This window comes from Gossypium hirsutum, chromosome A04, assembly GCF_007990345.1.
Source record: "Gossypium hirsutum isolate 1008001.06 chromosome A04, Gossypium_hirsutum_v2.1, whole genome shotgun sequence".
NCBI lineage: Eukaryota > Viridiplantae > Streptophyta > Magnoliopsida > Malvales > Malvaceae > Gossypium > Gossypium hirsutum.
The window spans coordinates 15,782,852-15,854,940 of NC_053427.1; the positions used below are offsets into that span (position 1 = coordinate 15,782,852).

The 72,089-nt window shown below is 35.8% G+C and overlaps 3 non-coding genes across 3 annotated transcripts; 2 read left to right on the forward strand and 1 right to left on the reverse strand.

The window, feature by feature from the left end:
• Window positions 1-2,186: 2,186 nt before the first annotated feature.
• On the reverse strand, window positions 2,187-2,293 carry LOC121228492 (small nucleolar RNA R71). The gene has a single exon (XR_005926068.1). It is a non-coding gene; the product is annotated as a small nucleolar RNA R71 (small nucleolar RNA).
• Window positions 2,294-14,064: 11,771 nt separating this feature from the next.
• LOC121228728 (small nucleolar RNA R71) lies at window positions 14,065-14,171 on the forward strand. The gene has a single exon (XR_005926303.1). It is a non-coding gene; the product is annotated as a small nucleolar RNA R71 (small nucleolar RNA).
• A 23,289-nt stretch (window positions 14,172-37,460) lies between these two features.
• On the forward strand, window positions 37,461-37,564 carry LOC121228516 (small nucleolar RNA R71). The gene has a single exon (XR_005926092.1). It is a non-coding gene; the product is annotated as a small nucleolar RNA R71 (small nucleolar RNA).
• Window positions 37,565-72,089: the final 34,525 nt, after the last annotated feature.

Genomic DNA, 72,089 nt, shown 5'->3' on the forward strand with positions numbered 1-72,089 from the left:
ATTAGAGTTACATGCCGCCCCCATAGAACATATGCATGTTACAAAACAAACACAGACAAAGCTCACTACGGAGGTCATTCTTTCTAGGTAAGTGATAACTCTTGAAAATAGTTATATTTCGAGCCTCTAGATTGGATTAATTGTTTGTAATTAAGTAAATATGTTTGCATTTTTAGCTGTTTTTAGGACATTACATAACAAAGCTTGGATTGTGCTATACATGTTATTATTTGTTACTTCTATTATTAGGGAAGAAAGGTGTTGTTTGTGGTTGGCAACAGCTACAGGATGAAGAAGAGAAGAGAAAAAGGATAGGAAAATGAAGGAAGTGAAATATTGCCATGAAAAAATGTTTGTTAGATTGCTAGCAAGAATGTCATGGCAATTTCAGGAAGATGATACAGCACCCAGTCCTCGTCACTCTCAGCTAACTATACTTGTACTAGATAAACCACTCTGAAAAAGAAGAAACAAAAGGTGTGTGCTGAGAGGGAGGACCTACACTATAAATAAGAGAAAAAGAAAAGAGAAAATAGAGGATCAGAAAGAAAAAAAAAATGACTAATAGTTTCTATCTTTCTGCATCAAATTCTCGTGCATTCTTAGAGGAAGAGTGAAAAAGAGTAGTAGCTTACAAAGCATAAGAATTACAGACGCAAGGAAGAGAAAGAGAAATCAGCCCTGGGTTTTGCATCAGTTCTCATCATCAGAGTGAAAGCTAGAGTAGCAAAAGCCTTCTGCAGTTTTGCCTCTATTTTCTGATTCGAATTTGTGATTTGTGAATTTAAATAAGATGTTAAATGGTTCTGTTATGGATTCTAATGTTCAACCCATGAACTAAATTTTCTTTGGGTTGGAATTATTCTAGGTGAATTTTTATTAACTTTTAGTGCCCGTGGTTTGATTTTGAGTAGAATATTATTTCATTCGATTTGTGATTATTTTTAATGCGTGCATGCAAGCTCTAGACATAGATGACTGTGTAGCATGTTATTAGATCTGATTTAATTTTGAAAAGATAAATTATATTGGATTATAATTGGCTAATACAGGCAAGTATTTGAAAGAATAATTGTAACACTCTAGACATGGAAGTTGAAAAGTGTATAGGGAAAGGGAGAAAAATCTAGATATCATTCTTGAGTCTGTAGACATATAACAACTCAGAATGATATCTCAAAGTCTGTCTTTCGAAAGAAGCATACTGCAGTCTTATTGGGCAGTAGAATGGTCAAGATTTTGCCATCGCATTATTATGTTATAGAAATAAACCCAAGTAATTCTAGCCTTTATCATTCAATGGTAATAAATCTTTCCCACTTACTCTTTGAGAATTGCCACAATATTTTAATTGCCATAGCATATTTTTAGTTATAATTGATTATCTTAATCCTTCATTTCATCTGTTTAGCAATCATTCACCTATCACTTTTACTCAATTCAATTATTTAGTTTTGTAATAATAGCATAACTAATTATTTCAATCAATTTCGATCTCTATGGAGATGATACTTACTCATTACTTTATTACTTGATTCAACTTGTATACTTGCACATTTATGTTACACATTCACATGCGACAAATTTTTGGTGTCGTTGTTAGGGATCGACAAAATTTTGATGAAATATTTGGTGTGTTGTTGCCTTTTTAACTTTTTTCATCTAACTTAATTAGTTGTTTTGATTTTGTTTTGATCCAGAAGTTGAGGAGAAAAAAATTGTGAGAAATGGAAAGAAATAGAAATAATCAGATTAGAGAAGAGACATTACATCAAGAAAGAAGGGATGCTGATATTCCTCGAATAATAGATAACAGAGATAGACCCATAAGAGAACATGTAGTGCTAATATTAGATGATTTGAATCCAATAACTGTTAGGCCACATATTCAAACTCTGCATTTTGAGTTAAAGTCGGTGATGTTTCAAATGTTACAAACAGTGGGGCAATTTAGTGGGTTGCCTACTGAGGATTCAAGGTCATACTTAATATTCTTTTTAGAAGTTTGTGATTCATTCAGGTAGTAGGGTGTTCCTGAAGATGCCTTGAAACTGAAGTTATTCCTTTATTCATTGTGAGATCGTGCCACAACATGGTTAAACACATTGCTATTAGGTACTATGGCATCTTGGAATGAACTTTGTCAAAGGTTTCTACTGAGATATAATCCTCCAAACATGAATGCCAAGCTAAGGAATGATATTACATCCTTTTGAAAATTTTAGGAAGAAACATTATATGAAGCATGGGAGCAATTCAAGGAGTTAATCAGAAAATGCCCAATGCATGGTTTCTAACATTAGACACAAATGAAAATGTTTTACAATAGATTGAATGTGCATAAAAGGATGGTGTTTGATGTATCTACCAATGGAACTTTGTTCAATGAATCATATAATGAAGCATATGAAATTTTGGAGAGGATAGCAAAAAATGATTATCAATACCCACTACCAGAGTAGAGACTGAAAGAAGAGTTGTTGGAGAAATGGAACTTGATGCGATCACTTCTGTAATAGCTCAGATATCATCTTGAACGAATACAATTAAAACATTAAAAAGGCCAGTTGTAATGCAAGAAATGAAAGTAGTCGAGTTAGCATGTGTTTAATGCGGAGAAGATCATGTTTTTGATGAATGCCCATCAAATCTAGCCTTAGTTTATTATATGGGAAATTTCAATTACAACAACAACAACCTATATTCCAACACATATAATTTGGGGTGGAAGCAACATCCTAACTTCAGTTGGAGTAATCCAGGACAAAATGCTGCGGGTGTACCACTTGGGTACAATCAACTTATGCCATAGTAAAATGTTCAGCAAAATTCAGCCTTGAGTTCTTCATCGATGGAAGATTTATTGGAGGAATACATGGCAAAGAATAATGCTATCATCTAAAGTCAAGCTCCATATTTAAGAGCTTCGGAGAATCAAGTGGGGCAAATTACCGAAGCATTAAGCTCAAGACTGCAAAGAGCATTGCCAAGTGATACTAAAAGTTAAAGATCTCAAGGAAAGGAATAGTGCAAAGCTATTACACTTAGAAGTGCTACTACTAGGAGTTGTTAATGACACCACTACTAACGAAAGTAATTTAGATTTCACAAATAAAAGGAATTCAAAACTAGTAGTGGAGTAGGCTACAAAGGTAAAAAGTAACTAGAAAAATGTTGTAGCAGATTCACTGTGCATTGCCAATAAAAATGCCACGGCAAAACAACCACAACAAATGGAAGGAGGGAACCACCACCTTTTCCTCAAAATTTTCAAAACTTTAAGAAAGATTTCAAATTCAAGAAATTCTTGGATGCCCTGAAGCAACTACGTATAAACATACCACTGGTGAAACCATTGGAACAAATTCCCAACTATGTGAAATTCATGAATGATATCTTATCAAAGAAGAGAATGTCGGGAGAGTTCAAAATTGTTGCTCTCATTGAAGGGTGCATAACAATGCTGAGAAATAAATTGTCACCAAAACTAAAGGATCTAAGAAGTTTTACTATACCTTACTTTATTGGAAACCATTATGTAGACAAAACATTATGTGATTTGAGTGCAAGTATAAATTTGATGCCTATGTCTGTTTTCAGAAAGTTAGGAATAGGGAAAGCAAGACCTACAACTATCACTTTGCAACTAGTTGATCGTCATATGCATATCCAGAAGGTAAAATAGAAGACATATTGGTAAGAGTTGATAAAAAAAAATTTCAGCAAATTTTATTATTTTGGAATGTGAGGCTGATAAAGAGATACCAATCATACTTGGGAAACCTTTTCTAGCAACTGACAGAACATTAATTGATGTTCAAAAAGGTGAATTAACTATGAGAGTTAATGATCAGCAAATAAAATTTAATGTTTTCAATGTTATGAAGTGTGAAAATACAGATAAAGAATGTCACACTGTGAAGATAGTTGACACAGTAGTTCAAGAAGAAATTGTAGATTTTTATCACAATAACTGTAATGATGATGTAGATTTAATTGAGTTGATTGAAGTAGAAATAATTGAAGAGCTTGGTGAACTGATGGATGTTAAGAAAATCGAGAATGGAGCGAGGAGAAGATTCAAATCATGAAATTTATCAGACTGATCTTTGAATCCTCCTCGGCCATCCATAGAAGATCCTCCTCTATTGGAATTAAAGCCTTTGCCAGCACATCTAAGTATGCTTATTTGGGAGACAACAACACATTGCCCGTAATTGTTTCTGTGGCATTGACAATAGATCAAGAAGCTTAATTATTAAAATTATTGAAGAAATTTAAGAAAGCATTGGGATAGACGATTGCGGATATCAAAGGAATCAGTCTAATAGTCTGCATACACATATTACTAGAGGATTGCCATGGCAATCTCGAATAGTTCTTAGGTGAGCCCTGATCAATGTATACCTAAAAAAGGGGATGTCATGATGGTAAGTAATGATAACAACGAACTAATTCCTACTTGTATTATCATGAGGTGGAAGGTTTGTATGGACTATTGGAAGCTCAACAAAGCCACTAAGAAGGACCATTTTCCTCTACCATTTATCATCAGATGCTAGATCGATTAGCGAGGAAAGCGTTCTATTATTTTTTAGATGGTTATTCAGGGTATAACTAGATTGCCATAGCTCCTACTGATCAAGAGAAGACTACATTCACATGTCCTTATGGAACTTTTGCATTGTGATGAATGCCATTTGGATTATGCAATGCGCCTGTAACATTTCGGTGTTGCATAATGGTAATGTTTTTAGACATGGTGGAAAATTTCTTAGAAGTGTTCATGGACGACTTCTAGATCTTTGGTGATACATTTGAAGATTGTTTAAAAAATATGGAATTAGTTCTTTATCGATGTGAAGAAACCAATGTTGTTCTAAATTGGGAGAAATGCCACTTCATGGTTCGTGAAGGTATCGTTCTAGGATGTAAAATTTCACCGCAAGGAATTTTCATCGATAAGGCAAAATCGAAGTTATTGAGAAATTGCCACCACCCTCCACAATTAAAGGTATTCACAATCTTTTGGTCCATGCAGGATTCTACAGACATTCATCAAGGATTTCAAAAAAAATCAATACCCCTGTGTATATTGTTAGAACACAACAAACCTTTCAATTTTGATGATCAGTGCTTATAGGCATTTGAAGAGTTGAAGAAATGGCTAGTCATAGCACCAATAGTCATAGCACCAGATTGGAATTTACCTTTCGAACTTATGTGTGATGCCAGTGATTTTGCCGTAGGGGTAGTGCTTGGGCAAAGAAAGAACAAAGTATTCCATGCTATCTACTACGCAAGTCGGATGTTGACTGATTCATAGAAAAATTATACTACTATTGAGAACAAGTTGTTGGTTGTGGTATTTGTCTTCGAAAAATTCAAAGTTTATTTAGTAGGCACCAAAGTGACGGTTTATACGAATCACTCTGCCATTAAATACTTGGTGACAAAGAAAGATGCCAATCCTAGATTGATTCGATGGATATTGTTATTGCAGGAATTTGATCTGGAAATTAAAGACAGAAAAGGTAGAAAAAATTAAATGGCTGATCACTTGTCTTAACTTGAAGCATGACATGAAGACGGTCATATTCAGTGCAACCAAAAGGATTTTGCGGATGTATAGTGCTGACATTGTAAATTTTTTGGTTAGTTTCTCTACTGCCACCTAACCTCACAAATCAAAGACCAAATGTTTTTTCCATAATGCCAAGCAGTATTACTGGGATAAGGCATTTTTATTCAAACACTATGCATATCAGATCGTTTAGAGTGTGTTCCAGATGACGAGATTTAAAGTATTTTATTTCATTGTCATTCTGCACCATCTGGAGAGCATTTTAAGGGCATAACATTTGCAAAAAAAAGTTTTATTGCCGACAATGTTTATAGATGCTCATGAATTTTGCGAAGCCTACGATCACTGTCAAAGAACTACAAATCTATCTAGGTATGAAATGCCATTGCAAACTATTTTAGAAGTGGAACTACTTGACGTTTGGGGAATTCATTTAATGAGACTATTCCCACCTTCTTGGGGCAATGCATATATACTTTTAGCTATTGATTATGTCTCCAAGTGGGTTGAGGCTGTTGCTTTACCAAAAAATGATGACAAACCGATACTGAAATTTCTCCATAAGAATATTTCTACTAGGTATAGAGTTAAACATAAAATTGCAATCGCATACCAACCATAGGTAGGCTAAAGTCTCTAATATGGAGATTATCCAAATTTTGGAGAAGGTTGTAACCTCCCAAACTCGACCTAGACGTTGTGGCTAGATTGAGAAGGCTACATTAGCCACCGAAATCGCTAAGCTAACTTACATTACTTTTGAAGACCTTAAATAAACTTATTTTAGAGAAAACCATGGTTGTACTTTGAGTTAGCTTAAAAGCATTCATTCATTAGGTTGTGTATACTTAAGATTCATTTTATTGTTGATAGTGTTATTTAGAAAAATCATTTACTTGTTCCTTTCCTTTAAAAAAACTTGATGTTAAACTAATGCAGTGGAAAAACCATTTTTCAAGTCATTTAAGAAACTTAGTTGCCTTACCGATTTGTTTTTCAAAAACGGTTCCTTTGGAATGCAACGGAAACTAGGGAACTGATCGCGTTATTTCGTGATAGGTTTTAAATATTTATAATTAATCGTTCTTGAAACTAACTATTATCGTGATGTAGGCAAGTGTACCTATCGAACAGTAGTATAGTTTTAGCAAGACTGGATTGTCGAACCCAAAAGACCTAAAAATACTAGTAATGATTGTCTTTTTATTATCTAGCCTAAGAATAAAGAGGTTTTGTTTTGACTAACTAATTATCTAAACTAAAAATTCATAGAGAATGGAATTGGGGGATTACTTTTGGAAAACGATTGAATTAAGACAATACCTAAGGAAAAATTGACCTAGACTGTACTTGTTATTCTGGCTCCGAATAAGATGATTTATTCATTTAACTTGTTCCGTGGAGATCCCTAAGTTATGTTATTATCCCTATTCAAGACTAATAACGTCTAATCCCTAGATTGAATAATTGAGACTTTTATTTAATTAACACCCCAGGGTTGCATTAACTCAATCTATAGATCCCCTTATTAGGTTTCACCCTAATCTGACAAAATCTTGTCACCCTATGTCTAGGCGCACAAACAACTCCGCTTAATTATGACAAATGTACTCTTAGACAGGGTCTATTCCTCCTTTGATTAAGAGCTTATCTTGAATCAGTATCCTGGGATATTTATCATACAATTCAGAAAATAATAACAAGAATTAAGAACACATAATTAAGAACAAGTCAAATATTTATCATACAATTCAGAAAATAATAATAAGATTCATCTTAGGTTTCATTCCCCTTAGGTATTTAGGGATTTTAGTTCATAACTAAAAAAGAAAACATCTCAGAATAATAAAGAATACAAAACATAAAGAAAACCCAAAACTCCTGAAGGGAAAATTAAGGAGAGATCTTCAATCTTGATTATGAATTTGGCTTCTGAGATGGATCAATCGGCTTCCTTGGAGTAATTTCTTACTCCTTCCCTGTGTGTCCCCCTTTATTCCTCCTCTAAGGTGTATTTATAGACCTTGGAATGCCTAAGAGCCCTCAAAATTAGCCTTTTCTGAATTGGACTCAACTTGGGCTCGGTAGGGACATGCCCATGTGCGATTACTTTAGGCCGTGCTTGAGCATGCCAATTCGACACAGCCATGTGGTCTGCCCGTGTGAGGAGGTCCAGGCCGTGTTGTTTTCGTACTTTGGCCCATTTTCTTCGTTTTTGGCCCGTTTCTCGTTCCTTTCACTCTCCTATGCTCTCCTAAGTATACAACATGAAATTAAAGCATTAGGAGCATCGAATTCACCAATTCTAATGGGAAATCATCCATAAAATGCGTTAAACAGGGGTAAAAATATATATAAATTACGGTTTATCAAATACCCCCACACTTAAGCTTTTGCTTATCCTCAAGAAAAATTCTCAACTCATAATCAAAATAAATTCTTCTCAATTTATAATTTCTATCGATAATATCTCTAAATAATCCATAGGTAATCATACATTGAGAATTCAACTAAAAGAACATCACAGTTTCTATCATTCCAAGTTAAGCATTTTATTCCGAAAACATAGGTGTCTCCTCTCGTCTAGGTAATTACCTTGTATTCAAAATGTCACAGATTTTTACATCCTCACTAAAGATTCACTCAAATCACTTGAGGTGTTTAAGGACAATAAATGAAGCACTCAATAGTCAATAATGAAAAGTCATTACCATAGGCTTGCATGAAAATCAAATCTCCACCACTATAGTTTGAGATAATACATCAATCAAAAGGTCTTTAGAGGGTTGTAATGAGGCTTGGTTAGGGGGTGTGGTTACCAGCTGAAAGAAAAGGTTAGAATCGAGATTAACTTAAAAAATTGCCTAACTAGAAAAATAGCTAGTCATCAATTGCGTACAACAGAGCTTTTTCTTAGAATATGGAATTTAACTTCTTTAGCTCAGAAGATTACTACTATTAAGATGTATACAAATTTTTTTTAATTAAGAACAAGTTAAATAACATAGACTAACTATTAAGAACAAGACATAGCTAAGCAATTTATTCAACTCAAATCTCGACAAAAATAGGGATTAAAAATAATTGAGAGGATTTCAACAAAAAATGAGTTAAGGGTTAATATTAAGGGTAATACAAGAAATGGCTTGTTAGGCTCAAGGGGGTTTACTAGGGGTTAATCGTGGAGGTAGGCTTTTCATAGCATGAGTGGGTTAATCCTAAGTGCCTTAATCATTTTAACATATCAAATCAAATGGCGTGGTCTTGACATGCATAATCAAGCAAATTCTAGAATAACAGTTCAATACTGACGCACTCAAGGCAATAATAAAAGTTAGCATGAAAGAATTAATAGATGCTCAAAAGGCTCAAAAATTTCACAAAAATAATGGCTTTTTGATGTTTAAAACTTGTGAATTCCAACTCAAAGTAATACCTAAACTTTGGGGAAACAACCTAAGATTTTAAATTCTTAAAAATCAACTTATCATGTTTGATTCTTTAATGTTTTAAAGTTTAAACAATCAATGCATAAATGCTTATGTTTTAATTCAAGATATATCAATCAAAATCATAAATCAGTTAAAATTTATCCTAAATATGATATGCGAGCTTTTTAAGAGAACAAGGCTGTCATTCAGGGATTTTTCTGATAATGAAATAAATACCCCCCACACTTAAGATGTACATTGCCCTCAATGTACAAAGATAGGTAGGAAAAAATAAATCTGTAATCGTAAGATAGGGGGAGAAGTGAAACTTCCTGTATGATGAATTCCTCGAACTAGAGTTTTGGAGAGTGATCGGTGTGACAGTGGAGGAGGATATTCTGGCAGTGGTAGAGGTTCATTAGTCCATAAGTCTTGCGGCAAAAGAATATTATATCTAGTGGTAGCTATAGTCGTGGTCGATTAGGACATGGCAGTCGTGGAGAACCTTTCCCAGTAGAGTTTTTAGTTCCTATGCAATGATGAGCCTAGGAGCTCTATATAACTGTGATAAAATAAGGAACTTTTTTTTAGGGGATATTAGGAAGAATAATTACTCATAAAGAAATAACTGAAATTGATGATTAAAAAAATAAAATTCTAAAGTCTAATAAAAATAAAAATTAGTTTTAATAAAAATTGAAAACATAAAATAATAAATAAATATTTTTAAACATCTTCATCACTGGATGGTTCGCGAGGTGGGACTGGCGATGAGATGTGGAGGTGCTGACAAATATGCTGTAGAGTAGCATCAATGTTGTCAAATTGTTGAAAACACTGCTGCTCAAATTGGGAGAGGCACTCAGACATGTCAGCATATAAAGCCACCGCATGAACTGGACGAGAGGGTGGTGGTGGCTGAGACGGTGGGTCCTTATTCTGTGGAGGGACATCATCAGGAATGTCCTCGTAGGCCTCCTCCTCGGTAGATTGGGTGAGACGATATAGAGAAGGGTAGGTTCCTTGGCGTTTTTCGATCATCCTCATGCTAAGCATGGTCGAGATGCCTTATGGAGACATCTAGCCAATGAGGGTTAAGGATTATTCTTGGGCTGTGGTGCTGAGGAGACCAAAGTGTCGAGCCAACCGAGTAACATCGGGGCTAATGGAGATGACCCCCTTCCTATGTCACTTCGTCTAGTGTTGAATCACGAGGGCGATGAAATAGGCAAGGCCGATGATGTGCCCATGCGACATACACCATAAAAAGTAGGCATTGTGAGTGTCAAAGACACTGGTACTTTCTCACCTTCTCGTAATTGTGTGAGCCAAAATGGCGTGTAGGTACCTCAGAGATGGAGGGAGAGCCGATGCCTTGGAGCGGCTAGGATTGTAGGTGGCCCCACCTGGTACTAGCGCGTCCCAGCACCGTGAAGGAGAACGATGGATGTGGCGGTTGAGAGCTTGTAAGTCATTATCCTCCTTGAATTCCTCTGTATATAAACCTAGCATCGTACCGAATTCTGGGACGCTGAGCTGGTGGACTAATCCACCTAGGCAAAATTGGACTATACCGGGATCATCGTAGTTCGTCATCACGGTCTGAAGATGAAATGTGGAGCATAATTCCATCGTAAGCTTGAGATAGTCGGCTGGATGATCCCAAAGAAAATCTCCCAAGGGTCAGTGGTCAGGAGGGCCTGGATCACTTCAGCCAAATGAACTTGTTCTACTGTAGCCCAGTCGATGCAGCGGCCCGCAATTAAAGGTCGGGCCCGAAGTTTTGGAATAGTTCTTTTTGGGGCCCGATGGGGAACCTCAGGAAAGAGTGATGAACTTCTGCGATAGGACCCAAGGAAGATAACACTCCCTTCCTTTTCTTTGAAGCAGGGACAACGACCTTTTGACCACGTGAAAATGACATGGTACCTGTAAATAGAATCATCATGTCGTCTTGATGAGTGGTCAAAGTAAAACAAAGACAAATTTTAAATAAAAATCATAATTTCAGCCACAACTACTAAAACTAACTAAAACAATAAGTTCAATGGCATACTTTTGTGGCACTAGCATGGTGATATGAGTAAAGATGGCTAGGAATTTAATGGAAATATAAAGAGCATAAATTTAGCACATGCATGAGTTGTAATGGTAAATAACAAGAAGCAATTGAAAACTATGAATATTGATTTAGAATAAGTGAATAAGGCATGAGAGTTTCATAAAAATATGTCATGTGGAATGAATGATAACTAATCTAAAAGAAATGAAACTTGAATGATAGCATAGTGTGACATACATGAAGATTATAACATTAAAAATGAGTGGAGTTAAAGGGAAAAGAATGAAAAAAACGCTAAAAATGGAGGAGTAAGAGTTAGGAATGAAGTTGGAAGCGGCGCACGAGCGTGGCGGGGGGGGGGGGGCGTGTGGATTTGCTGCGGCTAGGGTTAGGGTTTTTGGGTGAAGAAGACAATGAATAGTGTAGCCTATTTATAGATTTTGGGGTACACGGCCAGGTAACACGCCCGTGTTCCCAATTTCAGCCTGTGTGATTTGCGAATTTTGAGTTTGGACACGTCTGACATTTAGTACATGCCCATGTTCCTTGGGCATGTGGGTGCACATAGTCGTTTCGCACGGCTGTGTCTGGCGTTGTTCGCTTCTCCCACGCCCGTGTCAGTAGACCCACGCCTGTGTCAATCTAATAGGTTCAACCACGGGTGCTAGACATAGGTGTGTCGCACACCTGTGCTGTTTTAACAGGTTCACCCACGGTTTTACCACACGGGCGTGTCGCACACCCGTTTTGTTTTGGCAGGCTCGACCACGACCATGTCGCACGGCCGTGGCATTTTATTGTAGCCCGTGTTTGGGAGAATTGTTGTCCTATTTTCACATGGCCCTAAACATGCCCGTGTGCTTGGCCGTGTCTCTGTGGAAAACCTGTATTCAAGAGCTTTGTTAGTAATTTAGGTGTTGAAGACTAAATTTTAAAGAAGTTAATACAGTTAGTGCTCAGGTTGCCTCCCGAGAAGTGCTTATTTATAGTCTAAGCTCGACGTACCTCTCCATTTAATGGTCATGGTGGTTCGAGGAGTTTATATTCCTCATTCCTGCTATCATTCTCATCAAAATAAGGTTTCAGATGGGTGTTGTTTACCTTAAAAGTGCCGAACTTGGGATGACTTACCTCGATTATACCGAATGGGAAAATGCCAAGTACCGTAAGAGGGATTTCTTCATTCGGTGTGGTAGTGACAATGTGAGGATCTGCGGCATCTAATAAGACTTTATCTCCAACCTTAAGTTGATGTGGGAAGGTGTTGAGCTTGTTTTGGCGTAGTTCTGGTTTATCATGCGTTCTTGGTTTATGCGTTTACCATTCATCTAGCTCCTCAATTTGTAGCCTTCGTTTTTCATGAATAGGTCCTCTACCATTGCTTGAGAATGACTCATGTACTTCCTTCAGACTCATTTCCTTCAAAGTAGGTTGTATCATATTGTCAGTTTTAGTAGAATGGGTTAAACGATCACCTTCAATTTCCGATGTGTTGCCAGAATTGCGAGCTTGAAGGGTGATTGTTTTGTCTCCAACACGGAGTGTGAGTTCACCTGTGCCAACATCAATGATAGTTTTAGCAGTTGTTAAAAAGGCCTACCTAGAATTAAAGGATTGTTGCTATCCTCTTCTATGTCTAGAACAATGAAGTCAATGGTAAATATAATTTTATCGATTTTAACTAGCACGTCTTCAATAATACCCCTAGGAAATCTTATAGTTTTATCTGCTAATTGAATGCTCATCCTAGTCTGTTTGGGTTTCCCAAGACCTTGTTTGAACATTTTGTAGGGCATGACGTTAATACTAGCCCCTAAATCAGCTAATGCATTATTAACATCTAAACTACCAATTAAGCAAGGAATTGTAAAACTCCCTGGATCTTTTAATTTGTTCGGTAGCTTTTTTTGCATAATAGCTGAGCAAACTGCATTTAGCTTCACATGTGACGCCTCGTCCAACTTTCGCTTATTTGCTAAAATCTCCTTTAAAAATTTCATTGCGTTTGGCATCTGTGATAGAGCTTCAATAAACAGTAAGTTAATGTGTAATTTTTTTAAGAGTTTAATGAATTTACCAAATTGTTCATCTGAGAGGTCTTTCCTTGTAGCATTAGGGTATGGCATACGAGGTTTATATTCGACATTCACTAATTTATTTTTATTATGACCTACCTCACCTTGGCCTCTTCTTACCATAGTTTCTTGCCTTGGTTCTGGCTCAGGCTCAACGAATCCTTCTTCATCTTGAACATTAATCGTGTTGAGTTGTTCCCTTGGATTGGGGTCAGTATTACTTGGCAATCTACCTTGTGATCGTTCGGAGATTAGTTTGGAAAGCTGACCTATTTGAGTTTTGAGTCTTTGGATCGACGCCTATTGATTTTTAACTGCTGTCTCGATGTTCTGGAAACGAGTTTCTGACACCGATATAAACTTTGAGAGCATCTTTTCAAGATTCAGCTTCTTTTCCTATTGGTAGGGCAGTTGTTGGTAGCCCGGAGGTGGTCTCTGATTTCCTTGGCCTCCCATGAGAAATTTGGGTGGTTCCTCCAACCTGTATTGTAAGTGTTACTATATGGATTGTTTTGAGATCGAGAATTATTACCTATGTAATTTAACTGCTCGTTATCAGTGTTGTGGCCATAAGGTTGGTATCCCGAATGGCTTGTTCCACCTCCACTTACTTCGCACTGCATTACTAGGTGAATCCGTGAAGAATTAAGAAAACCATCAATTTTCTTATTCAAGAATTCTACCTGATTAGAGAGCATGGTGACCGAATCGACGTTATAAACACTGGCTGTTTTTGTTGGCTTTGTCCTCATGACTTGCCACTGATAGTTATTCAGTGACATCTCTTCTATATACTCATAAGCATCTTCAGGTGTTTTATTATTGATGGTTCCGCTAGCAGCTGTGTCAACCAATTGCCGAGTCAAAGGATTCGAGCCATTATGGAACATTTGAACCTGAAGCCAAAGCGATAACCCATGGTGAGGGCACTTTCTTAGTAAGTCCTTGTATCTCTCCCGTGCATCGTAAAGAGTTTCTAAGTCCATCTACACAAACGAAGAGATATCATTACGTAATTTGGCCGTTTTAGCCGGTAGGAAATATTTTAATAGAAATTTTTCGGTCAATTGTTCCCAAGTAGTGATTGACCCTAATGAGTTCAACCTCTATTTAACTTTTTTTCTCAATTAAAATGAGAATAACTGAAGAAGAATGTCATCATCAGAAACACCATTAATTTTAAATGTATCACATAGTTCCAAGAAGTTTGCTAAGTGAACGTTGGGATTCTCATTCTGCAAACCATCAAACTGAACAAATTGCTGTATCATTTGAATAGTGTTAGGTTTTAATTCAAAAGTATTTGCAGCTATAGTAAGTCTAACTATGCTTGATTCAGTTCCTGTTAAAGAAGGTTTAGCATAATTATACATAGTACGTGGAGCAGGATTTTGATTAACCACAATTACAGGAGGTAGCTGATTGTCTTGGTTTTCAGCTATCTCTTCGACTGGGGGTTGAGTATCATCCTCTTGCTCGTTCTCTGTGTATCTTAAGCTTTGCCTTATTTCTCTTTGGTTTCTACAAACTGTGCGATCGATTTCTTCGTTAAAAAGTAGTGGTCCTGACGGGTTTCTTCTAGTCATAAACTATAAAAACCTGCCAAGAGAAAGAAAAAGCAAATTAATAAATAATAATAAAAAAATTAAATTAAATTGCAAGAAAAATAAATGGCTAAAGTAATAAAAATTGAGTGTTCCTAATATCTTAGTTCCCTGACAACGGCACCAAAAACTTGATCGCGCGATTTTGTGTGATAGGTTTTAAATATTTATAATTAATCGTTCTTGAAACTAACTATTATCGCGATGTAGGCAAGTGTACCTGTCGAACAGTAGTATAGTTTTAGCAAGACCGGATTGTCGAACCCAAAGGACCTAAAAGTACTTGTAATGACTGTCTTTTTATTATCTAGCTTAAGAATAAAGAAGTTTTGTTTTGACTAACTAATTATCTAAACTAAGAATTCACAGAGAATGGAATTGGGGGATTACTTTTGGAAAACGATTGAATTAAGACAATACCTAAGGAAAAATCCACCTAGACTGTACTTGTTATTCTAGCTCTGAATCGGATGATTTATTCATTTAACTTGTTCCGTGGAGATCCCTAAGTTATGTTATTATCCCTATTTAAGACTAATAATGTCTAATCTCTAGATTGAATAATTGAGACTTTTCTCTAATTAACACCCTAGGGTTGCATTAACTCGATCTATGGATCCCCTTATTAGGTTTCACCCTAATCCGGCAAAATCTTGTCACCCTATGTCTAGGCACGCAAACAACTCTGCTTAATTATGACAAATGTACTCTTAGACAAGGTCTATTCCTCCTCTAAATAAGAGCTTATCTTGAATCAGTATCCTGGGATATCAAAACAAGAATTAAGAACACCTAATTAAGAACAAGTCAAATATTTATCATACAATTCAGAAAATAAAAAGAAGATTCGTCTTAGGTTTCATTCCCATTAGGTATTTAGGGGTTTTAGCTCATATCTAAATAAGAAAACATCTCAGAAAAATAAAGAATACAAAACATAAAGAAAACCCAAAACTCCTAAAGGGGAAATTGAGGATAGATCTTCAGTCTTGATGATGAATCTGGTTTCTGAGATGGATCAATCGGCTTCCTTGGAGTAATTTCTTACTCCCTCCCTATGTGTCCCCCTTTCTTCCTCCTCTAGGGTTTATTTATAGCCTTTGGAATGCCTAAGAGCCCTCAAAATTAGCCTATCCTGAATTGGACTCAACTTGGGCTCGGCAGGGACATGCCCGTGTGACACGCCCATGTAACACCCCTTACCCGAGACTGTTGCCGGAGTCGGACACGAGGGGTTCACAGGCTAAATTCGCTTACTATCGCAGTCCATTTTAAATTTTTCCAGACAGCTGGCTAACTGTGTCGCTGTTACCTTAAAAATCATATCTTGAGTTTCACAACTCGAAAATCAGTTTAGTGATTTTTCCCTGAAACTAGACTCCTATGGCCATCTACATATTTTTTTCTAGAATTTTTGGTCGGGCCAATTAGTACAATTTATTAGTTAAATTCTCCCCTGTTACAGGGTGCGACTACACTAACCTTCATGCATTACAATTCGGATATCTCCCTGTACAGGGCTTAAATACTGATGTCGTTTGTTTCTATAGAAACTAGACTCAGAGAGGAACCTATAAATATATGGCATGACTCCTAATTATCTCTGGTTAATTTATAATGAATTTCCAAAGTCGGAACAGGGAATCCAGAAACCGTTCTGGTCCTGTCTCACGAAAACCTAATTATCTCTTAACATACCACTCATATGACCGTTTGGTTTCTTCCATATGAAAGTGGATTCATCAAGGTTAATTTAAATAATTTATTCACTATTTAATTCTATTCCTACTATTTTTAGTGATTTTCCAAATCTACATCACTGCTACCGTCAGCATCTGCCTTTAAGGTAGACTTTACCTATTTCATAGTTTCCATGATTCAACTAGCCCTTTTAGCATAAATAGCACAAATTATGATAGTGATTAACCATTCCCATGGCCAATCCTTGTTAAGCATATCCACACCTCTCAAGAACCATATCCATACCAAATGATTATAACATTATGCTCAAACATATATAAGCCATTTTCGCATGGCTATCCAAAATTATACAAATCCAAAGGGTCCATGACCCACTAAAAAAGGGTAGTCCTATACATGCCATTTTCAGAGTTCAACCAAAAGTGTACCAAAAGGGCTTTGATAGTGTGGGTGACTTCGACTTCAATAATCCCGAGTCCGATAGCTGACGAACCAAAATCTATAAAACAGAGATTCAAAGAACGGAGTAAGCATTTAATGCTTAGTAAGTTTTAAGCAAGACAAAGTGTTCTCAATCACTATTATTGGTCATTCATTTCAACTGTTCGATGAAGTTAATCTAGAGCTTCATCTCGATCTAAAATATCATTAAACGCAACACTTGGCTGCCACATATATACTTTCGAATAATAATGACCTAGATGGTGAAATATTTCCAAAGCACATTCTCGCATTTGGAGTTATAATATTAATCACATTTACCTACCTCTTTGATACTGATAATTCACCTCGAAATCACTCCACCGATGAGTAAGTAATACGTACCTGAACATCTTGAATACATAATACTTATTTGATGGTAACTTAATGCAGATACTCAATATCAAAGTCTTACTTGAATCCTAGCATTTAGCCGTCGGGTCTTTAAAGCTCGGATATAGTACGAGCACGAAGCCTACGGACATTAATCAGGATAATACTCTCGCATAAAGCCTGCGGGGTTTTAACCCGGATATAGTACTGACACAATTGCCCTTCAGGACTTATCACATTTATACACTTTCACATCCATCACGTTGGCCACTTGGCCCTGTCACATATATACACTTTCACATTCATCACATCGGCCATTAGGCCTCATCACATATATACACTTTCACATTCATCACATCGGCTATTAGGCCTTATCACATATATACACTTTCACATTCATCACATCGGCCATTAGGCCTTATCACATATATATACACTTTCACATTCATCACATTGGCCACTCGGCCTTATCACATATATACACTTTCACATTCATCACATCGGCCATTAGGCCTTATCACATATATACACTTTCACATTCATCACATCGGCCATTAGGCCTTATCACATATATATACACTTTCACATTCATCACATTGGCCATTCGGCCTTATCACATATATACACTTTCACATTCATCACATCGGCTATTAGGCCTTATCACATATATACACTTTCACATTCATCACATCGGCCATTAGGCCTTATCACATATATATACACTTTCACATTCATCACATCGGCCATTAGGCCTTATCACATATATATACACTTTCACATTCATCACATTGGCCATTCGCCTTATCACATATATACACTTTCACATTCATCACATCGGCCATTAGGCCTTATCACATATATATACATTCACATCACAATTATCCAAATATACTTCACATATCACATATACTATCATGTATACACTTTGTCTTGGCCGAATCTACATTAATCATTTCCCAATGAATAATTCAATTTCACGCCATACTATCATTTCATATTCCAATACTCATAAACTTACAATTTCACAAATTTTAATATCAAAGATCCATCTAACACTCATGTATCATTTTACAATATCACGATTTAGAATTCACATATGGGTTTAATCAATAGCTTATGAGTAACTAAAACAAGTTTTATCCATGTTTACAACAAAATCACATATTCACTACGAGCTGTTTTCCTGAGCAGTAGTCACTAAATTATTTATAACTGGAGCTACAAAACTCCAAATCACTTACCGTTAATTTTCCCTGAATATAGACTCGTATATATTCCATCCATAAAATTTTTTCAGAATTTTAGGTTTGGCCAATCAATACCAGATTTTTCTTAAAGTTTCCCCTGTTTCACTGTTTGACTAATCTGACCACTCTTCACTACGAATAAAATTTCTCATTTTACAGAATTCAAAATGTGTTGTATTTGATTTCATTTGAAACTAGACTCATTAAGGAGTCTAAGCATATAAATTTTATCTTATAACCATTTTTGTACAATTTATAATGATTTTCTAAAAACAGAATAGGGGATTTCGGAGTCATTCTGACACCGTCTCACACAACTTTAAATATCTCTTTATAGGAAATTTTTTTGCTCACAAGGTCTCTTTTATAAGAAACTAGACTGATTAAGCCTTGATTACATATTTTATTCAGCCTATAATTCCATACCAACAATTTATAGTGATTTTCTAAAATCACGTTACTGCTGCTGTCCAAAGCAAATTATTATAATTTGCTCTTAACTTTCCAAGTCCAAACACATATGAACTTACCATTTGAGTTTAAGACATATCATGGCCACATCATATCTTATTAAATCAACTCATTATGTCCTATTATGATTGAATTTACTCAACGTTTAATCACTTAAAACTTACCTCGGATGTGGTCGAACGATTTCGGCGGCTATTCGATCACTTTTTCCTTCCCTTTATCAAATTTAGATCCCCTTTGCTCTTGAGCTTAATTTAAACAAACAAATTCATTTAATATTTTCACTTGGGCAATTCCATTCAATACATGTATGTCATACAATTTAAGTACAATGACCTTGCTCAATACTATTTAAACATCATGCATTACCGAACTTCATCAACACCATCTAACTTCATATAGAAACACATATCGTCCTAGGTCGGTACACAAGTCAAATGCATCATTTAAATTGTCAAAGTCCACAATTTAGTCATATTTCTCTATCATAGTTTCTTCACTTAAACCGAATTAACAAGCCCATAGTCCTTGGCCGAATGCTATTTAACCCAAGTCATCAAGAATTTCATTATTTAACACCTTAGATATCCATAGCTAAATAGGTTATTTGTACATACATATATATACATAAGTGCATAGATACTATGTTACTAACAATTATTTCCTTGCTTAGCAGCCGAACCAATATACACATTACTTCATATCTATCCGTCACGTTTTCTCTACTTAAACCGAATAAACTTGCACATAAGGTCCTTGGCCGAACCTCACTAAAACAAGTCAACCAAAATCTTAGTATTTATCTTGTGTATAACCTTATTTACCTTCCAAAAATCGCAAAAACATCAAACTCTTAATGTTTATGTACAAGGCCGAATCTTAACATGATCCAACCTCCAACTCATTCCTTTCAACAACCAAAACCGAATGCTCAAGCCATCACCGAGATTTCGAAATTTTGCCATGGTTTGTGTAAGAAATTTGCTAATTAACTAGAAACAAGTTTAAAACTTAAGAATTTAACACAACATACTAACCTCCCCTTAAGCTCAAGGTGACCGAAACCTCTCTTCTTCCTCCTTTCAAACCGGCCAAGAAGAACCAAAGGATGAAGCCTTTCTCTTTTTTTTCTATTTTCGGCAAAATGGGGGAACAACCACACACTTTTTTTTTTTTGTTTTCATCATATTCCCTTTCATTATTTTATTCCCATTCTCCTTATTTTATCATACTTCCCATGAAACACTAACTTAACATGTTTATGACATGTTCTTGCCCATTACACTTGGTCTACCATACTTGTCATGGCCGGCCACTACTAATTAGGGGGGGAAATTGACATGCAAGTCCCCCCTTTTTATTTCATGCACTAATAGATCCTTATGCTTTGACCTATCACATTTCAAAATTTTCTCACATAAGTCCTATTTGATAAAATTCACTTACTATTAACAAAATTCAAACATGAAATTTTCACACATGCATATGTACATATAATGAGCATCAACTATGACGGTTAATTATCTTTATGACTCGGTTTAGTGGTCCCAAAACCACTTTTCGACTAGGGTCACTTTAGGGGTGTCACAGCCCATGTGCGATTACTTCAGGCTGTGCTTGAGCCTGGCAAATTTACACTGCCGTGTGGTCTGCCCATGTGAGTAGGTCCAGGCCGTGTTGATTTCTTACTTTGGCCCATTTTCTCCATTTTTGGCCCGTTTCTCGTTCCTTTCGCTCTCCTATGCTCTCCTAAGTATAAAACATGAAATTAAAGCATTAGAAGCATCGAATCCACCAATTCTAATGGGAAATCATCAATAAAATGCGTTAAACATGGGGTAAAAACATGTATAAATTACGGTTTATCAGGAACAAAATCAAATTTTACTTAAGCTTGAAATCATGCATTATCTGATTATTATGCTTGAATAATCCATGCATGCAAAATTCCCCAAAAGAAAAGTTACCAAGCCACAGACCAAAAATAACTAAAAATTACAAGCCAAAACCAATATAGACTTAATAATACTTATTAAGAATAGTCCAAGGTCCAAGGTGATTCTCCGAATGCCGAGTCCAATCCTAATTTTGAGGTTTGCATGAAAAGTTAAACACTATTGGGCGGTGAGCTTATGAAAAGCTCAGTGTGAGTAAAATAATTATTTAAACAAACAAAAACAACAAATACAATGAAACATATTAGCATTAACAGAAGAAAACAGAACAATTATAGGAATTTTATATCATTACATAGCCACTATCAAATTGATGTCAAACGGTGAATGAGCATGGGACATCATTAATTTGAGTAACAATCATTAATTTCCATACCATTCAATACAACACAATACAACACATATCATAAATTAGTAACATTTGAATATGTCGTAAGCATGATGCAATGAAAAAAGGTTTCTAACATACCACCCGCTACACACCACGAGTTCCCTAGAACACGTCATCTAAACACCAAAACATTATGGGCTTAAGCCCGTTGTGGTTAAAACCATCGATAATAATATGGAGAAAATTCTGCCAATAAAAATGTAGACAAGTGGCTAGTCAAAATGCGATAAATCATATTCCACTCGGTACTCCAGTTGTAGTGCACTAACTACAAATAAGGCGGACTTAATATGCCATCGGTACTCCATGAAACTCCTCTGTCGACCACAAATCCCAACCCAATGCCTATGCAATATGTCACACTATCTCATACATAATCATATCTCAATACTTTTTACATTCATTTGAATGCTTAGCATGTCCTCAATAATCACATACTATCAGTAAATGGAAACAGTGTTCCAATCTTTCAAATTACCATTGTGCTGGTATTAAACAATATCGATCAATTTCACATACTTTGCAGATTTTCATTGTGCATAAATAGCACCCATTTTAGTACACAATATAACAAATATCTCATGCATTTAAATCATAGATAAGCTTAATATCTCAACAAAATATATCGTTTAGTCAAACAATCTCATATATCATAACTCTAATATGAAATTCCAAACTTAATCAAACATTCATACCATCAAACTAGATTTTTGCCAACATGTCAACTTTTAAGGCTCGAAACATACTTAGTTCAACCACTCAAAAAATCAATAATTTGGCTATTAATCCAATCTAATAAGTAATCTAATTCATCACAAATAACATGGTATTTAACATTTTCAAAACAATTTTATGAGTTTAAGACCCACACCTTATTTTTCGCTTCCACGTAGCACAATAGTCAATCTTCCAATTTTCCTTAATAATTTCTTAAATGAACCAAAACCAAAATTCAGTATAAATTCAATCAATTTACCATTAAACTAGCCTCAAGAAACCCACTTATGATTTCAAACAAAATTTTGAAATTATAACTATTTTATGAATCCAAACTAGTTAGATTCCTTACACTGTATCGATGTGAACCATAGGTACAATTGTTCTTAGCCTTTACGGATGATTTGGAGCATTTGGGTTAGCACATAATTAAATAATATACTGGAAAATAAGTAGCTAATTAATGATTAAATTCCTTCATTTAAACAATTCATAACCTTTACCCAATAACTATTTCGAAATAACAAACTAGTTAACCTTAATTACAATTACGCTTCAAAATTTGTGGGAACCGATTGGTTAATTGATCAAGAACGTCTCTCCCTAATTAAAATGTGATAACAGGATGATTAGAAGAGTTCAGGAACACAATTTAATGCTGGAAAATATTGGCAAGACCCAAGAAACAAAACAACCCCCTTTTTTACACCTAGGCACACGCACCCACGGTGGCCAAAATTGAGGCTGAATTTTAAAATGGTTTGAGATCTCATTAAAATTTGGAAAAATACCTTTGAAATCATTTTAAATCCCAAAAATTAAATATCTAGAAATTTTTGTTTTTAATTGACAAGATTAATCAAGAAATTGAACAGAAAAGAGATCTTACCCAAGCTAGTTGAGAGAAACGGTAATGACACTTTCTTGGAAATCTTCGGGATCGATATTGGAGTTGAAGATTTGAGATTTTGGGCTGATTTTAATGAAGAAAAAATTAAATAAATATGGTGGAGAATATGTTAACAAATCTTGTGGCAAAAAGAAAAAAAAAGAAATAAATGGTAAAACTAGGTGTAGGCAATGACAACAATGAAGGAAAGGAAAAAAATTTAAAATTAAAGAGAAGGAGAGGAGAAAAGGAACGGCTAGGGAAATGAGGAGGAGGATTAGAGGCTAGTTATTTTTGAAAAATTAACATTTATACCTAAGGTAACAAGGCTTGGCTGGCACACATATTAAAAACAATGGATTTTTGCCAAAAAATAAATTATTTGCATGGGAAAGGAATTGAAGTTAGGACTTCAAGGATAAATTCACTAATGTTTAACCATCAAACCAATAACTCATTCTTGATATAATTTGAAATATTTATTTTAAAAAACAAGGGATGTCACATACTAGGGTTTAAGGCAAAATTTGCAAAATAATAAAGATGGTGAGAGAAAAAGGGATTGAACTTGGGTTTCAAGGAATATTTCACTAACACTTAACCAGCAAACCAATACCTCATTTATTTCCTAAAAAAGCATAGATAATCTCAAAAATTAAGGCATGACCACTCTCTCTTGATTAACAACCCAATTTTACTAACCACCGATTTTTGCAATGTTACAATTCTCCCCTCCTTAACAAAATTTTGCCCTTGAAATTTTCTTAGTTATAAAATATGTTACCCCTTTTCCTTCAATTCGGGCCACCAAGCTTTCGTTACATAACTCTGATTCCAACACAATTCTAGAATATACATCTCCTTACATTCCTAACATATATCTTGCAAATAGAATTATGAAAACATTAGTAACAAAATTCCTTTACCCGAATTCCCAATTTTAATAGAAACTCTACTAGATTACTGTTACCACAATATCTACAAATCGAAACATTAGCTGATCTAACAGTTTCCTTAATAATAACTATTACAACCTTACATTGAGGTTTGGCTCCTCTGGACCACTTTACAGGTCGCGAATTTGGACCAGTGGAAGTAGACTCTCTCCCTCCATATTAGTCCTTTCAACCATAATCTTGAAAACCTTTTCTAAGACTCCCAATATCGCTTGAGACACTACACCATCCCCAACCTCCTGGTTTTCACCTTTAGAAGTAGGTGCAATCATGACGTCATTCGTCTCAAGGTTAGACATAATTTCTTGAGAAACAATTACCTCAAATTCGGTAGCTCGACACTGAGCCCTATTGTCCCCTATTCTATGTTTATTCATTATTTATCTTATGGTATTGAGTTTGATCTACAGTTTAAGAAAAAAAAATCACTAGCAAACTTCAATCAATTTTCAATTTCCTATCTCACAGTTTCAAAGAAAAATTAAATACTAACCATTTTAGTTCTATGTCTACAATAATACACCTCAAGTGTTTACCTATAATTTAACAATAACTTTTCTATGGGAACTGACATCGGAGTCTCGGACTTGATTTTCTTTATATAATATTGTAACGCGTAGGTTTGTGCAAGTGTACACAGTCATTATCAAGTAATAAGTATGTATCGAGTTATCGTCTTCACAGGGATTGTATATGTGTTAAACCACTTAATTGTAAAATTATACTAACAACTTGGTAAATAAAAACACAATATGGTTGAGAAGTGATGATTAAAATTAAATATATTAAACTAAACGCAATGATCCCTAATGCAAATTATCCTAAGTATGCAAACTATATAATGAAATAGATTCGAGTAAAATTAAACACAATTTGCAACAATTCTAACATAAATAAACTAGGACAATTACTTTAATTAAACTCAATTTATTATCAACATGCTTAATAACTTTCAGAAAAACAATCCATGGCAACTCGATCTTCCATGAGTTTGGAAACCACATTAGGTCCTTTCGGAGTCCTTTACTTAGTAAATACGCATTTTACTGATCCTTATTTACTAAGGATTTCTTAGCATTCTGTGAGGTAACAGGGACGAGTTAGGTTTGAAATAGTTTAATCAAACAAATCTAAAAATTATGAAGATAATAGAGCTTGGTTAGAGTTATTATGCAACTTGCAATTTAATTGGGTTATGATCTAAATTTAGCATGCATATTTCAATTATGTGTCCACTAGCCGTCATCTGGTTAGGATCGCTCAGCTAATTCAGGTGCATTTCAATCACGTATGAACGAAATATAGACTTGATTTTTATAGAAAACATGATTGATTAAGGCACAAACATTATACCCATGAATCAAATAAATATTATTTAATCAAAGTAATCATCCTAGATTAAATAAAATTAAGCTAACATTTTTGCAAACAAGAACAAAGAACACATGTCAAACATTTTTAGATTAAATTAAAGAAAAGAAAGATTAAACCTAAATCAAAGTGGCTGTCACCCAAGACTCTGACTGATGAGGCTCCTTCACTTCTTCACTTTGCTCTTTTGCTAATGGCTCTCCAAGGTGTCCAACCAAAGGGTCTTTAAGAGGATTTAATTGCTAAAATCTCTATCAAGAGATGATGCTAGTCGTGGGGAATGAAAAATGCTAAGAGAATTGAGAGAGAAGAGAGAATGATGAGGGATGAGGGATGATGAATGAGGGAATGAAGAGTTCTTATTTATAGGTGGAGAGAGGTGGGTAGTTTGCTAAAAATAGTTGGGTTTAGACTCTTAAATCTTCATCCATGAGTGGTCGGGCTCAATTAGTGGAACTTTAGCTGATATTTTGTAACAACCCGATTTAGTATTATTTAAATATTATTTTCTGTGTTTACTATGTGTGAATTAGTATGTGTGAAATTTTCATGATTTAATTTTCTCATTTAGGTGCCGTATTAAATAAAAGGACTTAATTGCGTAAAGTGAAAATTTTGGTGGTTAAATATGTAGGGACTGAATTGAACTTGTCTTATTAATATGAAACATTTAAAGTGATATTAGACCATTTCATATATAAGTAGACGGTTTTGGACATGATATATATGGTTTACTAATTAATTTTGAAAGGTTAAATGTGTAAAATAATAAGTGATATATATGTTATATTATTATACAAATTAAAAAGTCATGTTAAATTTCCATCTTTTGATCGAAATAAAAAGAAGAAAGAAAATAAACAACAAAGCTAGGTATTCGGCTATTTTTGGTTCAAATTCAAGGTTAGTTTGGTTACGGTTTTTGATAACTTTTACGTTTCTGAGATCGTTGCTTCGAATACTGTCCGAACCATGCTAGAATTTCTGTTTTTGATGAATATTTTGAGTTATGCCATTGATGAATATTTGTGTTTTGTGATTTTGATGATAAATTACGAAAGATATGTTTTGGATTAATATGTTTTGTATTGGAATTTTTGATGAATTTGAGTAATTAGGGCTAAATTGAAAAAATAATAAATTGAAGGACTAAAATGCATAATAAATGAAACGTGTGTATTTGCATGTACTAGAGGAGCATTCGGCCTAAGCATGTTGCATGGAGATTTTGTGTATTTTGTGTTTTATACAATTAGGACTAATTTGTAAAAGTATGAAATATCAGGGGTAAAATGGTAATCTACCCATTTATGTGTTGTTGGATTAAATTGAATGAAATTGTGATTGAATGAGATTAATTTGAAATTGTATAGATCAAGAACAAAAGAAATCGGGCTTGGACCGGGGAAAAACAAAAATAGTCGAATAGTCTATTTACATCATTCGTCGATATCGAGGTAAGTCTTTAACCAATTAAACATTGTTAATTTTGAATTTAACTTAATTTAATTTGCTGATTTGGAATTCATAGATTTATAGTAAAGTTAGCAGAATATGATTAAGCATGAAAATAATGTATTTGAGTTTAATTCGACTGAGTTATAACATTTGAAAGTCCGTATGAACTATATGGAATATCTGGAATTTTTTATATATTAATTGTTTATGAGACAGCTTTATAATAGTGATATTCGGGCTCTGAGCCTAGCAAGCCTTGTGATGGTGAATTTAATCGGACTTTATGCCCAGCAGGCTTATTGGCGGTGTATAAAATCAGACTTTGAGTCTAGCAGGCCTTGTACCGGTGTGTGATACAGGCTTAGGCCTAATAGGCTTTATGCTGGTGAAATATTATAAGTTTATGCCTAAAAGACTTTACGCTGATGTGGTAATTGAATACGTTAAACGGGCTAAAATGATCAGGTACGTGATAGTTGGTTACCTATTTGAAAATAGAGTGAAATGATTTCTTGATATGTGATGAAAAAGGATACATGAAGTTGATGTAGTACGTGTGTTAATATGAGAAATATATATTTGGCCTTATAGTTGTATATGGATGCAATGTTCAACTTTTAGTGATGAATATATGTCTATAAATATATATGTATATTCAATTATATAAGACAATATGGTTTCGAAATTTGAGAATATGTTGATGATGTATACATGTATATTTGGCCAAAGAGAAATTGTCCTAAGAAAGTATATGTTATATATGTATGGAACTAAAAGCTTGAAATTAAATGTTATTATGCATTAACCGTTTAATTTGCTTAAGGCTTTCTAAGCTAAATTAACTTACTCTGTGTGTTTTTGTTACACTGATTTATAGATTTTGAAGCAAGTTACGAGCTCAGGGATCGTCAGTAAAGTTCATCACACTATCTACTGTTTCGGTAATTATATAGTTGAACCTGAACTATGGCATGTATAGGCTGGAACATACTTTTGAATTGTTGATTTTGGTTTTGTATAAAGGCCATGCGAAAATGGCTTAATTTCTATGTTTGATCTCGGTATGTTTAGTTGTGGCTTGAAACTGTTTTAGTTATATTGCTAAGTGTTATGAAGTGATGTTGTTCATGATAGGTATTTTTATGTTTTGGAAATGGTTAATGATTATGAATGAATCTATAGGACTCGGCTAAGGTATATATAGAATAGGTTATATGTGATTGAGGTAGTTGTATTAAGTCAATGAATTATATTTGTTTTGGTAGTTACTGGTTGGTTTATTATGTTCAAATATGAAATATATCTTGTCATGATATGGTCATTATTTGATATGGCAATATTTACGTTATTAAGATAAGTATATATGTTAGTTAAATGACTATAAACGAAGTAAGGACATTCGGTTATGAGATAGGATGTGAATATTTCTTTTGAACTATCTATGGTTCGACATTTGTGATTATTCATGTATTGAAATGGTTTGATGAATTATTTGGTTTATATGCTTATAAGATAAAATGATTTAAAATACAGGTATTCGAAATTCGGTTAAGATATAAGTTCTTTGATAAGTATGAAGTTTATATATATATAGTTGTGAATATTCGGTGGTTATGATAAAACATTCATTAAGTTTTAAAGATTAGTTTCATAAATGTTTTAGTATTTGGCTGTTATAATACACTTTATTGCATGTGAATGATATGATTGTATGAATAAGTATGATATGAAATGTTTTAAATATATAAGTGTTATGTCAGTGCATGAAACAAATTTTGACTGATTTTCGTGATTCGTTCATGTGTATATGTAAATGTTTGGAATTGTGCTTTTGATCGATAATGCCTCATAACCCTAACCTGGCGACGGATACGGGTAGGGGTTATACATTTTACTAGTATCAGAGCTACGATTTAAACGATTCTTGGACTAAAGTAACAAGTGTGAGTCTAGCTATACATGCCATAATATTTACTGAGATAGTGTGATGACTTCTGACATTTAAAAATTTGTTTTCGTATAGTATATGGATCCCGATAGAGCTGTTGCTAATGATGTCGAGAGCATAGCATCTGCTTTCGTTTAAGGGACAACGCCAGTTGATTCTCAGCTGATCTCGAGTAGCCATGAAGTGGAGGCTAAACAAGCCTTCTACCAAATGATGAATGATTGGTTTTCTCAATATATCCGATCTAATCCAGCTACACAACAACCTCCACCCCGATTAATCCATCTTTGATACTTGGTATACCTCAAGTAAGTGATCTGTTGAGATTGCTTAAGTCACCTATTGATAAAATCAAAAAACACAGGGTTGAAGAATTCAGAGCTACTGATGATAATGATGCTGAGTGAGCTAATTTATGGCTTGATAATACTATCCGTGTGTTTGAAGAGTTATCTTGTACCTCGGATGAGTGCTAAAAATGTGCCATATTGTTACTACGAAACACTGTATATCATTGGTGACTACACTAGTATCAATGGTTCCGAGAGAACGGGTGACCTGGGACTTCTTTCAGACTGAGTTTCGTAAGAAATATATTGACAAGAAATTCATTGATTAGAAGCGCAAGGAATTTCTTGAATTAAAACAGGGTTGTATGACTGTCACAGAATATGAACAAAAATTTGTGAGACTCAGTCGATATCCCCTTGAGTGAGTTTCAACTGAAGCTATCATGTGTAAAAGATTCGAAGATGGTTTGAACGAAGACATTAAATTTCTGGTTGGTATACTTGAAATCAAAAGATTTGTGGTACTTGTTGAGCGAGCTTGCAAAGTCGAAGAGCTCGGGAAAAAGAAAAGAAAAGCTAATTTTAAAGCCAGAGATTCCCGTAAAATATCATTGGGTAAGACTTTTCACTCAACATTGAAGAAGTTCAGAGATGATTCTAGTCAATTTAAGGATACTGTGGATTTTCTAGACGAGATCGAGACTGACCCCCTTTGAGTTCACGAGCCACTTCGATATCTAGTGTTGGCAATGTTTGACAAAACAGAGTCGAGTGCAAGCATTACAGTAAATGGCATTCTAGAGATTGCAGATTGCATGACTGGCCTTGTTTTAAATGTTGATTGATGGATCATTTTATCCAAGATTGCCGATGTTAGCCGAGAAAAACACTGTTCAGAATGCGAGACTGAGTAATATGTCAGTACGAGGCAGACTACCCAGGCATTCGGGTAATGTAAGTGGCAGTCAAAGAGGGAAGAAAGATACAATAGTTCGATCTAAGGCTCGTGCACCTGATAGAGCATATGTTACACGCGCTAGTGAGGACGCTTCTTCCCCAGATGTTATTACCAGTACTTTCACTCTTTATGACACTAGTGTTATTGTATTGATTGATCCTGGTTCGACTCATTCTTATGTGTGTAAAGCATTAGTATCCAGTAAGACTTTGCCTGTTGAGTCTACTAAGTTTGTAATTCGAGTATCGAACCCCTTAGGCCGGTGTGCTCTGGTTGATAAAGTATGGAAAAATTGCCTATTGATGATTCTGAGATACATGTTTTTCAGCTGATTTGATTTTGTTACCATTTGGTGAATTCGATATAATTCTGGGTATGGATTGGCTGACTTTACACGATGCTGTTGTTCATTGTAAATGAAAGATTATCGATTTGAGGTGCCAGAGCGACAAGATTATTCGAATTGAATCTAATGATCTGAATGGTTTACCGGCAGTGATTTCCTCGATGTTAGCTCAAAAATATATAAGAAAAGGTTGTAAAGCTTACTTTGCATATGTCCTTGATAGTAAAGTATCCGAAAGAAAGATTGAATCAGTACCTATTGTGTGTGAGTATCCGGATGTGTTTCCTTAAGAATTACCGGGTTTGCCACCTATTTGAGAGGTCGAGTTCGGTATTGAATTAGCACCGGGGACTACTCCGATATCGATAGCTCCATATAGAATGGCACCTACTGAATTAAAAGAATTGAAAGCTCAGTTGCAAGAGTTGACAGAGTTTTTCTTGTTACGGTGCACCAGTTTTATTTGTGAAAAAGAAAGACGAAACTATAAGAAGGTGCATCGATTATAGACAGCTCAGTAAGGTGACTATAAAGAATAAGTATCCCTTGCCACGGATTGATGACTTGTTTGATTAGCTAGAAGGAGCTAGAGTGTTTTCAAAGATAGATTTGAGATCCGGCTACTATCAGTTGCGAGATACAGACTCCAATGTGCCGAAAACTGCCTTTCAAACAAGGTACGGACATTATGAGTTTCTGGTTATGCCTTTTGGACTTACAAATGCACCTGCTATTTTTATGGATTTAATGAATCGGATCTTTAGACAGTATTTGGATCGGTTTGTGGTTGTGTTTTTTGATGATATACTGATCTACTCCCGTGATGAAACCGGACATGCCGAGCATTTGAGACTTGTGTTACAGTCTTTGTGAGAAAAAAAGTTGTATGCGAAGTTTAGTAAATGTGAGTTCTGGTTAAACGATGTTAGCTTTCTGGAACATGTTGTTTCAGCATCAGGTATTTGGGTTGATCCGAGTAAGATTTCGTCAATACTTGACTAGAAACCTCCGAAAAACGTTTCTAAAGTCTGAAGTTTTCTAGGACTTGTTGGTTACTATAGACGATTTGTGAAAGGGTTCTCGATGATTTGCTGGTTACTTGGTGGTTTCGAGACCACGAATCTGAGTCAAAAAAATATTTAAATATTATTTTTCATATTTATTTTGTGTGAATTAGTATGTGTGAAACTTTCGTGACCTCAAGTAAGTGATCCATTGAGATTGCTTAAGTCACCTACTGATCAAATCAGAAAACTGAAGAATTCAGAGCTACTGATGATGATGATGCTGAGCGAGCTGAATTCTGGCTTGATAATACTATCCGCGTGTTTGATGAGTTATCTTGTACCCTGGATGAGTGCTTAAAATGTGCTATATCTTTACTACGAGACACTCAATATTATTGGTGGACTACACTAGTATTAGTGGTACCAAGAGAACGGGTGACTTGAGACTTCTTTCAGATTGAGTTCCGTAAGAAAAATATTAGCCAGAGATTCATTGATCAGAAGCACAATGAATTTCTCGAATTAAAACAGGGTCGTATGAGTGTGACAGAATATGAATGGAAATTTGTGAGACTCAGTCGATATGCCCGTGAGTGTGTTTCAACTGAAGCTATCATGTGTAAAAGATTTGAAGACGGTTTGAATGAAGACATTAAATTGCTGGTTGGTATACTTGAAATCAAAGAGTTCGTGGTCCTTATTGAGCGAGCTTGAAAAGCCGAAGACATCGGGAAAAATAAAAGAAAAGATAAATTTGAAGCCAGAGATTCCCATAAAAGATCATCGAGTAAGACTTTTCACTCAACATCGAAGAAGTTCAGAGATGATTCTAGTCAATTTAAGGATACTGTGGATTTTCTAGACGAGATCGAGACTGACCCCCTGTGAGTTCACGAGCCACTTCGATAGCTAGTGTTGGCAATGTTCGACGGAATAGAGTCGAGTGCAAGCATTGTGGTAAATGGCATTTGGAGATTGCAGATTGCATGACCGATCTTGTTTTAAATGTGGATCAAAGGGTCATTTTATCCGAGATAGCAAATGTTAGCCGAGAAAAACACTGTTCAGAACGCGAGACCGAGTAATATGTTAGTGCGAGGCAGACCACCCAGGCATTCGAGTAATGTAAGTGGCAGTCAAAGAGGGACGAAAGATACAACAGTTTGATCTGATGCTTGTGCACCTGCTAGAGCATATGCTATACGCGCTCGTGAGGACGCTTCTTCCCCAGATGTTATTACCAGTACTTTCACTCTTTATGATACTAGTGTTATTGTATTGATTGATCCTGGTTTGACTCATTCTTATGTGTGTAAAACATTAGTATCCAGTAAGACTTTTCCTGTTGAGTCTACTAAGTTTGTAATTCGAGTATCGAACCCCTTAGGCCGGTGTGCTCTGGTTGATAAAGTATGTAAAAATTGCTTGTTGATGATTCTGAGATACATGTTTTTTAGCTGATTTGATTTTGTTACCATTTGATGAATTCGATATAATTCTGGGTATGGATTGGCTGATTTTACACGATGCTGTTGTTCATTGTAAATGAAAGATTATCGATTTGAGGTGCCAGAACGACAAGATTATTCGGATTGAATCTAATGATCTGAATGGTTTACCGGCAGTGATTTCCTCGATGTTAGCTCAAAAATATATAAGAAAAGGTTGTAAAGCTTACTTTGCATATGTCCTTGATAGTAAAGTATCCGAAAGAAAGATTGAATCAGTACCTATTGTCTGTGAGTATCCAGATGTGTTTCCTTAAGAATTACCGGGTTTGCCACCTATTTGAGAGGTCGAGTTCGGTATTGAATTAGCACCGGGGACTACTCCGATATCGATAGCTCCATATAGAATGGCACCTACTGAATTAAAAGAATTGAAAGCTCAGTTGCAAGAGTTGACAGAGTTGTTCTCGTTGGGGTGCACCAGTTTTATTTGTGAAAAAGAAAGATAAAACTATGGGAAGGTGCATCGATTATAGACAGCTTAATAAGGTGACTATAAAGAATAAGTATTCGTTGCCACGGATTGATGACTTGTTTGATTAGCTGGAAGGGGCTAGAGTGTTTTCGAAGATAGATTTGAGATCCGGTTACTATCAGTTGCGAGATACAGACTCCGATGTGCCGAAAACTACCTTTCAAACGAGGTACGGACATTATGAGTTTCTGGTTTTTCCTTTTGGACTTACAAATGCACCTGCTATTTTTATGGATTTAATGAATCGGATCTTCAGATAGTATTTGGATCAGTTTGTGGTTGTGTTCTTTGATGATATATTGATCTACTCCTATGATGAAATCGAACATGCCGAGCATTTGAGACTTGTGCTACAGACTATGCGAGAAAAAAATTTGTATGCGAAGTTTAGTAAATGTGAGTTTTGGTTACACGAAGTTAGCTTTCTGGAACATGTTGTTTCAGCATCAGGTATTCGGGTTGATCCGAGGAAGATTTCAGCAATACTTGACTAGAAACCTTTGAGAAACGTTTCTGAAGTCTGAAGTTTTCTAGGACTTGATGGTTACTATAGACGATTTGTGAAAGGGTTCTCGATGATTGTAACCCCAATGACCAAGCTATTGCAAAAAAATGTTACGTTTGAGTGCTCCGAAAAGTGTCAGAAAAGTTTTGATCAGTTGAAAGCCCTTTTGATTGAAGCTCCAGTGTTAGTTCAGCAAGAATCGGGTAAAGAATTTGTTATTTATAATGATGCATCTTTAAATGGTTTAGGTGTGTTTTAATGCAAGAAGGAAGTGTTATAGCTTATGCTTCGAGACAGTTAAAGTCACATGAAAAGAACTACCCGACGCACGATTTAGAGTTGGCAGCCATTGTGTTTGCATTGAAAAATATGGTGCCACTATCTGCTCGGTGAAAAATGTCATGTTTATTCCGATCATAAAAATCTGAAGTACTTGATGACTCGAAAGGCTCTGAATTTGAGACAGCGTCAATGGTTAGAGTTGCTAAAAGATTACGAGCTAGTGATTGACTATCATCCGGGAAAGACTAATGTTGTTGCTGATGCTCTAAGTCGAAAATCCATGTTTGCTTTGCGTACAATGAATGCACATATGGTTATGTAAGATGATGGTGCGATAATAGCCGAGTTAAAAGCAAAATCATTATTTATTTAGCAGATTTACGAAGCTCAGAAGGTCGATAATAAATTGATAGTAAAACGGGCTCAATGTGATTCGAACGTTGATTCAGAATTTCAAGTGGATGCCGAGGGATGTTTGCAGTTCAGAAACCAAATATGCGTTCCAAGAAATACAGAGTTGATTCAGATGATTTTGAATGAAGCTCAAAACAGTCAGTTAACTGTTCACCCGGGTATTACGAAGATGTATAATGATCTGAAATAGCACTATTAGTGGCAAGATACGAAACGAGACATTTCTGACTTTGTATCGAAATGTTTAGTCTATCAGCAAGTAAAAGCCGAGTATTAGGTACCTTCTGTATTGCTTCAGCTGATTATGATACCTGAATGGAAATGGGATAGAGTCACGATGGATTTCGTATCCAGTTTACCAATGACACTGAGAAAGAAAGATGCAATCTGGGTTATTATGGATAGATTGAGTAAATCGGCTTACTTTGTTCCGGTTCGAACAGATTATTCGCTCTATAAATTTGCAGAGTTATATGTTTCTCATATTGTGGGACTACACGGAGTACCTATTTCTATTATGTCGGATAGAGATCCAAGGTTTACAAAGTGGTGTTGGAAGAAATTGCAAGATGCACTAGGTACTAAATTGCATTTTAGCACTGCTTTTCATCCTTAGACAGATGGTCAGTCCGAGTGAATCATTCAGATACTTGAGGATATGTTCAGATGTTGCATTATCGAGTTTGAAGGTACGTGGGAACGATATCTACCTCTGATTGAATTTGCGTATAATAACATTTTTGAATCGAGTATTAAAATGGCACCTTTTGAGGCTTTATACAGTCGTAAATGTCTACACCGTTGTATTGGACTGAGCTCAGTGAAAATAAGATACACAGGGTCGATTTGATCAGAGAAACTGAACAAAAAGTGAAAGTGATCTATGAAAGTTTGAAAGTAGCATCAGATCGTCAGAAATCATATGCAGACTTGAAACATAAAGATATAGAGTTTCAGATCGGGGGTAGAGTTTTTTTGAAAGTCTCAACATGGAAGAAAATATTCAGATTTGGTCGTAAAGGCAAATTGAGTCCGAGATTTATTAGGTCGTATGAGGTTATAGAGCATATCGGGCCGATTGCTTATAGACTGTTGTTACCACCAGAATTAGAAAAGATTCACAATGTATTTCATGTTTCAATGCTTCGTAGATATCGATCTGATCCTTCACGTGTGATTAGTCCGACCGAAGTTGAGATTAAGCTTGATATGACGTATGAGGAAGAACCGATTCGTTTTCTGGCTCGTGAGAATAAAGAGTTATGAAATAAGAATATTTCATTAGTTAAAGTACTGTGGAATAAACACGAAGTTGAGGAAGCAACGTAGGAGTCAGAAGATGTAATGAGAGAACGCTATCCAAACCTATTCACCGGTAAGATTTTCGGGAACGAAAATCCTTAAAGGGGGAGAATTGTAACAACCCGATTTAGACCCTAGTCAGAATGGTAGTTTCGAGACCATAAATCCGAGTCAGAAAAATATTTAAATATTATTTTCCATGTTTATTATGTGTGAATTAGTATGTTTGAAATTTTCATGGTTTAATTTTGTTCTTTAGGTGCCCGATTAAATAAAAGGACTTAATCGCGTAAAGTGAATAATTTGGTGGCTAAATATGTAGGGACCGAATTGAACTTGCCTTATTAATATGAAGCATTTAATGTGATATTAGACCATTTCATATATAAGTGGACGGTTTTGGACATGATATATATGATTTACTAATTAATTTTGAAAGGTTAAATGGGTAAAATAATAAGTGATATATATGTTATATTATTATACAAATTAAAAAGCCATGTTAAATGTCCATCTTTTGACTGAAATAAAAAGAAGAAAGAAAAGAAATAACAAAGCTAGGTATTCGGTCATTTTTTGTTCAAATTCAAGGTTAGTTTGTTACGGTTTTTGATAATTTTTACGTTTTTGAGATTGTTGTTTCGAATACTATCTGACCCATGCTAGAATTTCTGATTTTGATGAATATTTTGAGTTATGCCATTGATGAATACTTTTGTTTTGTGATGTTTGATGATAAATTACGAAAGATATGTTTTGGATTAATATGTTTTATATTGGAATTTTTGATGAATTTGAGTAATTAGGGCTAAATTGCAAAAATAATAAATTGAATGACTAAAATGCAAAATAAATGAAACATGTGTATTTGTATGTACTAGAGGAACATTCGGCCTAAGCATGTTGCATGGAGATTTTGTGTATTTTGTGTTTTATGCAATTAAGACTAATTTGTAAAAGTATGAAATATCAGGGGTAAAATGGTAATTTTCCCATTTACGTATTGTTGGATTAAGTTGAATGAAATTGTATTTGAATGAGATTAATTTGAAATTGTATAGATTAAGAACAAAAGAAATCGGACTTGGATCGGGGAAAAACAAAAATAGTCGAATAGTCGATGTACATCGTTCGTCAATATCCGAGATGAGTCTTTAACCAGTTAAACATTGTTAATTTTGAATGTAACTTAATTTAATTTGATGATTTGGAATTCATAGATTTATAGTAAAGTTAGTTGAATATGATTAAGCATGGAAATAATGTATTCGAGTTTAATTTGACTAAGTTATAACATTTGAAAGTTCGTATGAACTATATGGAATATCTAGAATTTTTAATATATGAATTGTTTATGAGACAGCTTTATAACAGTGATATTTGGGCTCTGAGCCTAGCAAGCCTTGTGCTGGTGAATTTAATCGGGCTTTATGCCTAGCAGGCTTATTGCCGGTGTATAAAATTAGATTTTGAGTCTAGCAGGCCTTGTGCCGGTGTGTGATACAGGCTTAGGCCTAGCAGGCTTTATTTCGGTGAATCATTATAAGTTTATCCCTAAAAACTTTATGTTGATGTGGTAATTGAATACGTTAAACGAGCTAAAACGATCAGGTACGTGATAGTTGGTTACATATTTGAAAATAGAGTGCAATGATTTCTTGATATGTGATGAAAAAGGATACATGAAGTTGATGTAGTACATGTAATGAGGACACTTACGAAGTAACTCCTTAAATCACTCCCAAGCCTTATACAAAGACTCGTCATCCAATTGTTCGAAAGTTGTGATCTCATTCCTCAACTTAGCGTTTTTGTTAGGCAGGAAATGCTTAACTAAAAAACTCTCTACTAATTCTTGCCATGTAGATATGGAACTTGGTGGTAATGAATTAAGCCATGCTCGTGCTCGATTTCGCAATGAGTATGGAAACAACTTCAACCTCAGTGCGTCTTCAGTCACACCGGCTATCTTGAATGAATCACTCACCTCCATAAACAATTGAAGGTGGAGATGTGGATCTTTCGTGGGCATACCACTGAATTGGCCCACTGTTTGGAGCATTTGAAACATCACTTATTTCAATTCAGATTTGGTTGCCTCAACATCTGGCCTTCTAGTTCCTGAATTTAACTTACTAAAAAGTGGCACAGCATATTGTTTGATGCAACAATCCCTACCATCGGCAATGAGGATGGGATTTCATACACAATCGGCTTCATTACCTTGGTCTTGATTCTAATTTCCAAGGTCCATCTCGACTTGTCTTTGAGCTATTCATTCACGTCTTCTTTGTCTGAAAGTTCACTCAATTTCAGGGTTTGTAGGGAGTAAATCAGTAATCTGATAGGGAGTAAATCGGTAATCCGATCTATGCTCATAAACACCTAAAAAGAAAATCACAAAATTAAAAAGAATAAGTTAGTAATGTTAGAAATAAACCAAATTGGAAGTAAATTATTTCACAAAAATGACTATGGCAACAGTTAACAATCCCCGACAACATTGCCAAAAACTTGTAACATATAGGTTTGTGCAAGTGTACGCAGTCATCCCAAGTAATAAGTAAGTATTGAGTTATCATCTCCACAGGGATTGTATTTATTTTAAATCACTTAATTGTAAAATTATACTAGAAATTTGGTAAATAAAAATACAATATGGTTTAGAAGTAATGATTAAAATTAAATATGTTAAACTAAATGTAATGATTCCTAATGTAAATTATCCTAAGTATGAAAACTATATGAATGAAATAGATTTTAGCAAAATTAAACACAATTATAACATAAATAAACTAGGACAATTACTTTAATTAAACTTAATTTATTATCAACATGCTTAATAACATTTGAAAAAACATTCCATCTTTCATGAGTTTGGAAACCACATTAGGTCCTTTGGGAATCCTTTACTTAGTAAATCGCATTTTACTGATCCTTATTTACTAAGGGTTTCTTAGCATTCGTGTGAGGTAACAAGGACGTGTTAGGTTTGAAACAGTTTAATCACACTGATCTAAAAACTATTCAGATAATAGAGCTTGGTTAAAGTTGTTATGGCACCTGCAATTTAATCGGGTTAGGATCTAACTTGAGCATGCATATTTCAATTATGTGTCCACTAGCCGTCGTCTAGTTAGGATCGCTCAGCTAACTTAGGTGTATTTCAATCACATATGAACGAAATACAGACTTGATTTTTACTGAAAACATGATCGATTGAGGCACAAACATTATAAGCATGAATAAAATAAATATTATTTAATCAAAGAAACCATCCTAGCTTAAATAAAATTAAGCTAACATTGTTTTAAACAAGAACAAAGAACACATAGAAAACATTTTCAGATTAAATTAAAGGAAAGAAAGATTAAACCCAAATCAAAGTGGCTGACACCCAAGACTCTGACTGACAAGGCTCCTTCACTTCTTCACTTTGCTCCTTTGCTGATGGCTCTCCAAGATGGCCGACCAAGGGCTCTTTAAGAGGATATAATTGCTAAAATCCCTATGAAGAGATGATGCTAGGAGTGCAAATGGAAAATGCTAAGAGAATTGAGAGAGAAGAGAGAATGATGAGGGATGAGAGATTATGAATAAGGGAATGAAGGGGTCTTATTTATAGGTGAAGAGAAGTGGGTAGTTTGCTAAAAATAGTTGGGTTTAGTCTCTTAAAAATTCTTCCAAGAGTGGTCGGCCACAATTAGTGGAATCTGAGCTAATTTTTGCTTGATTTTTAAGCAATTTAAATTCCATAATAACTCAGGACTGAGATTCGGTCAAATGTAAATCTTCAGGCAAATCTCTAATTTCTTCAACAATGTAAGGACCTTGTGTAATTAAACCAAAAAGTGGTTTAAGTGGACAGCCATGTCTAGCCAAATTTTGGTTGACTTGGTCTTTAATTTGGACGATTTTTGTAATCCAACAAAGCTAGCAGACCTATCCAAAATAAATCAATAAGTTAAAGGACCAAAGAATAAAATTTATTCAATTTAAATAATTAATTACAACCCAAATTATTAATGAAATATTTTAAATGATTTACTAAGTATCATTTTATATTTTGTTATTTAATCTAATCATGCATGGCCCATTTTATGTCTTAAAAATATAATATGTTCAAATAAATATAAAATAAGTCATTTTATCCATGAAAACTATATAATAAAGCATAAAATCACATTTTAATAATTTCTATGTCCTAGTTTCATATTTTCACATATTTCATTAATTTATTAAACAATTACTTAGTTTTAACAACGAATTTAAGTAAAAAGGTGATAAATTACATATGAAAAATCCTATATATTTTTCAGTTTACAAATATCATTTTCAAAGTTCTTTTTGGCTTGTATTTCCCAAATTTCCCCTTTTTAATGTATGCATGCATGCAGACTAACTTAAGCAAATTTAAAAAGTCAGTCAAAGATTTTGAGCCAAGGCTCTGATATCAGTAAATGTAACCTCCCAAACTCGGCCTAGACATTATGGCTAGATTGAGAAGGCTACATTAGCCGCCGAAATAGCTAAACTAACTTACGTTACTTTTGAAGATCTTAAATAAACTCATTTTAGAGAAAACTGTAGTTATACTTTGAGTTAGCTTAAAAGCATTCATTCATTAGGTCGTGTATACTTAGGATTCATTTTATTGTTGATAGTGTTGTTTTAGAAAAACTGTTTGCTTATCGCACTTCTTTAAAAAACTTGATGTTAAACTAATGCAGCGAAAAAACCATTTTTCAAGTCATTTTGGAAACTTAGTTGCCTTATCAATTTGTTTTTCAAAAACGGTTCCTTTGCAATGTAGCAAAAACTAGGGAACAATATCTAATATTACTTAAGCCCGATATCATACATTATCTGGTTATTATGCTTGAGTAATCCATGCATGCAAAAATCCCCAAAAGAAAAGTTACCAACCCACAGACTAGAAATAATTAAAAATTACAAGCCAAAACCAATAAAGACTTAATAATACTTATTAAGAAAAGTTCGAGGTCCAATGTGATTCTTCGAGTACTGAGTCTGAACCTAATTTTGAGGTTTACCTGAAAAGTTAAATACTATTAGGGGGTGAGCTTATGAAAAGCTTAATGTGAGTCGAAAATTTATTTAAACAGACAAAAACAACAAATACAATGAAACATATTAGCATTAACAAAAGAAAACAGAACCATCATAGGAATTTCATATCACTACATAGCCACTATCAAATTAATGTCAAACGGTGACATCATTCATTTGAGTAACAATCACTAATTTGAATATCGATCAATACAACACAATACATCACATATCATAAATCAATAACATTCGAATATGTTGTGAGCATATGCAATGCCTAAAGGTTCCTACCCATACAATTTGCTACACACCACGAGTTCCCTAGAACCTGTCATCTGAACTCCAAAAATTATAGGCTTAATCCCGTTGTGGTTAAAACCATTAATAATAATATGCAGAAAATTCTACCAATAAAAATGTAGACAAGTTGCTAGTAAAAATGCGATAAATCGCCATTCCCTTGGTACTCCAATTGCAGTGCACTGACTATGAATAATGCAAACTTAATATGGCGTCAATACTCCATGGAACTCCTCCGTCAACCACAAAATCCCAACCCAATGCCTATGCAATATGTCACACAATCTCATACATAATCATATCTCAATACTTTTCACATTCATTTGACATGCTTAGCATATCCTCAATAATCACATACTTTTAGTAAATGGAAACAGTGTTCCAATCTTTCAAATTACCACTGAATTGGTATCAATAAATATCGTTCAATTTCACATACTTTGTAGATTTTCATTGTGCATCAATAGCACCTATTTCAGTACACAATATAACAAATATCCCATGCGTTTAAATCATACATAAGGTTAATATCTCAACACATTATATCATTCAGTCAAACATTCTTATATCTCATAACTAAAATATGCAATTACAAACTCAATCAAACATTCATACTATCAAAGTAGCAAATTTTGCCAACATGTCAATCTTTTAAGGCTCGAAACTTACTTGGTTCGGCCACTCACAATATCAATAATTTGGTTATTAAGACAATCCAATAATCAAGCTAATTTTTCATATATAACATGGTATTTAACATTTTTCAAACAATTTTATGAGTTTATGACCCACACCTTTTTTTTGCTTCCTTGTAGCACATTAGCGAATCTTCCAATTCTCTTTAATAATTCCTTAAACGAACCAAAACCAAAATTCAGTATAAATTCAATCAATTTACCATTAAACCAGCCCCAAAACACCCACTTATGAGTTAAAATCAATCATTGAAATTATAACTATTTTATGAATCCGAACTAGTTAGATTCCTTACACTGTATTAATGTGAACCATATTTACAATCGTTCTTCACCTTTACGGATGATTTGGGGAATTTGAGTTAGCACCTAATTTAATAATATGCTAGAAAATAAGTATCTAATTAATGATTAAATTCCTTCATTTAATCAATTCATAACCTTTAACCAAAAACTATTTCGAAATAACAAACTAGTTATCCTTGATTGCACTTACAATTCACAATTTGTGGGATCCAATTGGCTAATTGATCAAGAACGTCTATACCTAATTAACATGTGATCAAAGGCAGATTAGGAGGGTTCAAGAAGATAATTTAATGCTGGAAAAGTATTGGCAAGACCCAAGAAACAAAACAACCCCCTTTCTTGCACCTAGGCACACACACCACCACTCACGGTGGCCAAAATTGGGGCTGAATTTTAAAACGATTTGAGATGCCATTAAAATCTGCAAAAAATACTTTTAAAATCATGTAAAATCTCCCAAATTATAGATCTAGAAATTTTCATTTTTAATTGACAAGATTAATCAAGAATTAAGGCATGACCACTCTCTCTTGATTAACAAACTCGATTCTACTAACCCCCGATTTTTGGGATGTTACAAAGGTACTCAATCCCAACTAAAAATATTGGTCATCCAAATTGGATGAAGCTTTATGGGCATATTGCACTACATTCAAGATGCCATTAGGGATGTCACCCTTTAAGCTTGTTTATGGGAAGCCCTGCCATTTGCCCATTGAGCTTGAACATAAGACATATTGTGCAATTAAAAAATTGAATATGGATTGGCATGATGTTGGTAACCACCACCTATTGGAGTTGAATGAGATGGAATAATTTCGAGCACAAGCCTATGAGAATGTCAAGCTATACAAAGAAAAGATTAAACGGAGGCATGATAAAAAAATTTTGCCATGATAATTTGCACCTGGGCAACTGGTCTTGTTATTCAATTCCAGACATAAATTATTTCCAGGCAAATTGAAATCTCATTGGTTTGGTCCATTTGAGGTAGTACATGTATACCCTCATTGAATTGTAAATGGATAAAAAAACTGGTTCCAATTTCAAAGTCAACATGTTAACATTGAGATTCAACCTGATATGATTTACAGTGAGGAACAAAATAAAATTCTAGCTCGAGAGGTTAAAGAATTGAGAAATAAAAGCATAACTTTAGTGATTGTTCTTTGGCAAAAACACAGTACAGAAGAGGCTACTTGGTATTTGGAAGAAGCTATGAAAGCGTAATACACGAACCTATTTTCTGGTAAGATTTTCGGGGGTGAAAATTTCTTTAGAGGGGAGAGTTGTAACAGCCCATTTTTAGTGAAATTAGAATAGTGGTTTTGGGACCACAAATTCGATGAGTAAATATTTATTTTATTATTATTTTACTATCTAAAGAATATTAGTAAGGTAATATAAAATATTCGTTAAGAAATTTTAACGTTTGCGTGCTTAATTTTGTTTAAAGGACTAAATCGTAAAAGGTGCAAATGTAACATCCTGATTTTCGGGTTTTTCGCGATTCTTGATATTTTAAGTAAGTTTCTAAAATTTGGTATGTGATTATGGAATTCATAATTTGGGTATGTAAATGGGCTTATGGAAGGCCCATGAGTTGGCCAAAACCCGGGGGGAATTTTTAAATTTTGGACTTAGGAGTTAGGGGTTCTGGCTAGGTGACCTTATATAAAGTTGTGGGTAAAATGTATCACAAAAAGAGCTTTGGTAAAGTGGCAAGGGTGACGCCACTAAGCTCCTAAAAAGGTGGCGTGTGGAGCATAGGGGAAGACCTGGGATCGATTCCCTGTGATGGCAAAAATAATGCTAATTTTTATACTTTGTGCATACAAGAGTTGTAGCTAAATGGAACTCTTTAGAGGAGAATTTGAATTAGTCAAATGCAAGGATTAAGGAGGGATAAGGGGAGAGATTTTAGGGATTTGAGAGGGGGATAGTGTTAACCGATTTGAGGGGATTAGGGAGGGAATTTTTGCAGAGGGGTTTTAGGTGGGGATTTTCGGCTTTAGGGGCTAGGTTGTGTCGTTTTCTCCTTTGGTGTGTAGCCTTTTTTTCTCTTTTCTTTTCCAGCCGAATCTACCTCCCTCCCATTCATCTTTTCTTCCTTCTCCTTCTTTCAAACCAGCCCACTATTCCCTCCATTCACCATTGTTTCTTTCCCTTATCTCTACTTCTGCCGAAATACCGCAAAAGCTGGAATCAGTGAAGATAGGGGGTGCCGATTCTTTGTGACCAGCAACCTTTTCTTTCCTTTTCAATTGTTTGCATTCAATTCTTTTACCTTTTAGGCATACAGATTCAAGAGAAGAAAGACTGTGGTAAGTGCTCGAACTCTAAACGATTCTTAGAGTAACTTTTGGCCAAAAGCCGAAACCCCTCTAGTTTAGGGAGGTGGCCGAATAGGGGTATAGGCCTTATGGGGTGTTCTTTTAATATTTTTGTGGTTTATTTAGTGGAGGAGCAGCAAGTTGTAGTGTCGACTTGGAGTAGCTTGGAGCACCGGAGTGGCTAGACCTAGTCATCAATCGCAGCAAGGTAAGATTCCTAAGGCCATTATGGATGGTGGCCGAATGTGTAAGTATTAATATTAGATGATTTTTGGTTTTTTTCAATTATGGGAAGCTGATTATTAATGATGGATTATAGGAGAAATCGTGTAGGGGATCTCGTCGAGGAATATCGCCAAACAGGTGTGTAACGAACCCTCTTTCATAAGCTTAAAGCGATAAATGCCAAAAAGCCGAAATGCCGAAATTCTGGCATTTCGAGGACTTGTGAGCAAGCGAACGCTCACTAGTTAGTTAGAATCGATGAGATGATGATCGAGAACAATGGAAACTGTAAGAACGTGATTTTTTGGCATTCACGGTAAGTTGGGCCTCGAGGGGCTGCAATAGGGCCCAATAGGCTTTCGGGCCCATTTGGGTAAAATTGGTAGAAAACAGAAATCTATTAAATTGCATGTTAAGACTGTTAATACTGTTATGGATATGGGCTAAATGGGCCTAGATGACAAAATCAGCTAAGTAGGGCCCATTAGGGATTTTAGGCCAAATAACTCGGTTTCGCTAAAAGTGGGCCAGAAACGCTGTTTAAACAAATGAATAGTTAGTAACTAATGATGAACATGGAAACCCTAATTTTTGATAAAATTACAGAATTACCCTTATAATATGAAAATGACTGTTTTTGCCCCTAGGTAAAAATGACCATTATACCCCTAGGGTTTAAATATGAATTTAATACATGGGATTTTGATAAACATGGTATGTATGATATGCACATGACATGTATGATATGCACATGATATGTATGATATGCACATGATGTATTCATAAATGCATTGGGTTATATGGATGGAGGAAGTGCAAAAGGGCTTATGCCCCAGTTATGATAAAGGGCTTATACCCCAGTTATGATAAAGGGCTTATGCCCCAGTTATTAAAAGGGCTCTGCCCCAGTTATTAAAAGAGGCTAGGCCTCCAGTTATATGATAAAGCAGCTATGCTGCCAGTGGAGAGTTATGGCGGGGTGGGTCGAGTTAATCCCCACATGGTGTGTTGGTTGGTACGGGTGGAGAGTAGCGGATGGTGGGTTGAGTAGTCTCCCCAAATGGGTTTGGATTCCTTCATTGACATTACATGTGATATTGAAATGGGCCTATGGGCCATACCGTTTACAGTAAAGGCTTCGGCCCAGTAATATGAGATATGGAAAGGTTTCGGCCCAGTGTTATGAAATATGAAATATGAAAAGGGCTACGGCCCAGTACATGTTGAGATTGGATTTGGGCTTAGGCCCAACAGGCTGTTATTGTTTTGGGCTCTGAAAGGGGCTTGTTGCACACTGAGTTTCCAAACTCGCCCCCTTTCCTTAACCTTGCAGGTGAGCCTTGATGTGGGGATTTGGGCCGGAGGGGATTTAGAGTAGCCATGGTGATTATCTTTGGACTTTTAAATAAGCGTTGGTTTTCATTAAATTTCCTTTAATTATTATTTATTTTTGGGTTGTAATAAGGCCATTTTAACTTTCCTTTTATTTCTTTTCGGAATTATTTTAATTTTAATAACTTTAAACCTGGTTGATAATTATTCAAATGGGATAGACTTAGGACGTGTTTTCAAAATGATACTTGTTTTCAAAATATCTCAAAGCCACGATTAATCGATTTATCAAAGACGGCCACTTAAACAAATTTAAACTCGATATAACAAAGTGTGGCTATGGTTGTGGGCATGTCTAGGATTGGATCCAATCAAAGAGCTTGGTACTTAAGCAGCCCTCATGGCTCACCTCCTCTGTCTCGGATACCTACCTGGTGCCCAGCTTCCATACACTTTGTTAACTCAACAAAATATATGGTTTTTAAAACACTAAAACGGAACGTGGGTTTTTCAACTCCAATATGGCACTTCAGATTCGGCCATAACGTTTGGGCTGATTTTGGGGTGTTACAGCAAAAGTAGGGTTCTATTAGTTAAAGGTATCTATTAGCTATGAAATTAAATTCTTAAGGGATTTATATAGTAAATAGACAATTACTATTAGTGGACATTCATGGACATGAATTAAGTGAATTTAAATGTAATTTAATAAATATATTATAGTAAAATAAAGAAAACAAAGGGCATCATCTTGTTTGTTCATCTTTTCCACCGAAAATAATTTTGAAAAGCTCCATTGAAGGATCTTGAGTGTTCGTCTAAGGGTATCCAGTGCATGTGAGTATAATTTCATCCCTTTTTTAATATTTTTTATGTTTTTGGGATTGTTGTAGCTTAATCTAGCTAGCCCAAGGACTAATTTGCAAAACCATTAAAGGTTTAGGGTTTTTCCATGAATTTTCCTACATTATTTTTGAAGTTTGATGAAATATTATTAGTCCTTGTTTTTAAATAAACAACTTTTGTAATGTTATTTTTGATGAAATTATCATTTAAGGACTTATTCGTAAAAGTAGTAAAATACTATAATAAATTTATGAAATTATGGCTTGTATGGGTTGATATGAGTCCCTAGGTAAATTGGCTAGCATGAACTGTGGATGAATTTGCATAAATGTTAATTTATGAGCTTAAGGACTAAACTGTAAAGAAGTTAAATTATTAAGGTCAAAAATATAATTTTGAAAAAGTATGAATTTTGGACTAAGTTGAATAGTATGAGTATTGAATTTTCTTATTTAGATCAAGATAAACATCGTACAAATATAGATCGAGGAAAAGTTAAAGCCTTAGGTTAGTGATTTCATTCTTGCATCTTTGTAATCGAGGTAAGTTCGTATGTTTAAATAATGTTTTAATGTTATTTTGATGTATATGCTAATAATGTTTTAATGTTATTTTGATGCATATGCTATTGTGATATTTATTATGTCATGATATCAACGATTATTGAGCCCCGTTTGAACCTTAGGAATATTTAGGATAGAAATGGCATGTTATTAAGGTTACCATGTTTCGAGTGCTAGTCCTAAATGTCCTATCGATGGATGACTTCTGACATTTGTTGCAGATACTTATCAGCTTGTGTGAATGGCACCCTGTAGCTACATTCCGATCGTCAGCTTGTATGAGCAGACCCATTTATGGCTCGAGTGAGCAATGCTGTAAAGGAAAAGGAAAAGGAATGGTTTTGATTATATATTTAGCACACTTTGTGTGAGCTTCTTGCGTATCTGATATTTCGAAGTGGTTCAGCGGGCATGAAAAGGGAAGGAACTGTAAGTGTTCCAATGACTTTTTTATGAGCTTATAGAAAGGTATGAATTGATAATGGTAAAAGTATGTATAACTATCTTTATGGAAAGTATGAATTCAAATGTACTATGTTCATGAAATCTACCGTACCATGTGATGATTTTGTTGAGTTATGTGTTAAAGCATTAATTTATGTTGTTGATGATGCTTAGGCTTGCGCCAAGCTTATTTTGGATTGACTCATGTTTAAATTATGAGGTTCTACATTGAAATGGTAAACTATGCTCATGACAAAGGTTATAATGGCATGTATAGAGAGTTTATGTTTAAAGTTTGACTTGAGTACTAAATGTTGAATTTGATATGTATGTATAAGTTGGTTGCTTGGCACCATTTGGAAATGGTTGGTTTGTGTCACTTAGATGATATGATGCATTTGAGTGATGGTCCAAATGGTAAGTTTATAGTGATTTGGTATATGCTTAATTATGGTATGTTCTGAGTTCGGAGTAAGTTAGATGTATATGGTTGATGTATGACTAAATATGCATACGTTTAGATAGGTTTGATGGATTGTGATTGAGGTGTCTTATTGGCATATTGGTTGTATGGATTGTTGGTATAGAGATTTGGTCATTTTATGCATGTTTCGGGCATGTTTTAAGGTATTGGTTATATGTGCAAATGGCTTGTAGGTACATGCATCATGACTGTGTGTCCCCTATAGGTTTAAAAGGTTGCAAGTCAGGTAGTTACACGGCCTAGCATACGATCTGGTACACGGGCGTGTGAGGTCATTTCGAGTGTTACATGACCTAGCACACAAACATGTGGCTTGGCTATGTGGCCCAACTTAAAGAGTTACACGGGCACTACACCGGCTAGGACACGACCATGTGTCCCTATTTTCTTTGTTACACGACCTGAGAATGGGCATGTGTCTCATTCTTGTGATGCTCACGAGCATGTGTCTCAGCCGCGTGAGTCACATGGCCTGGCCACACGGCCTTGTGACCCTTACAATTTTGAATTTTCTAACTTTTTCCTCAATGTGCAAATGTTCCCAATTTAGTCTCAAATCGCTTCTAAAGTGTTTCTAAGCCCTTGAGAGCTCGAATAAAGGACGATATGCATGTGTATGAATAGATTATGCTATGAATATTGTAATGTCTGGAAATGAATGTTTCTAGGTTATGTTTATACAATAATGCTCTGTAACCCTATTTTGGCGACGAATACGGGTTAGGGGTGTTACAGACACAACGACTACGCCAACTATTGCACCTATGACTAAACAAGAACATGTAGTTCATCAACTGATTGATGATCCCACGAAATTGGACACTAACAATGAAGAGGAGGTGCCTATTAACCAGCTAAAATAAAAGCGTTACAAGCAAACTACTGGAAAATCTGTCCAAGATGATGTTGATGAAATAGAAAAGAGGTGGCACTACAAACGTGCTACCAAGAAATCCACCCAACCAAAATAGAGTAATTGGAATTCTATCCAAGCTTTTTTTTCTTTTCTTTGATTTTATACTATATATTTCATGCATTCATATTTAGTGTCATGGCATCCTTAGAGTTCATAGTTTTTTTTTTTGCATTTTCCCATATTTCATTGTTCATGCATTGAGGACAATGCATCCCTTAGATTTGGGAGTGTGTTGTGTAGTACATATAGTATACTGTAGATAGATGGTTTAATGTTCATGCATTTTTTCATTCATTTTGCCATTACATACAAATGCCAAATAATTGATAAACTATGATGAGTATATTGTTATTCGGTGATATTCAATAAGGATATTAACTCTTCAACTAATTTAGAAAATTGTGAAAGTTGATTAAGCTTGCTTAACTTAGGATAGTTGTTTGAAAACTGATTCCTAAAAGTAGAAAAACTTAAGTATCAATGCAATTAAGTCTATAGTAGGATTCTTTTATTGCATCTAGAATTTCTTAATCCTAAATTCAATAATTTGGTTATGAATTATAAGGAATACATTAGCAATAGTTTTACACTCCAATGTTTGAAATTGTTGAGTATTAACACCCCCTTACCCGAGACCGTCGCTAGAGTCGAGCACGAGGTGTTAACAGACTTAAATTATCACTTAAACAATTTCAAACAATTTATTTCACCTTTCGTAATAAACTTCTCATCTGCGTCATAGTCCCTAAAAAATCATATCTCGAGTTACGAAACTCAAAATTAAAATCCATAAATTTTCCCTAAAACTAGACTCATATATCTATTTACTAATTCTTTTTCAGAATTTTTGGTTAGGCCAATTAGTAGATTTTATTAGTTAAAGTTTCCCCTATTTCAGTGTTCGACTGTTCTAACCTCTGCTCACTATGAATCACTTTTCTCTTTGTACAGAATTCAGATGACTATTCTGTTTGTTTCTCTTAATAGTAGACACAATAAGGAATCTATAAATATAAAGTATGACTCCTAATTATTTTTGTACAAGTTTTAGTGAATTTCTAAAGTCAGAATAGGGGATTCAGAAATTGCTCTGATCCTGTTTCACCAAAACTCAAATTTATCATAAAATACACCTCATTTACCTAATTTTTTCGTCCATATTATCATATTTTGGGTAATAATGTAATACCTCGAAAGGGTCCTAAAGTAACTACAAAGAATTTTGGACGCATAGCAAGGATATCAATTTCTATAAAGAATTACTACATAAATTATTTATGGAACAATCTAGGAATATAAAAGATGGTAGGAGAATAGAAAGAAACTTTGCTTCTATGTTTTTTGGTGTGTTATACAAATGAAATTTCACTCCTATTTATAGAAGACTTCATGTCTCTTCATAGGGACATAACTACCCAAATGGATAGTCATCTATTTAGCAATAAACATAATTATTCAATAGATATCTACTTGAATAATTATGACTATTTGTTAATAATCAAGTAACATAACTTTTGAATTTAAGAGACATAACTTTTGATTTGTTATAACTTTTCATTTGTAATTAGTTGATTTCTTATAACAGCTTAATGGAAGAATAGGCTTCAATTTCATATTTTATTTGTCATCTAATTCTATCTCTACTATTTTTAGTGATTTTTCAAACTCATGTCATTGCTGTTGTATGATATTGTTTTATAGCAAATTTCACCTTTTTATGAATTTCCATGGATTAGATAGCACATTAAGTATATATAACACCAAATATGATCTTGATTAGCCATTCCAATGGCTAACCATTACCAAACATTTTCTTACCACCCAATAGCGATATCATAATATCATATACACAAAATGATTATAATGCTATAAATGCCATACTCAAAATATACAAGCCACTTTACCAAAATGGTCCACGGAGAGTGCGAGCGAGCCTCCGACCGTTCCCAATTTCCAAGCTGGCTTATCAAAACTACAAAGAATGGAAAGGAGGGAGTAAGCATAAATGCTTAGTAAGTTCACATGTAAATAGCAAGTAACATAATCAAGCAATCCAACATAAAACATCATTTGTATAAATATCACCAAGACATTCATGTTACATTTGCATTTACTATCTTACCACGATTTCATCATATCAAGTTCTCATCTCGAGGGTTTAAGTGCATACCTGTCCAAATTTTCTCATTCACCACACTTACCAACATGTCACCTTCGTCTTAAGTATTCTCCTTATTCACTTAAGATTCACCCGTTGAAAACATCGGAATATAATTTGGATATACGGATTGCATGCACATAAGTGTCATACCCGCAACTAGAAAAACTCAATAGCCTGTGGAAATTATGTAGCCAAGCTACCATGTAAACCACCCATAAGCGAATTCGGGCTCAACTCAACGAGCTCAGAACTCAAATATCCTAGTGATATGTCACTTGTATACTAATCTATTCCCAAGGTTCAAATAGGATTTTCCTCAATCACACATCTTTGCTGTCTTCCACGGAATGGCGGAACCGATACTTCATAGCATTTCATATTTATAAAGTAGCTCACATAATTTGCATATTAATAAATAATAATCCACAAAGCATAATATTTCATGATGATAATCATCATATCATATAAATAACATTAAATTACTTAAAATAACAATTATGTTACTACATTTACACCTAAACTTACCTCGATACAAAATGCTAGAAATCGAGCCTATTCCTCGTTAACTTTATTTTTCCCTCGATCACGACTCAAACCTTGTTTCTCTTGATCTAAAATAAAAAATTTAGCTTATTTAATACTCACATTTATTAAAATAGTCCTTGACTCAAACTTTGGCAAAATTACATTTTTGCCCCTAAACTTTTACATATTTACACTTTTTTCCCAGGCTCGAAAATTAAAATTCATCCTATTTTCTTATGTTTTATGATATTCTGATCAATTTTCCCTTCTATGGAAACATCAAATTCTCACTCTAACATGTACTTATGAACATTAGGTATTTTTACCGATTATGTCGTTTTTCTCATTTTCACGTAAAATCGCTTAGAAAAAGTTGTTTAACACAATTTCAAGCTTCATATTCTACCATAAAACATCAAAATAGACACATTTCACCTATGGGTATTTTTCCAAATATAAACCCTAGGTTAAATTATTGCTAGAATAAGCTTAATCAAGTTACCAGGACTCAAAAAACGTAAAGAATATTAAAAACGGGGCTAAAATGGACTTTCAATCGAGCTTGGAAGCTTGAAAAACCCTAAATATGTCTTCCTCATGTGAAATTCAGCCAAGGGGTTGAAGATGGACAAAAATTGGCTTTTAATTTTGTTTTTAATTCATTTTAATAACTAAATGACCAAAATGCCCATAATTAAAAACTATGGTGTTTTATCTTCCTTTAGGTATTTTTGTCCAAACTAGTATAATGGTCTAATTACTTTCCAAGGACCTCCACTTTAAAAACCCATTACTCACAAGTACTTAGTACCTTTGTGAACTAGAACACACATTTTACAACTTTTGCAATTTAGTCCTAAATATCAAATTGGACCCTCTATCTATAAAATTTCTAAATGAAATTTTCAAAGAATCAGGAAATCATGCCATAGACCTTAAAATGATAATAAAATAATTATTTCTATCTCAAATTTGTGGTCCCAAAACCACTATTCCGATTAGGCCCTAATTCGAGATATTACAACTCTCCCCCCTTTAGGGATTTTCGTCCCCGAAAATCTTACCGGTAAACAGGTGTGGGTGTTGATTCCTCATAGTTTCCTTGGGCTCCCATGTAGCCTCTTCTACCCCGTGCTTTTGCCACAATACTTTCATGAGAGCGATACTTTTATTTCTTAGTTGCTTGACCTCCCGAGCTAAAATCTTAATCAGTTCTTCATTGTAAGTCATATCCAGTTGTAGCTCAATTTTCGTCGGTGAAATTACATGTGAAGGATCTAAATGATACCGGCATAACATAGATACGTGGAACACATCATGAATCTTCTCTAATTTAGGTGGTAATGCTAACCGATATGCTACTGGTCCAACTCTTTCAATTATCTCATACGGTTCGATAAAACGCAGACTCAACTTGCCTTTCCGACCAAATCTAAGAACTTTCTTCCATGGAGACACTTTTAAAAATACCTTATCGCTGACTTGAAACTCGATTTCTTTTCGTTTCAAATTTGTGTAGGATTTTTGTCTATCTGAAGCAGCTTTCAAACAATCTCGAATCACTTTCACTTTCTCTTCGGTTTCTTTAATTAGATCAATTCCGTAAATCTAATTTTCTTTGAGTTTAGTCCAATACAATGGCGTCCGACACTTACGACTGTACAATGCTTCATAAGGTGCCATCTTCAAACTCGTCTGATAACTATTATTGTAGGAAAATTCTACCAACGGTAAGTATCTTTCCCAACTACCTTGGAATTCCAATACACAACATCTGAGCATGTCTTCAAGAATCTGAATTACTCTCTCTGATTGTCTATCAGTCTGTGGATGGAAGGCAGTGCTGAAATTTAACTTCGTACCTAATGTCTGTTGCAACTTTTGCCAAAATCGCGAAGTAAATCTCGGATCTCTATCCGAAATGATCGATAAAGGTACTCCGTGAAGTCTAACAATCTCATTGATATACAATTCAGCCAACTTATTAAGAGAATAATCAGTACATACCAGAATAAAATGAGCCGATTTAGTCAATCTGTCGACTATTTCCCAGATGGCATCTTTCTTCCTCGGAGTTAACGGTAACCCTGATACAAAATCCATAGTAATTCGATCCCACTTCCACTCGGGAACCATGATAGGCTGAAGTAATCCTGAAGGCACTTGGTGTTCAGCTTTCACTTGTTGAAAAATTAAGCATTTCGATTCGAACTCAGAGATATCTCTTTTCATTCCGTTCCACTAATACATTTTCTTCAAGTCATTATACATTTTTGTACTGCCCGAGTGAATTGACAAACAACCATTATGTGCTTCATGTAAGATCTTTTGAATCAACTCACCACTTTTTGGTACACAAATTTGATCTTTAAACATCAAGCAACCATCAGAATCGATTCTGAAATCTGATCCTGTATCAGCCTCATATAGCTTCCTCTTGGCTTGCAAATCTTTGTCACTTTTCTGAGCTTCACAAATCTCTTGTAAAAACATCGGTCCTGTTATCAACTCTGCAAGAATCGAACCATCGTCAGACACCATCAACTGAGTATTCATAGCTCTCAAAGCAAACAACGACTTTCTACTCAAAGCATCGGCAACCACATTCGTTTTCCCCGGATGCTAGTCAATCACAAGCTCGTAATCTTTCAATAATTCTAACCATCTCCACTGTCTCAAATTCAAGTCTTTTTGTGACATCAAGTACTTGAGACTTTTGTGGTTGGTATATACTCAGCACTTTTCACCATACAAATAATGTTGCCAAATCTTCAAAGCAAACACTATAGCAGCCAGTTCCAAATCATGAGTCTGATAATTCCTTTCGTGAGGTTTCAACTGCCTCGAAGCATAAGCCACCACTTTTCTTTCTTGCATAAGTACACATCCCAAGCCATTTAGAGAACCATCACTATACACTACAAATTCTTTACCTGACTCGGGTTGTATTAACACTGGTGCCTCAGTCAGTAACTTTTTCAATTTCTCAAAGCTTTGTTGACATTCTTCCGTCCATTCAAATTTAACATCCTTTTGGAGTTTTCTGGTCATAGGAGTAGCAATTATAGAAAATCCATTTACAAACCGTCGATAATAACTAGCTAGACCCAAGAAACTTCTAACCTCAGTTAAATTCTTCGGTGGTTTCCAATCAACAATAGCCGAAATTTTAATGAGATCAACCTGTATACCACCACCTGAAACAATATGACCCAAAAATTGAACTTCTCGAAGCCAGAATTCACTCTTACTAAATTTGGCATACAACTGCTTATCTCTCAAAGTTTGCAAAACTATCCTCAAGTGCTCATCATGCTCTATCTCATCTTTCTAATAAATTAAGATATCATAAATAAATACCACAATAAACTTGTCCAAGTATGGCTGAAATATGCGATTTATTAAATCCATAAACACATCAGGAGCATTTGTCAAACTGAATGGAATAACTAAAAATTCATAATGGTCGTACCTTGTTCTAAAATCAGTTTTTGGCACATTTGACTCTTTTACTCGCAGTTGGTAATATCGAGACCTCTAGTCAATCTTTGAAAACCATGTTGCTCCTTTCAGCTGATAAAAAAAATCGTCAATTCTCGGCAATGGATACTTGTTCTTGATTGTTACCTTATTTAATTGCCGATAGCCTACAGACAATTTCATAGAACCATCTTTCTTTTTCACAAATAATACGGAAGCACCCCAAGGCGAAAAACTCAGTTTCACAAAGCCTTTGTCAGTCAACTCCTGCAACTGTGACTTTAATTCTTTCAAATTTTTTGGTGCCATTCTATATGGAGAAATCAAGATCAGAGTTGTTCCCGGTATCAACTCAATACCAAATTCTACTTCTCTGGCAGGTGGCAAACCCGGCAACTCTTCTGGAAATACATCCGCGAATTCACATACAATCGACACTGATTCAATTTTCTTCTCAAATTCCTATGTATTCAACACATACGCCAAATAAGCTTCATAACCCTTTCTCAAATATCTCTGAGCTGACATCGAAGAAATCACACTAGGCAATGCCTCTGATTCGTCTGATTCAACCCGCAGAATTTTACCATTTTCACATTTTAATTCAATAACCTTTTGTTTACAATTTACTATAGCATCATGCAATGTCAACCAATCCATACCCAAAATAACATCAAATTTGTCAAATGGCAACAACATCAAGTCAGCCAGAAAATAATGACCTCTAATCATTAAAAGACATTTATTGCATACTTTATCAACTATAACACATTTGTCTAACGGGCTTGACACTTTAATCATAAATTCTGCAGACTCAACAGGTATACTCATATTAGACATATTTTCTTATGTTTTATGACACGCTAATCATTTTTCCCTTCTATGGAAACATCAAATTCTCACTCTAAAATGTACTTATGAACATTAGGTATTTCTACTAATTATGTCGTTTTACTCGTTTTCACGTAAAATCGCTTAGTAAAAGTTGTTTAACACAATTTCAAGCTTCATATTCTACCATAAAACATCAAAATAAACACATTTCACCTATGGGTATCTTTCCAAATATAAACCCTAGGTTAAATTATTGCTAGAATAAGCTTAATCAAGTTACCGAGACTCTAAAAACATAAAGAACATTAAAAACGAGGCTAAAATGGACTTACAATCGAGCTTGGAAGCTTGAAAAACCCTAGATATGTCTTCCTCATGTGAAATTTGGCCAAGGGGTTGAAGATGGACAAAAATTGGCTTTTAATTTTGTTTTTAATTCATTTTAATAACTAAATGACCAAAATGCCCTTAAGTAAAAACTATGGTGTTTTATCTTCCTTTAGGTATTTTTTTCCAAACTAGTATAATGGTCTAATTACTACCTAAGGACCTCCACTTTAAAAACCCATTACTCACAAGTACTTAGTACCTTTGTGAACTAAAACACACATTTTACAACTTTTTCAATTTAGTCATAAATATCAAATTGGACCCTCTATCGATAAAATTTCTAAAGGAAATTTTCACAGAATCATGGCCATAGACCTTAAAATGATAATAAAATAATTACTTATATCTCAGATTTGTGGTCTCAAAACCACTATTCTGATTAGGCTCTAATTCGGGATATTACAAAGTAGGTCAATAATGCTTTGTTTTCTCCATTGCATTATTGATAAAAAAAAGAGTTCAAATAAGAATGTTTAAAAAAAAAGGACACTCCATTGAAGTACTAGGCTGATTAGCTAAAGAGGTAGTTATTTGCTCCATCCATCTCTTTAGTTAAAAGCATTAGCTTTATGAGTGAAATACATTCAATTTGTGGCATGATATACTACCTGGTAATCTATTGTATGCTCTATTGAGATTCTCAAGTAAAGAAATTATGTGATAAGATGAATTTCCTATAGAAAATAATATTTGGGATTAAAATAATGAAATGAGTAAATAAGTGAGAATAGAGAAATTGAGTTTAAAGGAAAGATATCTTAAATATATTAAGAGAGGTCTACTATAGTCAGAATTGCATAATTATTTAGGAATTTTTATTTGTAGGCAACATTTTCTACACTTCATTTGCTAAACAAGCCTATAAAATTCGAACCATTTTCTTTTTGTTATTTAAAAGACTTCTGAGAATGTAGGTATTAAATATACTTCACATGGTTCAACAGTGCAAATGGTAACTGTGTGTTTTGGAAAATATTCATGCATTCATGCATACTCATATACATTTTGCTTGAGGACAAGCAATAATTCAGGTTTGGGGTGTGATAACTCTTGAAAAGAGTTATATTTCAAGCCTCTAGATTGAATTAATTGTTTGTAGTTAAGTAAATATGTTTGCATTTTTAGATATTTTTAGGACGTTACATAAGAAAGCTTGGATTGTACTATATATGTTATTATTTGTTACTTCTATTATTGGGGAAGAAAGGTATAGTTTGTGGTTGGTAGCAGGTGTAGGGTGACGAAGAGAAGAGAAAAAGGGTAAGAAAATGAAAGAAGTGAAATATTGTCATGAAAAAATGTTGGTTAGATTGCCAGCAAAGATGCCATGGCAATTCCAGGAAGATGACACAGCACTCAGTTTACGTCACTCTCAGCCAGCTATACTTGTTCCAAATAGATCACCCTCAAAAAGAGGAAACAAAAGGTGTGTGCTGAGAGGGAGGGACCTACCCTATAAATAAGAAAAATAATAAAAGAGTAAAACGGGGGGATCAGAGAGAGAGAAAAAAGAGTAACAATTTCTATCTCTCTGCATCAAATTCTCGTGCATTCACAGAGGAAGAGTGAAAAAGGGTAGCAACTTACAGAGCATAAGAATTACAGATGGAAGGAAGGGGAAGAGAAATCTGCCATGGGTTTTGCATCAATTCTCATTATCATTGTGAAAGTTGGAGTAGCGAAAGCTTTTTGGAGTTCTGGCTTTATTTTTTGATTTGGGTTTGTGATTTGTGAATTTAAGCAATGATGCTGAACGGTTCTATTATGAACTAATGTTCAACCAATGAAGTAAATTTTCTTTCGGTTGGATATATTTTGGGTGAATTTTTATTAACTTTTAATGCCCATAGTTTGATTTTGAGTTGAATACTATTTTATTTGATTTGTGATTATTTTTAATGCATGCATGCTAACTCTAGACATAGATGATTGTGTAGCATGTTATTAGATCTTATTTAATTCTGAAAAGATAAATTAGATTGGATTATAATCGGTTGATAGAGGAAAGTATTCGAAAGTATAATTGTAGCACTCTAGACATAGAAGTTGCAACTTTTACAGGGAAAGGAGAAAAATTTGGATATCATTCTTGAGTCTATAGACATACAATAATTCAGAATGATATCTAAAATCTTATCTTTTGAAAAAAGCAAACTGCAGTAATGATTCCTTGAGTAGTACAATGGTCAAGCTTTTGCCATGGCTTTGTAATGTTGTAGAAATAAACCCTAGTAATTCCAGCCTTTATCTTTCAATAGTACAAACTCTTTCCCACTTACTCTTTGAGAATTGCCACAACATTTTAATTGCCATAGCATATTTTTTGTCATAACTGATTTTCTTAATCGTTTATTTCATCTGTTTAGCAATTATTCACCTGGCCCTTTTACTCAGTTCAATTAGTCAATTTCATAGTAATAGCATAACTAATTATTTCAGTCAATTTCGATCTCTGTAGAGATTATACTCACTCATCTCTTTATTACTTGATTCAACTTGTACACTTGCACATTCGTATTACACATTCACACACGACACTAAGTCCCTTCAACAACCTATGATAGAGTACCACCTGGAAGAGGGGAAAAAAAGAAGGTTAACTTCATAAAAACTTAGTGAGCTTTAGAAAAGAAAAGACTCAAACCTTTGGATGAAATACGAAAGCAAGAATAATGCTACATTTGTAAACTCATGCACATATGTGAATACACCAACTTTACATGCCGGGACATTAGGGCAAACACTCGCATACTAACTAGAGGATACTTAACCATGGCGGATGGAATTTCAACGTGTACTCTATCATCAAGCTAACTCTAATGTCGATGTATACTTTCTTCCTTAACATTGGGTAGACACTTTCATCCTTACACCAAAGAGAACTTTCACCTTAATAGAGTTAACACTTTTCAACCAAATACAATCCTTTCTAACACAAATCTTTGCATTCCAAACAACCTCATCAGGCTAAATCATACACACCTTTATTATGGCAACTTCTATACCCCTAATACTAATACCTAACAAATACACTATGTTTCCAACACGCCAAACAAGGTGTAACACCCCGAACCCGAGACCGACACCGGAGTCGGACACGAGATGTTAACAAACTTTGAAAAATTTTTCCAGACACTGCCCAGTCTGAGTACTAGTCGCTTCAAAAATCATATCTTGAGTTTCACAACTCAAAAATCAGTTTTGTAATTTTTCCCTGAAACTAGACTCATGTCCCCACCTATGGATTTTTTTCTAGAATTTTTGGTCGGGCCAATTAGTACAGTTTATTAGTCAAAGTCTCCCATGTTACAGGGGTCGACTACACTGACCTTTTCCCATTACGACTGGGATATCTCTCTGCACAGAGCTTCAATACTGATGCCGTTTGTTTCTATGGAAACTAGACTCAGAGAGGAATCCATACATATATGGTATGACCCCTAATTATCTCTGGTCAATTTATAGTGAATTTCCAAAGGCGGAACAGTGAATCCAGAAACTGTTCTGGCCCTGTTACACAAGAACCCGAATATCTCTTTCTGTACTGTTCCTATAATTGTTTCGTTACTTCCATATGAAAGTAGATTCATCAAGGTTCGATTACATAATTTATTCACTATTTAATTCCACTCCTACGAATTCTTGTGATTTTTCCAATCCACACCACTGCTGCTATCAGCTTCTGTTTTCAAAGTGAACCTTACCTAATTTGGGGTTTCATGGACCAACTAGGGCCTTGTCATACATAAGCCCACATATGATCATACTTAGCCATTCTAGTGGCTGATCATTTGCTCAACACTTCCATTCCAACATAGTTACATCATGAAACCATCTATACATTCATAAATACGAATGGTCTAATGCCATACTCCACTTCTACAAGCCATTTTCGCATGGCTGTACACTTATACATTTCATAAAGTACTCGAAAGACAACAATGGGTAGTCCTATACATGCCATATCAAAATTCAACCAAAATAGTACCCAAAAGAGCCTTTGATAGTGTGGGCGACTTCGACTTCAAGATCCCGAGTCCGATAGCTGGAGAACCAAAAATCTATAAAACAGAGGAGCAATGTAACGAGTAAGCAATTTATGCTTAGTAAGTTTGAGCAAGGAATTCCAGCATGCACAAAGAATAGCACACATTTAGCTAAACGGAATATTTCATAATACGCAATTTACCGATATCAAACTTGCTTCACAACATTAATAACCCTTATGTACATACACAATAAACTAACTTGGCCGAAGGCCGGTAGCTCGTTTATCAACTGAGCGAACATTTATTGTAAGGGCTCGATTAAATTCAACACATACGTAACATATCCCCATATTGGGATGTTTTTCGAGTATTCGCTGGAATTTTACAGCAAGCTCATTCATTACCAAATCACGTACCTTCGGGATTTAACCGGATATAGCTCCTCGTTCAAATGCCTTCGGGACATAGCCCGGTTTTAGTAACTCACACAATGCCTTCGGGACATAACCCGGATTTAACAACTCGCACGAATGCCTTCGGGACTTAACCCGGATTTAACAACTCGCACGAATGCCTTCGGGACTTAACCCGGATTTAATAACTCGCACGAATGCCTTCGGGACTTAACCCGGATTTAATAACTCGCACGAATGCCTTCGGGACTTAACCCGGATTTAGTATCTCGCACAAAGGCCTTCGGATCTTAATCCGGATATATTCACTTAGCACAAAGCCTTCGGGACTTAGCCCGGACAGCATTCAATTAATCATGCACATCTAACAATAATTCATAGCACATTCATATTTCATTTTCGTTTACGAAACTCAAACACAAGGCACATATTGTCCTTGCACATTCGGCTCAATAGCCACACATAGAGCATGATTTAATCACATCGAAATTTAAGATCTCTTACTCAAGAACTTACCTCGGGTGTTGTCGAACGATTCCGCTAGCTATTCAACCACTTTTTCCTTCCCTTTATCGGTTTTATTTCCCCTTTGCTCTTGAGCTTAACCAAACAAATAAATTGATTTCATCATTTTAGGCATCAAAAGATGAACACAAGGCACTTAGCCCATATTTATACATTAGACATTAAAGTCTCATACATGCAAAAATCATGCATCAACACAACATATTAGCTAATTTCTTTCCCCTTGGCCGAATATGCATGTCCATTTTTGGGGTCGATTTCAACACTTAATACACACATATACACACTAGTAAAGCATCCTCCCCCTTTTCATCGATTTAACACATGCATTGCTCATCAACATGCAAAGTTACATTCGGCCTTAGCACACATCTTGCTAGCCGATTCTTCTCCCTTTAGCAACCAATGCACATATGTGCTCACACAAAAATGCTAAAAAGGAGGTTCAAGAATCATCAAGCCATCATCACATGCATCATTAACAAGCTTAATATTTTGCATGCAATGGCATTAACACAACCTCCACCTAGGCCGAATCTTAACTTATCCTCATGCCTCATCACCACAACATCAAACACCAACCAAGAATGATGCATCCATGGTCAAGTGCCATTTCCATCACATAGCAAGATTTAGACCATGGGCTAGGTAGAACTCAAGCTAACAACTAAAACATGCATGCATCTCATGGAACATCATTAAACATACCTTGGCCTAGCTACATGCATGGCCGAATCTCTTCACCTTTCTTCTTCTTTCCTCCTTAAAATTTTTGGCCAAGGATGAACCAAAGGATGAGAAATTTTTTTCTTTGTTTTTCTTTCTAATTTAGGCTAAAATGGAGGTGAGAAAGGATGAACACAAACTTTTCTCCTTTCTTCTCTTGAGCTCACGGCAATGGGGGGACAAACACCACACACACATTTTTTTTTCTTTTGTTTTCCATTTCTTTATTACCCATACTCCTTATTTTATTCTTCCACTAACAAAACATGTTTCATGACATGTTTTGCCCATCCTTCCTTGTCATGGCCGGCCACTACTCATTAGGGGGGGAATTTGACATGCAAGTCCCCCCCTTTGTCCACATGCACTAGTAGGTCCTCACACATTGACCTATCACATTTTAGAATTTTCTCACATAAGTCCTATTGACTAAATTCACATGAAATCAACCCAATTGAAGCTTGAAATTTTCACACATTCATAATTACATATTCTACACAATAAGTATCACATTCAAACATTTCGGTGACTCGGTTTAGCGGTCCCGAAACCACTTCCCGACTAGGGTCAACTTTGGGCTGTCACAACTCTCCCCCACTTAAGAAATTTTCGTCCCCGAAAATCTTACCGGTAAATAGGTTTGGGTATCGTTCTTTCATCGAGCTCTCGGTCTCCCAAGTAGCTTCCTCGATCCCGAGTTTGAGCCATAACACCTTTACTAGCGGAACTCTTTTGTTTCGCAACTCCTTCACTTCACTAGCTAGGATACGCATCGGTTCTTCTTTATAGCTCATGTCGACTTGAATTTCAACCTCTGATGGGCTAATTATATGCGATGGATCAGATCGATAGCGTCGAAGCATCGAAACATGAAAGACATCATGAATCTTTTCAAGCTCCGGGGGCAAAATCAATCTATACGCAACCGGACCAACTCGTTCGGAGATTTCGTACGGCCCAATGAATCTTGGGCTCAACTTGCCCTTACGGCCGAACCTGAGTATCTTTTTCCAAGGTGAAACCTTAAGGAACACTTTGTCTCCCACCTGATACTCGATGTCTTTTCGTTTCAAATCTGCGTACGATTTCTGACGATCCGTGGATACCTTCAGACTTTCACGGATTACCTTTACTTTCTGTTCAGCATCTCTAATCAAATCAACTCCGAAAATTTTGCTTTCATCGAGCTCGGTCCAAAACAATGGTGTACGGCATTTACGACCGTACAAAGCCTCATAAGGTGCCATCTTAATACTTGATTGAAAACTATTGTTGTAAGCGAATTCAATCAAAGGTAAATACCGTTCCCATGAACTACTGAACTCGAGGATGCAACATCTCAACATATCCTCAAGTATCTGAATTATCTGCTCGGATTGACCATCGGTTTGGGGGTGAAAAGCAGTGCTAAAATGCAACTTGGTACCCAGAGCTTCTTGCAATTTCTTCCAAAATCGTGAGGTGAATCTCGGATCTCTATCCGACACGATAGAAACAGGTACCCCGTGTAATCTCACAATTTGATAAACGTACAATTCAGCTAGTTTATCCAATGAAAAATCCGTACGTACGGGGATGAAATGAGCCGACTTAGTCAGTCTATCAACAATAACCCATATCGCATCCTTCTTACTGCTGACAAAGGCAGTCCGGACACAAAGTCCATTGTGACTCGATCCCATTTCCACTCGGGTATCATGATCGGCTGGAGTAATCCTGAAGACACTTGATGTTCCGCGTTCACTTGTTGACATATTAAACATCTCGAAACAAAGTCAGAGATGTCCCGTTTCATACCATGCCACCAAAATTGACGTTTCAAATCGTTGTACATTTTCGTACTCCCCGGGTGAATTGACATTCGGCTACAATGGGCTTCGTTCAGAATCATCGAAATGAGTTCCGAATTCCTTGGAACACACAAATGATTTCTGAACCTCAAACAATCATCATCATCAATTTGAAACTCCGATTCCTCGTTCGGAAAACACTTAGACCGTTTTGCAACCAATTCATCATCGACTTTCTGAGCTTCACGAATTTGGTGAGTCAATAATGGTTTAGCTTTTAATTCAGCTACTAACACACTGTCTGGTAAAACAGACAAATGCACGTTCATCGCTCGTAAAGCAAACAATGACTTCCGGCTTAAGGCGTCCGCAACCACGTTAGCCTTTCCCGGGTGGTAATCAATGACAAGCTCATAATCTTTCAACAACTCAAGCCAACGTCTTTGTTGCAGATTCAAGTCTAGTTGAGTCATCAAATATTTGAGACTTTTGTGATCCGAAAATACATGGCACTTCTCACCAAACAGATAATGTCGCCATATTTTTAAAGCAAACACGATGGCAGCTAGTTCGAGATCATGGGTCGGATAATTCCTCTCGTGTGGCTTCAATTGTCTCGACGCATAGGCCACGACTCGACCTTCTTGCATCAATACGCGACCCAACCCAAGTAGGGATGCGTCACTATAAATGACAAACTCTTTACCTGATTCGGGTTGCACCAAAATTGGAGCTTCAGTCAAATGAGTTTTCAGTTGGTTGAAACTTTTCTGACATTTCTCCGTCCACTCGAACTTAACATCCTTTTGAAGTAGCTTCGTCATTGGTGTGGCTATCATTGAGAAACCTTTCACAAATCGTCGGTAATAACCGGCGAGCCCCAAAAAGCTCCGAACTTCAGTAATATTTCTCGGAGGTTTCCAGTCAAGTATGGCTGAAATTTTGTTCGGGTCAACTCGAATACCCGACGCGGATACCACATGACCCAAGAAACTAACCTCTCTTAACCAGAACTCACACTTACTGAACTTAGCATATAACTGCTTATCCCGCAAAATTTGCAGCACTAGCCTCAGATGCTCAGCATGTTCGGTCTCATCTCTTGAATAGACCAAAATGTCATCAATGAACACAACTACGAACTGATCCGAATACGGTCTGAAGATCCGATTCATCAAATCCATAAATACCGCAGGGGCATTAGTGAGCCCAAACGGCATCACTAAGAATTCGTAGTGACCATATCTCGTTCTGAAGGCAGTTTTGGGAATATCTGGATCTCGAATTCGCAACTGATAATAGCCCGATCTCAAATCTATTTTTGAGAACACTGAGGCTCCCTTCAGTTGGTCGAACAAATCATCGATGCGCGGCAACGGATATTTGTTCTTTATCGTCACTTTATTCAGCTGACGATAGTCAATGCACAACCTCATGGTTCCGTCCTTCTTTTTCACGAACAATACTGGTGCACCCCAAGGTGAGAAACTTGGTCGAGCGAAACCTCTCTCCGTCAGTTCTGGCAACTGAGCTTTCAACTCCTTTAACTCGGTTGGTGCCATACGATACGGAGCTATCGAAATCGGCGTAGTCCCAGGTACAAGCTCAATACCAAACTCTACCTCCCGAACATGTGGTAAACCCGGTAATTCTTCCGGAAAAACATCCGGGTATTCACAAACCACCGGCACAGATTCGGGTTTCTTTTCTAATTCTTTGTCATCAAGCACATATGCAAGGTATGCTTCGCACCCTTTTCTTACATATTTCTGTGCCAACATTGCTGATATTACAGCTGGCATCCCCTCCAAGTCCGCAGACTCAATTCGGACTACTTCGTTATTTGCGCACCTCAAATCAATAGTCTTGCTCTTGCAGTTCACAATCGCATCATGCGCAGTCAACCAATCCAACCCAAGGATAACATCAAATTCATCAAACGGCAAAAGCATCAAGTCCGCTGGAAAATAGGAACCTCGAATTTTCCAGGGGACATTTCTTACACACTTTGTCGACAAGCACGTAACGACCCAAGGGATTTGACACCCGAATTACAAACTCAGTAGACTCAATAGATAAAGTCTTACTGGATGCTAAGGTTTCACATATGTAAGAATGGGTAGAACCGGGGTCAATCAAAGCAATTACATTAGTATCAAAGAGGGTGAATGTACCGGTAATAACATCAGGCGAAGAAGCATCCTCGCGGGCACGTATAGCATAAGCTCTAGCAGGCGCACGGGCTTCGGATCTGGTTATATCATCTCTAGATCCTCTCTGACCACCACCAGCATTGCCCATATTTCCAGATGGTCTACCTCGAGTAGTGGTAGCACCCGGTCTCCCACTCTGATTTGCATTCTGTCCCGACAACCTCGGGCAATCTTTAATGAAGTGGTCCACTGATCCGCATTTGTAACAGGAGCGGTCAGGAAATCTACAACTCCCCGAATGCCATTTACCGCAATATCGGCATTTCGTCCTGTCTCGACGTTCATTCCCAACACTGGCGACCGAAGTGCCTCGTGTACCCACAGGGGGTCGATCACGATCTCGTCCAAAAAGGCCCGAAGTGCCTCTAAACTGGCCTGCATCATCTCGAAATCTCTTCGATGTCTGTTGAAGAGACCTCCCTGAGGATGTTTTACGAAACTCTCCAGTTCCCTCATCAACTCTTTGCTTTTCTTTTCTAAGCTCTTCGGCTTTACAAGCTCGTTCAACAAGTACCACGAACTCTTGTATTTCAAGAACGCCAACGAACATTTTTATATCTTCATTCAGCCCATCCTCGAAGCGTTTACACATAACAGCTTCGGACGAAACACATTCCCGAGCGTATTTGCTAAGTCTAACAAATTTTCGCTCGTAATCAGTAACCGACATGGAGCCTTGCTTAAGCTCAAGAAATTCCTTCCATTTTTGATCAACAAATCTCTGACTGATATACTTTTTCCGAAACTCAGTTTGGAAAAACTCCCAAGTTACTTGCTCTCGGGGCACAATAGAAGTCAGAGTACTCCACCAATAGTAGGCAGAATCACGTAGCAAGGAGATAGCACACTTTAGGCATTCATCGGGTGTACAAGATAGCTCATCGAGTACCCGGATAGTGTTGTCCAGCCAAAATTCAGCTTGCTCGGCATCATCGCTATCCATAGCCTTAAATTCAGTAGCCCCATGTTTTCGGATTCTGTCAACTGGGGCTTATGTGACCTTATTTGGTCCGTTACCGGCGGTATTGTAGGTGCGGGGGTAGTATTTGTTCGGGAATGGAGGTTGTGGAACAGCCATATTAGTTCGAATGTATTGGTTAAACCAATCATTCATCACGCTATAGAATGCTTGTCTAGCTTCATCATTCTGATTACTAGCATTAGGTTGAGAGTTTGCCGGCACTGTCCCTTGTACGGGAGCAGGCGCTACACTCTCAAGATCATCAGCTACCTCTCGGTCACGATCGGGATCCATTACTATAAATAAACACATTTACAATTGTCGGAAATCACCACACTATCAAGTAATCACATAAAATGGCATGTATAGCTAGACCCAAAACATTACGGTAGTCCTAGAATCGACTAAACCGTAGCTCTGATACCAATAAAATGTAACACCCCGAACCCGAGACCGACACCGGAGTCGGACACGAGATGTTAACAAACTTTGAAAAATTTTTCCAGACACTGCCCAGTCTGAGTACTAGTCGCTTCAAAAATCATATCTTGAGTTTCACAACTCAAAAATCAGTTTTGTAATTTTTCCCTGAAACTAGACTCATGTCCCCACCTATGGATTTTTTCTAGAATTTTTGGTCGGGCCAATTAGTACAGTTTATTAGTCAAAGTCTCCCATGTTACAGGGGTCGACTACACTGACCTTTTCCCATTACGACTGGGATATCTCTCTGCACAGAGCTTCAATACTGATGCCGTTTGTTTCTATGGAAACTAAACTCAGAGAGGAATCCATACATATATGGTATGACCCCTAATTATCTCTGGTCAATTTATAGTGAATTTCCAAAGGCGGAACAGTGAATCCAGAAACTGTTCTGGCCCTGTTACACAAGAACCCGAATATCTCTTTCTGTACTGTTCCTATAATTGTTTCGTTACTTCCATATGAAAGTAGATTCATCAAGGTTCGATTACATAATTTATTCACTATTTAATTCCACTCCTACGAATTCTTGTGATTTTTCCAATCCACACCACTGCTGCTATCAGCTTCTGTTTTCAAAGTGAACCTTACCTAATTTGGGGTTTCATGGACCAACTAGGGCCTTGTCATACATAAGCCCACATATGATCATACTTAGCCATTCTAGTGGCTGATCATTTGCTCAACACTTCCATTCCAACATAGTTACATCATGAAACCATCTATACATTCATAAATACGAATGGTCTAATGCCATACTCCACTTCTACAAGCCATTTTCGCATGGCTGTACACTTATACATTTCATAAAGTACTCGAAAGACAACAATGGGTAGTCCTATACATGCCATATCAAAATTCAACCAAAATAGTACCCAAAAGAGCCTTTGATAGTGTGGGCGACTTCGACTTCAAGATCCCGAGTCCGATAGCTGGAGAACCAAAAATCTATAAAACAGAGGAGCAATGTAACGAGTAAGCAATTTATGCTTAGTAAGTTTGAGCAAGGAATTCCAGCATGCACAAAGAATAGCACACATTTAGCTAAACGGAATATTTCATAATACGCAATTTACCGATATCAAACTTGCTTCACAACATTAATAACCCTTATGTACATACACAATAAACTAACTTGGCCGAAGGCCGGTAGCTCGTTTATCAACTGAGCGAACATTTATTGTAAGGGCTCGATTAAATTCAACACATACGTAACATATCCCCATATTGGGATGTTTTTCGAGTATTCGCTGGAATTTTACAGCAAGCTCATTCATTACCAAATCACGTACCTTCGGGATTTAACCGGATATAGCTCCTCGTTCAAATGCCTTCGGGACATAGCCCGGTTTTAGTAACTCACACAATGCCTTCGGGACATAACCCGGATTTAACAACTCGCACGAATGCCTTCGGGACTTAACCCGGATTTAACAACTCGCACGAATGCCTTCGGGACTTAACCCGGATTTAATAACTCGCACGAATGCCTTCGGGACTTAACCCGGATTTAATAACTCGCACGAATGCCTTCGGGACTTAACCCGGATTTAGTATCTCGCACAAAGGCCTTCGGATCTTAATCCGGATATATTCACTTAGCACAAAGCCTTCGGGACTTAGCCCGGACAGCATTCAATTAATCATGCACATCTAACAATAATTCATAGCACATTCATATTTCATTTTCGTTTACGAAACTCAAACACAAGGCACATATTGTCCTTGCACATTCGGCTCAATAGCCACACATAGAGCATGATTTAATCACATCGAAATTTAAGATCTCTTACTCAAGAACTTACCTCGGGTGTTGTCGAACGATTCCGCTAGCTATTCAACCACTTTTTCCTTCCCTTTATCGGTTTTATTTCCCCTTTGCTCTTGAGCTTAATCAAACAAATAAATTGATTTCATCATTTTAGGCATCAAAAGATGAACACAAGGCACTTAGCCCATATTTCTACATTAGACATTAAAGTCTCATACATGCAAAAATCATGCATCAACACAACATATTAGCTAATTTCTTTCCCCTTGGCCGAATATGCATGTCCATTTTTGGGGTCGATTTCAACACTTAATACACACATATACACACTAGTAAAGCATCCTCCCCCTTTTCATCGATTTAACACATGCATTGCTCATCAACATGCAAAGTTACATTCGGCCTTAGCACACATCTTGCTAGCCGATTCTTCTCCCTTTAGCAACCAATGCACATATGTGCTCACACAAAAATGCTAAAAAGGAGGTTCAAGAATCATCAAGCCATCATCACATGCATCATTAACAAGCTTAATATTTTGCATGCAATGGCATTAACACAACCTCCACCTAGGCCGAATCTTAACTTATCCTCATGCCTCATCACCACAACATCAAACACCAACCAAGAATGATGCATCCATGGTCAAGTGCCATTTCCATCACATAGCAAGATTTAGACCATGGGCTAGGTAGAACTCAAGCTAACAACTAAAACATGCATGCATCTCATGGAACATCATTAAACATACCTTGGCCTAGCTACATGCATGGCCGAATCTCTTCACCTTTCTTCTTCTTTCCTCCTTAAAATTTTTGGCCAAGGATGAACCAAAGGATGAGAAATTTTTTTCTTTGTTTTTCTTTCTAATTTAGGCTAAAATGGAGGTGAGAAAGGATGAACACAAACTTTTCTCCTTTCTTCTCTTGAGCTCACGGCAATGGGGGGACAAACACCACACACACATTTTTTTTTCTTTTGTTTTCCATTTCTTTATTACCCATACTCCTTATTTTATTCTTCCACTAACAAAACATGTTTCATGACATGTTTTGCCCATCCTTCCTTGTCATGGCCGGCCACTACTCATTAGGGGGGGAATTTGACATGCAAGTCCCCCCTTTGTCCACATGCACTAGTAGGTCCTCACACATTGACCTATCACATTTTAGAATTTTCTCACATAAGTCCTATTGACTAAATTCACATGAAATCAACCCAATTGAAGCTTGAAATTTTCACACATTCATAATTACATATTCTACACAATAAGTATCACATTCAAACATTTCGGTGACTCGGTTTAGCGGTCCCGAAACCACTTCCCGACTAGGGTCAACTTTGGGCTGTCACACAAGGAATAGAACTTACCACTATATAATCAACATTTCCTTTCTGTTAGCAATTATAGATAACATTTAACACATATAGTCATATTAAATTTACTCTTTTCAATACATAACATATATCATATATAGAGTCATATTAACTTACTTTTTTCAATACATAACATATCAGAAGAAATATCATATTTCTTATCATTACGAACACATGCGTGTTCCCATGAGTGTAGGGCTCTTTTCCATTGTTAACAACTGACATGTCCTACCACAGGCAACACCCATATCACTAGACAGGTTAGCAACTAATTAGTAACTAGCATACCCTACTTGTGGCCGCCAACTTGATTAACAACTAACATGTCCTACCACTTGCCTAACATACACACCAATCTGCTTAGCAACTAACATGCCCTATCAGTGGCTGATCTTATTATCTCATCTGGTTAGTAACTCGCTTGCTCTGCAAGTGGTCTAGCACATCTACAATTCTAGTTTGCAACTAACATACCTTACCAATGGCTCTTCATATCTGTATATGGAGTATATACATGAAGGAAATTGTATCCACTTCATGCCATAAACATGCATACACAGAAGATTATATGCAACGGATTCACAAGGTTCCATATCGATGGGTTCACTTGAACTCTAAGCTACGACAACTAAAATTAGTGATATACACAAGATAAAAAGAAACTCAGGGAAGAGAAAAACAAACTGGATACTTAGTGATAATCCCTATAAGGTTTGTTATACTATCTCTATTGCTACATGTACAACCCTTTCTTACTAATCTCAACCACTTGGTGATTCTTCTACAATGAAGAACTTTTTCTTAAGTAGGATACTAGGGTATAACAAAGAAAAATAAGAGGGAATAAGAACCCCCACTATAAAAGTTTCAATGATATATATATAACTTACATAACTCCTATACAACTTACACGTGGATAACATGCAAAGCTAACTTATACTCTAATATAACCAACATAATCATTCTTAGCATTTCACACAATAAAATAATCATAAACTTTAGTTAATTTTTAACTCATTCCTAATAAGAACTTAATTAAAATTAAACATTAAACGCATGTTTTCAAATAGAAAGTAATCAGGTCCACAATCCCACAATCCACTATTGGCGTGTACTAACAAAATGATCTAACACACATTTTGCCAAAAGAAGACACTGATTCGCGGGTTCC